Below are 72089 nucleotides of genomic sequence, written 5' to 3' on the forward strand. Positions count from 1 at the left end.
TAACTCTTCACCAATAAATCAGGCTTTGGCAGTTGTGTTTTGGCCTGTCCACTTCTTTACCCTTTAAGAGGAGTGTTTTTGATTTATAAAGATCTAGAAATTGTGCAAAAGGTTGTTTGTAGATAAAATGCTAAAGCCAGCAAGTCTCAGAGCTCATGGCATCTAGCCAGTCAGGGGTCATTTAAACCAATTCAGGTGTCTATTACCTTTTTCCAGACGGCTCTCCATGATCTCCCATTCTCTCTCTCACCACCATCTATGCAGCTGGAAGCAGAGGGCTCCAAGATAGCAGGGCTGTAGGAGAGAAGGCATCCAGGTCCATGAGACGTTTGAGGGAGAGGTGCCCAGGGCCACCTACAGTGGACTTGGCATATGTGACAAATAAAAATCTTGGTTGGGCTAAGCCACTAATATTCAGAGGTTATTTATTTCAGGAGCTAGTATTAATTATAACATAAGTCTCAAAACTGTTACTTAATCTTTCTGTTGATGTAAATAAATACAAATTTTAAACATTACTGATTTCGCAATTTAATTTCCACTCTTTTTCTATAGGAATATGATGAGATCTCATTGTCCTGCCCTTTCCTTAAGAGATATTATTTGGTTCTTTGGATAGATCAAGTCTAATTTGATACCAATTTTGTTAGAAACAGTTCTTACTGCAGAATACCATATTGGATTAGAGATTAGGGAATTGAAAAGTCAAGTTTGTTTTATAACAAAAAGTTAGCAGTGAAGATCAGACAAGTTTTCATGAGTACATATTCTTTTCCCTGGCATATAATTTATATGAATATATTTTAACGGACAATTTTGGACCATCCATCACAGAGCATCCAAAGAAAATAGAGAAGTTCAGTCAGTGGCATGGTGAGATTTTTCCAAGTTGTTTAGTTCTGTATAAAGAACAATATTTGGAATATTTACTAAACTTTTCAGTTTTCTGTCAAGTTTTGGAATAACATAGACAATGCTTTCACTGGTCTCTTAGGTAAGGGCTGAAAAAGTATTAGGCCACAGAAGTAATTTAATATTTTTCCCTTTCCCCAGCAAAAACATTAGCGCCTAAAACATACAAAGTCAGCATTTTTTGTTGTTGTTTGCCAGAAATTATCATTCTTCTCTAGGAAAGTTGGCCCAGAATTTGATAATCCCCACAGAACGGTCAAAAATAAGAATTGAAATGCTGAAGAATTAGGACACTCTATCCATCATGACATTCCAATCGCCTCTTGTTGAGGGGAACCCACAGAGTTACAAGCCCAGGTGTTCTGGTTAAGGGGGATAGTAGCTGGGTACGTGGCTGCATCTACAGGTTGCCCGCCTCTTTATCCCATAGGTTTTACATAGAAACGCTTCAACTGTCATATCCTCTCTCAATCCTGGTACACAAAGTTGGATTAACACCTGTGTGTGTTAGTAAAGATGTAGCATGCTCACTTATCTAGACTTATTCTTTCATATCAGTCTGGGCCTCGCAAGATGCTTTGGAAGAATGTAATAGGGAATATTTATTGTTTTAACAAATTAAGGAATAAATTACTATCTCACTATGTTCAGGCTTTGTAGGTGCTGCTTAATTATGAGGGGACTCCACGAACGATAGAACCCCCCGATTCTTGGTGACCCAACATGCAGAGCTGCCACGTGGAACTGGCTGCTTGTAGAACAGCTCCTAACTAGGTGTAAAGGTCATCTCCCCTTTTGCCATAACATTATGATCAAAAACACGAACCCTTGCTTTTAAAAATAACTCCTTTGGCACTGAGAGGGACAGAAGAGAGAAAAAAGAATAAGAAAGTCGAGTCATAAGTTTCGCTGCTCTTCCTGCCAATATATACAAACCCACATCCAAAACACAGCTCATTTACATGCCTGTTTATTTTGTTTTCATGGCCGTCTGGAAGCTGGGACCTTTCTTTTTTTCTTTTTCTCCAAACTGAGACAAAGAGATAGGAAGATAAACTCTGACCCTGCTCACCTCCCCACCATGTCTTGGCCTTCCCATCTCCACCTGGCCAAATGTCCTTGTCACCAAGAGACTTGGTGTTTGTGGAGGTGTCTCACCGAAGAATTGGAAAGAATATTGTGAATTCTTTGGTTTATAAATTTTGAATTGGTAGTTTTTGCTCTCAATTTTTCTCCCAAGAGTTACAAATTCTACTTGGTTTGAGGAAGATTTGAAGTCGGTGGAAGGAACGTAACAGGAGACTAAATCATTGCATAGAAATGAGGACTTTGAATTTACACAGGTTTTAGAGTAGATTACATCATCTCTGAGCAGCCGTTATTGACAGGTTTTTCTTCTTATTGTTGTTCACAAGCCCCTACTCTGTGTCATGATTGCTCTAAGTACTTTATAAATATTAGCGTATTAAATCCTAATAATAACCCTACGAGCTAGGTACTGTTATTATCCCCATTTTACAGATAAGAAAATGAGGCTCAGAGAACTTAGGACACTTGTCCAAGGCCACACAGCATGTAAATGGAAGAGACTGATTCCAGCCCAGACAGTATAGCTCTCCAGCCCTATTCTCTTTACCATTCTCACCATTTGCTCCTTCTCCATATTCCTTTCCTCATGAAACTCCCTCTTTGTAAACTGGACACCATTTTCCTCCTTGGATACACGACACATCCTTGATAGAAAACTTTCCTTTAGAAGTTTTCTTTCCCAGCATTGAGTCATTGTCATCTCTCTAGGCAACTCCTCATTCCTCTGATCCTACAGCACCTACCTACTTCTAAGGAGGGGATTTTGAGGACCTGAATCCTCCTAAAATCACATCCCCCCTTTACAGCCCACAGTCTTGTCTCATTGAGTTACTAGTTTCTCTCTCACCTTCTCCTGATTTCAAAGGGCTGCATTCAGTTTCCATTCCATCTTTTAGAACATGGCAGGGACTAATTTCTCTGTTCTCCACTACTCCTTTCCTTTCCTAAACAAAAATGATAGAGATCTGAGTGGACGTAGAAAGGCCTTACGGGGAGTAACAACCAGGAGGCCCGGCATTGCCTCACTGAGTGAGAAAAATTCTCTGGTGAAAGATTTTAGATTTTTCAAGGAGAGTAAGAAATCTCCACATAAATCTCTGCAAACTCAGCTTGAACACAAAGCAGAAGGAGCTTTGAAAATGGGCTTTGAACTGGGCATAACCAACAACCTGTGCATGCAGTCATTTATTCTGGAATTGTTCTGATGAAATGTAAACTCAGCGGCGAAATGGAGGCTGCATGCTTTGGCGTTCTTGGCCAGACCACGTCTATGGTCTGGAAGAAGGATGCCACGAACGAAGTGATATTAGTTTGTTGTAAAATCAGCAGTCTCCAAAGGCTTCCACATAAAACAGGCCCTTTTTTCTCTAGGTCCACAGCTCCCCATGTTCATGGCACATTCTGCCATTACGTATCCTCAAGTAAATAGCACACTTTCCTTGGCTTTTTGTTGCCCTTAAAACAGCCTGGTCCAGAGCATCTGAACCCTCGTGATCTGGCCAGTACTGATCTATCTAGCGTCATCCTTTGCTATTTTCTCCTTTCAACTGCGTGATCCTACTGTATTTTAATTTCTCTCTGAGTCTTTGTAGCCCCCTGTCTTTTTATCTTTGCACTCACTGTTCCGTCCTTTTGGAATTAGTGCTCGTTAACAAGCTGCTGCCTCATTTTTCACACAGCTACTTCCACTCCTCAGCCTAGCTCTTACCTAACCCTCGGAAGCTTTTCCGCCCTGCCGCCTGCATGGATCAGGTGCCCTTGAGTGTGTTTGTCCCCTCAACATATTTATCCCACCACGTGGTGGGATTAGTGCGTGAGCATTGAATTGATCAAGTCAGGACATGCTTTAGAAAGAGGGAGCTATTAATACATACGCTGGGACACCACACGAAAATAAGGACTGTCCAGGGATAACAGGTCTGTCTGTCAACTACTTTGGAGGTTTTGTTGATTTGCTATCCCCCTCTGTTTATAACTTGCAGGAAAGGAAGAACCACATTCATGTATTGTTTTCTGCTTATTTCCTAGTTTTCTCTATTGTTGTATTGCTTAATGCATAAATGGAGTTCAAAAATAATAGCTATTGTACACAATAACAAATATATGTATAAATATATAAAAGCATACAAAATAATAAAGTAGCATATTTATAAGCAAGTATGTAACAGCGCAATGCAAAATAGTGTGTGTCTATGCCAGTTGTCTGTCAGGCAGTGAGTTAGCTGCCATAACCTGAAATACAGATTTTTATAATTCTCATCTTATGGATGAGGATGGTGAGGCATAAAGAGGGTAAATGAAGAGCCCAGCTTCAGCCTCAGTCCGTCAGAGGCTAAACCGTGAGTTTTGGCTGCGCTGCTTCCGCTTTCCGCAGTCTTCTAGGCAGTTCCCAAGAGCCATGCTAACATGTTGCTCCCTTCAATTTGTCCATCAGCTCTCCAGCAGCCAATACAGGTCATCATTTATGTGACTTATAGTTATTCTGAATGGGAAGGAACCTGAGGAGAGTACAAAAAGAAAACCAAAAACGGAATGTTTCTGTTTGCTAAGGTTAGGGGAGATATTGAAAAAAAGGGAAAAACCCCTAAAAATTAGACTAGAAGTGCTTGAATGAAAGAATCTTTCTGGCCTGGAACAGGTGATCAGGATCAAGCTATTTGAAATTGTTCATGGAGTTTGAACAAACACACACGCAGCATCTAACACTCAATGTCGTCAGTGTGACTGTTATTTCTGTTTCCAGCTGAGAGAGTCATTACTGATCTGTGGAACATTCTACACAGGAGCTGATCTTTCTCTTCCTTCTCCTCAACCTCTAAGCTAGCTAAGTTCACACAGAACTTTAAGAAATCTAAACAGCAGCATTTATGTCAAATAACTTTTATCTTTGTAACTTCTATCTTGAGCTGCTTTCAACATAGAGGGATTCTGTTCTGCTTTCTCTCTTTCCAGTTTGTGTTGAATGGTATTCACGGCCTGATCATACGACGAAAGACACACCTGAAGCCTTGCTTACTTCCTTTGTCACTCTATAGAGTTATGCGTGTTCTGTGCGTTAGAAGTTTTTCTGATTTTCAGGTTTCCTAATAGATCATGTCTTTCCATTATGGTATGTCATAATCTGATTGGTAGAAGCTATGATTGTCTGGTGCCAAGAATAATCAAACATGGTTCAGAATATCAACCTGATTTAATCCCATGGCAAGCTAAATTGGAAACTGAATACAACTAAAATTATAGCCCTTTTCATTCAAGGGGAACATGGGGAGGGTCATGGGGGGGCAGTGGATTGACCCCCCCACAGTGTCCCATAAGTAAGAATTTGCCTATATTGGTAGTATTTAGAGGGCACTTTTGGTCATTCAACATTAGGGTTTCACAGCTTCTAAGCTACTTACCAAGTGTGTAAATACCCGTCTATTTCTGCTAAAGAACTTGGTGAAGTAGAAAATATTAAAGAATAAATGAAAGAGTTGAGAAATTCCATGGTATCTCCCAAGGATGGAAACATAGTTTAGAGTTCAGATTACCTTTTAAAGAATTCTACTGTAGTATCTATTGACGTACTTCAATTATAGTTGGAGACTTAATCACCATTTTGGGATAAAAGGCTCAATTTTAAGTTACAGGAGGTTTGTGTCCTATAGTTGTTATTCCACTTTCCAAAACGGTGAGTTTTTATTGTGCTACAATTCACTTTTAATCTTTTTTGATGTTAAAACCTTGGAGTATAGGTCATCAATTTTTTTTTGGTAGTATTATTTTCTGTCAAAGGTGGAAAATTTTAGAATTGTTACGATTAATGAGTTAAGTTACCTTAAAGAATACGGGAGAACTCCCTGGATATTCTGTGTGGTGCTCTGATTTCATAGACTTTCATAACTTTGCACAAAGTTACCCAACCTTTCAGGTAAAGTTTTGCAATTATTATTATTATTTTGAGTACTTCTAGTTTGTAGAAATTCAAGGTGCCCACGGAAGTTCAGATGTATTTAGATGTTGATCAGAATCCCATAGTTATACTCTATGTAAGTGCATTATTATTCACCTAATACAACTAACATGAAAGTTATCATCTACAAACAAAACAAAATGAAGACCAACACAAACAAAAACGACAGTTGCAAGGCTTACTATACGTCAGAAACTCTTTGGAGAGCTGTGGCTACAAGGAGGAATAAAGTATCATTTCTAACCTTGAACGATTCACAGTCTAGTGGGGAGACAGAGATAAACCAATAGCTGTAATGCAGTGCAATACATTCTATAAATGAGACATGTACACAATTCTCATTCACACAGGTGAAAGAGAGATTGATTTTTCTGAGGATGTTGGGGAGAGTTACAGAAGAAAAGGAGAACTTAGAGTTCAACACTAGAGGGTGAGTTGATTCTCCAGGTGGGGAGGTGAGGCAGGTCATTTCAGGGAGTGGGACAAAGTCCTCTGGGTGAGTTGGGAGGAGTGGGAAGTAGTCTACCAAACTGAACAGAATGCAGAGAAAGTAGGAAAGCTTGGAGGGAGCCTAAATGCCAAAGGACTTACATATGATGTGGAGGCATTTAAACTTCAGGTGACCCTACCAGCTCAGGTATCAGAGGATGGTGAAGACACCTGACCTGAGAACCAGACCACCTGTGGGCAAGTCCTGATTCTGCCAGTAGTAAGCAAGTATCACTTGAGGCAAGGTTCTTTACCTTTCTTGCCTCCAAAATGAGGCAATTCCTGCAGTATTAAAATTCTAATTTATAGATTGAGGATAATGTTTCATCCAAAGAGATACTGAGTTAGAAAAATGAGTTTCATTTGCCTCTTAGAAGCGTATTTAATTCCTGTTGTAGTAGTAGTCACTTCAGTTTATAAATAGAGCTGAATTTATATGGTGTAATCAAGCAAGGGGCTTGACATATAGGCTGATGATCTACAAATACCCTCAGCAAAATATTATAAATGAAGAATGGGAAATTGCATCCTCCAAAATTGGGAAAAGAAGAAATAATAGCCTGAGACAAAGGACGGGACTATTTTTTCAGACTAGACTTAAAAGCCTTGCTAATCTTTGAGAGCATCTGGGCTCTATTCCAGAGTCCCTAGAGGGCTTGGGAAGGGCTTCTCTGAGACGCTCAAGGGCAGGCGAGTGAGCTATTGGATTGTGGAAGAGGAAGGAGGAGTTGAAGTAATAAGCAGACCATGGCAGTAATTTGCAGGCTGAAGTCGGGCAACAATGGGCTTCGAGAAGCTCAGACCTGATGCTGTCTTACTGGTTTCTGGCTACCCACTTGCACTCAACCTGAGAGCACCACTCCCAGGAAACTCAGGACTCAGAATTCCTCATTGCCTTTTAAGGAGGTACCATTTACTGAGCAGCTACTGGATATTTGGCACCATTGTACTCACTCTACACACACAGGAAAGCCCTGAGAAGGAAGAAGGAAATGAACACACTTTGACATATATTGGACACTGACTGAGTACCGCAGGCTGTGCTGTGTGCTTTAGTGAACAGGATCGCATCTAAATCTCAGAGCAGCCCTTTCATGAAAGTATTGTATAATTATTATAATCTCCTCCTGAAGCTCATGAAGGATAAATAAAGCTGCCCAAAGTGCCCAAGCTTTAAACCTAGAACTCTCCAACTGCAAAGGCCATGTCTTGCTGCAACATTCTAGGAAGGGATTGTCAATCAATTCCTCATAGGGTTGGTTTCTCACTGGGTCATTGCTTATAATCTGTTGGAAGATTTCCCTTAATAAAAATGCTCCATTTGAATCTGTTCCTGCAGGTGGTAGAGACGCAGCCTGTAATGGCTGACACATGACCACTGGAAGGGTGTCCATTTTTCTTTCTTTCTTCAGTTAAGGCTCTGAATTGGATCCAGCTGTTCTTTGATGCAGAGGCCAAAAGACCCCAATATCCTGCTCTTTGTTTTCCTGGAAGTTATTGGCTATTGTTAGCCATGAAGGCCAGGTTGGAACCCCGTAAAAAACTAAAACGTTGGTCAATGGGTACTGGAAAGCAAGGTCAGGGAACAGTGGAGATGATGGTATTTCAAGATCAAGTCTCAGTTTCGGGTTTGGCTAAAGCCATGTATTGACCCTCATGGGAATAGTCTGTAAATAGGCCTTAACAAAGAAGCTAACTGGACTCTTCTCACCTTTTATGTAGAATAAATAATAATGTAATAATTCCCATCACTCATCGAGTCATTATTACATGCTAAATACTGTGTTAAGCTGTTTATACACACCATCATCATCATTTTTATCTCTAACATTTACTGAACACTTATTATATGCCATGCTCTTGTACTAAGCACCTTAGTCTTCACCATCTTGTAAGGTAAATGCTAGTATATTCCGCATTTTTGAGGCAAAGAAATTGAAACTTAGGTTAACTAACTTATCCAACGTACCATAATTAGTTAATGACAGAGTCGGAGGCCGGAATGGAAATGTTTATTGAGATTCTCAAAGGGTAGACATCGGTTCCAATAGGATTAAAGGAAGGGACAGGAAAAGAACAAAATGATTGAGAGGACTGAGAAGTTTGCCAACTTCTCGTACTATGGCAGCATTATGCCACTGCCCCTTGTAGCTCCTGTTCTCGCCTTTTATCTCCTGGTTTTGCAGCAAGAAGGGGCTGACCATTTGGACAGGCACGATCCTAGGCATGTTTAGAAATGGGATTCCCAAATTTCCAACTAGATAGCAACTCCAGTGAGATGACCAAGCATGAGCTTGGTCGGACAATACCTTTCTGGATCAGCTTGGTCAGAATAAGAAACTCACAATTAAACTTGGAACTCAAAAGAGATTTTTGTCTCCCAAATGTCAGATGTGACAGAGGGCTGTTGGTGAGTCACTCCCTTTTTCAAGGAATAGAGGCATAATTCCCAGCGGAATAATGAGCTTCAGCTCACTGGCGCCCAAGGAGCTAACACAATGGGCAGATGTCCGAACTCTACTGGCCACGTCCCAGATGCAAACAATAGAACCCCGGCCAACTTCTACTAAAGAGAATTTCTGAAGCCATGGTATTGCCTTGGCAGGCCAAAAATGCATTACGAGACCGCAGTTATCCACAATAGTCTCACTTCATAAAGAAGGAAAGGATTGGGGAGGGGAAGTAACGTGAGCTTACATTCTCTGATGGAGTTTGAGGAAAAGTGCTCAGAAATTTTGCCTTTTTGCCCTTTTGGATGATGGATTGCTTCAGTTTTATGAAATGCTTGGGCTAAATCCCTTCTGGGTTGGGACTACATGAATATTAATTGGTCCCAAATAAGAAGAGTGAGGCCTTGCTCATTGCCAGTCTGGGACAGTCATCATCGTTGGTCTTTTCCAGACTTGCCCTTTGTTTGAAAGGAGACCTTTTTAGTGGGGAAACTCAGAGACTTAGACTTGGGTAGGAGATTTTATTAAGCTTTCTACAGTCATCAGTTATTTTGTTCCTTAAAAATCGCATCATGTTAAAGGACTGTAATGACATTGGATTATCTAAGCAGATCCTATTTCATATCCTCTAAAACGGATGCAGATTACGAAACTTAGGATAAGCACTTTTTACAGTTCCCAGAATTTTGTCTATTTGTGTGTTTACTTTGTGTAGTACTTTCATATGTATCATCTTCCCTCAAGGTAAATAAAGCAGGTATTGTTTTTCCCCTTTTACAGGCAAAACCAGCGATTAAATAACTGGCAAATGATAGATCACAGTGAGTGAGTGTCAGAACTGGGCCTTTGGTCTGAGTCTCCTGATTCCAGGCACCCTCTGTTTTCTACACAGTTCCTATCCAATCCATATGGGTCACTCTCTTCTCTCTACCACTCACTCCATTAATAAGTTCAGCCCTGGCTATGACTGCTTCTCTATAAAAAGGAGGAAAGTGGGGCCTAGACAACATTATATTTGTACAATTCACCTGGAGCCAAGGAACAACTTTTGCTTTCTTGGATGTATCAACTTTGGGCACACACCATTTCTGTGTGTGGGGGGAGATAAGAAATTATTTCTTAAGGGAGTGTTTCGAGGTCCGTTTTCTCCAATGAATAGAACTCTGTCAATCACACCAAGACAATGAAAAGCAGGAAATACAGATGCATTTGGCTGTGTAGGATCAAAAACTTAAAAACATTAAAAATCACATTCGGTCGTTTAAAGGAGTTTTTTTTCAGAGCCATTGAATAGCTATATATAATTCCCTTGGGACATAATTCTGAAGACTTTTGCTAAATTAGAGGAAAATAAAACAGAACAACTCCCCCTCAACTTCCAGAAGATTCCAGCCAAGCCTGAGTTCTAACCCTTTTAGATTTGGAATGGGTTCTAACCTTGGCAAAAAAGCACTAGCCCATCCCTACTGGAAAAGTCTCAAGAGAGTCAGTTCCAGCTTTCCAAAAACTTGCAGCCCAAATATGTTTGGCTCCACATCTGAACCTTTGTAATATTTGACATCTATTAGAAATTACCAAGTCAACTTCAGAAACCTAAAATTAAGCTGTACTCCAATGGGTGTAGGAAGTCAAACTGATAAGATTGCCATATAACTTAAGCAAACATTGAACCTGACTTGAACACCCGTGTGAAGGCTCTCTTACATTTTTGGCAAGGGCTCAGAGATCTTTGGAGATATTAATGAGGAGGAAGAGGAGGGAGATCTCATTTTTCTCTTTTAATCCGTTGCTTCCACATAGCTACTGTATCCATGACCTCAGAGGAGAGAGCTCTTGAAACTAGCCTAACAATGGCCCCTGTGAAATCAGAGTTCTTTAAAAACAAGGTGATAATTTTTCCTAATCTGAGTTAACCCAGTGGAGCTGGTAAAAGAATAAAAAGAAAGTTACTACTTTAACTTCACCAAGAGACTGGCAGCCTTTAAGCTGGGAAATCCTGGAGAAGTTCACTCACAAAGACGGAAAAGCACTCACAGATCAGATAAGATATTAATCCAATTTGGAACTCTCTAGAGAACAGACAGGAAGCGACCAATTAGAGGGATCTGTTCGGGCCTAAAAGCTGAGAAGACCCTCAAAGTGGCCAATGGACTTTTTGGTTTGGTTGGTTGCTTGTTTCTTTAAAGGATGCTATACCGTAGAAAAGCTGCCTACTATATTTTGTCTCTTGAAGGCTTTGGGGGTTTGGTAACCTTGCAATTTGTTTGTGAATGTCTAAGGCTCATGGACACACTGTCTGAGAAGTAACATATGCTACATCCATTTGAGGCGGCAGGAAGTAGCAGGAAAAGCCATGGGCCTGGCCCAAGCGTTCTGCCACTTAAACAGCAGTACGACCTTGAGATAAATCACTTAATTCCTCTGAGCCTCAGTTTCTTCAACAGCAAACGGTTCTTATAATATCTTTTTCAGAGTGTCTTTGTGAAAATTGAATGAAATAATGTGTATTTAATCGCTTAACACTGTGTGTGCCATAAGCACATGTTCTAGAAAAGTTATTTAAATCTATCGGAAATGCAAAATCCATCTCTCCTGCTCTCTTATCCCTTCTACTGTCTCATATTTTTTCCAGGATAAGAAAATCTAAGCTTCTCTCTGGAACAATATTTCATGATATTATGATAAGTACTGGACTCCTAATATGTAGTTACTTTCTCCCTCCAAATCAGAGCAAAGAAGGAGACAAGACAGAATATATTCATTTTCATTTTTCCCCTTTCTTTCCCTTCTACTAATTTCGTTAGCCACCTTGCCGGTTTCTTTAAATTCACTGTGATTATTTGTCTTCATTTTAAGACAGAACAGCCAGTATATTTTACCACGTGTAGAATAAACAATTAGAGTCCTTGATTGAATAGAAATGGTATGATGTCTAAATAGTAGTTTTTGGCTGATATTGTATAATCCACTGAAACATTAATGTCCTCTAGGCAGCCCACACGAAGCTTTCATAAAAATGACAGAGAGTTCCCTCTCCCTCAAACCCCTATGTTTCCCACCCTACAGAAAGGCTCTGGCATCTCCTACACGTCCTGCTGTCAATAGGATGATAACGTTTACTTTTACGTTATTATAATTGTGTTTTATGGGTACCACGGCAGCAAACTGAGTAACCAAAGGATTCCAACAATTTTAATCTACTGATGAATTATGGTTTTAATTTGTGTTATAATAGCAAGAAAAAGTATTCCTTATAATGCCACTATATACACCTTTGTTGTTGCCGTTAACAGTAACTGCAAAGCACAAAGTTGATGACAGCATTCCTGTCAGGATATTAAGGTCCATCGCAGGAAAAGTTGAGTTTTTGTTTCATCATTATGGGACTCAGTCTCTGAAAGACAGCTTTAGGTACGGTACCTGGGAGATTGGAAGGCAGGACAAAGGAGTGGTTTTTTGGAGATTTTGGCATTTGGAGTCTGACAGCATCTTTTTCCAACCTGGCTCTGTTATGAAATTGGACGAGCCATTTAACCTAAGTGTATTCTGTCACCTGTGAAAATGGAATTAGAAACCTATTTCTCAGAGTTGTTCCAAAGATTAAATGAGATTATAATATGTGAAGTGTTTGGCAAAGAGAGTCACACAGTTAGTGTGAGATGACTGGTAGCTATTAGTCGAGGTTGAGAAACATTAGGGAAGATGACAAATAATGGGCAAGACCTTCAGGATTGGCATGAATCTTGGGCTGCAGCCATGACTTTCTATGTAACGTCAATGAACCGTTTGTGATTTCTCTGCTTTTCCCGCGTTATACTGTGGAGACTGATGCATTTGAGCCATTGTGGAGCCCTTGGCTTCCCACTGCTGCAGCTTTCAGAGTTTTTAAAGTGACGGACCAAGTAGCTTATTCGTCTGCTGGAGAGGCCCTGTCTGTGCATAAGAGGAAGACTGAGCCTGTGTCCACGTGAAATCCTTTTAAACAAGCTGGTCCTCAAGTCATAAATGACTTCCCTCTTTCCATCCTTCTCTGTCTACCTGTTTCTTTCCTTCTCTTCCTTTGTTCCATTCATTTATATAGTCAACAATTTGTTTGCGTGCTAATTATGAGCCAGTCATTGGTTGAGACTTTATATGTAACGGCAGTAAACTGTATGCTGTCCCAGCTCTCCCAGAGCTGACAGTCCAATGGTACGGAGGGAGGGACAGGAAGTAAAGACATATAGAATCGAATACACATTATGTTCATTTAGGTGGCAGTAAGTACTAGGGCGAAATGGCTAATAGGATGGAGGCTGATGGGGCGTCAGGCTGGGGAAAATGTTTCTGATCAAGGAGCATTGTAGTAGAGATTGGAGAGGGAGGTGAAGGAGAAAGGCATCTATATGGTCTTCTGGGGGCAGATCAGTAGGCAGAGGGAACAGCCAGTGCAAAGTTCTGCTGGAGGACTTGGGGTTACGCTGAGTTGAGTGTGAAGCCATCAGAGTTTGAGCCAAGGAAGGACAAGACAGAATGCAACTTTTTAGAATGACATTTTGGGACTCATTTGGGACATGGCAGTAAACACAGAGTTAGAAAAGAACAATCGTGGGGAAGATTAGAAAATTGATCAGAAAATAGAGGGTATTCTCATAAAGGAAACCTCTGCATTTTTGTTGAATACTAATGTTTAGTTAAAAAAAACCAAGCAAGTGGAGGGCTAATACTCTTATCTAAAGATGCAACTTCTAGCTTTTCCCTCATCCTTTCTCTTCCTTTCCCTTCTCGGTTCTCATTGGCTTATGAATTAGGATTCTTCCTGCCGGGTAATTCAGTTGAATCATGAACATTCATTTATTTCAATGATCCATATAAGAAAAAGTCCTCTTTAGTGTTCCACACTTATATTTGAGGTTGCCCGTGACTCAGTTTCCCAAACAGTCTTCTCTGAGAACTTCTAAAGAAAGCTTCATGAAGAATCTGTTCCTCATGATGGTCACTTTGCCCTATGTTATTTTGCCCTGGCTACCATTCCTTTGCTTGGAAAAGAAAGCACCCATGTGAGAAGGAAGTTATTCTTCTTCCTTAGCAGGAATGTAGACAGAGTCAGGAGCAGTGTTGCTTCTGATACTTCTGATCAATTTCTAGGTCATCATCCTAATAATCAGTGCTAATAGTTATCAAAGATTTACTATATGCCAAGCATATTGCTAAGTGCATTGCGTGCAAAACAGTGGCTCCTGTAAAGCTCAGTACTGCTATCGTCCCATTTTGTAGACAATAAGACTGCGTCTTGAAGAGGTTCAGTAATTTTCTCAATGTCATATACTTAGCAATTTTTGAAGGCCAGACTCTACTGAGGTCTATCTGATTCAAAGTCTACAGCCTTCACAATCATGCAATATTACTTTCCAGCCACTCACTCATGCAAATCAGTTATTAAATAGGAAATTATTAACTGCACCAGGTATTGTGTTAGGGCAGGAAGTGCAATGTACATGTAGTTGTATAAATCAAATCTAATGTAAAATGGTATTCCTTCAAAACATTGAGCTTAACTTTATGTCCACAAAAAAATTGAACTCGTAAGGAGACTTTTCTTATTATGGAAAATTCTGCCCCTTTTTGTAATCATTAAGGGTTGGAGTACAACATTCAAAACAGAGTCTGTACTCCAAAAAAATCTTAGGTCCCATTTTTCTCTGGAAAAGGAGTGTCCCACTTTCAATTATTTCATGCTGAGCTCTTGTGTTTTACTTATTGTCAAAATATGTTTGTGAATGACCTTCTCATCCCTTCCACTAATGAGAACTAGTTTTCAGGAGAGATAAGACAGATTGCAATGGCTAAAGCCAGCACGCAGCTCTGCCTTGGTAGTGATGGAAAGGTAAGTCTTCCGTTTTTCAGTCAGAGCTGAAAGATTGGTAAGTTCTGCTAGATGATACCGTAAGACTGATTTTCTTAGTGCACGGGTGTATGAATGGTGCATCCTTTTAGGATCTGGTTGCAATTTATCTTTGTATCGTGTCATTAGCATTGGGAGGCATTTGATCACTTTTTGCCCCGTGTTGTAGAAGGGGAAGAGGAGCCTGAGAAAATTTGGTGAATCACTGAAGATCCTGAAGATGTTTGACTAGAACCTGAGTGTATGAGCCAGAGTTCTCCCAAGAAACAGGAACCAATCATTTATATAAATGTATGGAATTGGCTCATGTGATTATTGAGTCTGATGAGTCCCAAGAGCTGTAGTCAGCAAGCTGGAGACCCAGGTGGGGCCGATGGTGTAGTTCCGGGCTAATTTCTTGCAGCCTAGAGATCCAAGAAGAGCTGCTATTTCAGTTGAGTCCAAAGGCAGGAATGAAATGATGTCCTAGATCAACTAGTCGGGCAGAAGTTCCCCCTTACACAAAGAAGGGTCAGCCTTTTTGTTCTATTCACACCCTCAACTGACTGGATGAGGCCCATCCACATTAGTAGGGCCATCTGCTTCACACATTCTACCATTTTAAATGTTAATCTCATCCAAAAACACCCTCACGGACACACCCAGAATAATGTTTGACCAAATATTTGGGTATCCGGCGGCCCAGTCAAGTTGATAAAAAAAATTAACCACCACACTGAATCTCTAGCTCCATGCCTTGTGCCATATATATTTAACTATGCTGCCTTTTAACTCTCCCTCCAACACACACACACACGCCCATGTGCGCGTGTGCACGTACACACACACACACACACACAATGCAGTAACATAGTAAAGGCAAAACAGAAACAAACATAAGAGAGATAAATAAATCAGCAAATATTTTTCTGCAAGAATATTCTCTTGAATGAGAAAGGAGCTTACAAGCAGGATTGAATCTAAACATAAGACTTTATCAAAATTATTTGTCATGGCTTAGTGTTCACCTGAATATCCTGACCACACATAAGGTATAGACCCAGGCATTGTAAAAAATTGGAAATGAAAATCACAACAGAGATTGCTTGTGCATTTTAATATGTCCCGAATGTGAATCAATACCTTAGTAAGTTCCTGATTCATTGCATACCATGAAGTGACCCAGGGGCCTTTCAGCACTCCAGGTGGCATCCAGCCTGCTTGCCTTGGCCTGGCTAAGAAAACCACAGCTCACTGCCTTGCTCAACACACTCAGCAAGAAGACGAAAGGAGACTGGGTGAGAGAAAACATTCCGGGCAGCATTGACTCCATTAGAAAAGCCTCGGGACAATGAAGGGGTAATGTGTCTCGACTTCTGACGCTGTTAAATACTCTGCTCCTACTTTTCTTTCCATTTCTCACCTTCCTGAAGTCGGAGGGAAATGAGGAAAGTTGGCATGGACTCCACCTTGGAGAAAGAAAATCTTATTTGAATAAAGGTCCCACTTTGAGGAGCCCTCATTGCGTTGCTTTGGTAACTGGTTATTAACTCCTTATTAACTTGCCCACAAAACTTGCAAAGGTTGGATGGGAGGAGGGACTAGCCATGTTGAGTTTGCCAGATGATTGTAAGAGGGGCACTAAAATGAAATAAAAATTGGTGCATGTTTATGAAAGAGGGGACAGGAGAGAGTGGAATGCTCAAGACCGATAGAGTTAGTGGTTCTGAGCAGCTGATAATAAGAGCGTATTGAACTTGAAGGCCAATTTAGGCATCTGTGCTGTTCTCTCTTGAGGCGTGTGAATCCTAAATGCTTTGGGTTCACAGTAGACTTGGGAATCCTTTATCTTCTGTTGGCTAAGAACATGGGGACATAAAGATATTTGGAGCTAAGTTGAAAACAAAAGGCTTGCTTTCTGGTTGTAAGAAGGGACTTTTTTTTTTTTTTTTTTTTTTTTTTAACCAGGATAAGTTTATTTGACTATGAGAAGGGGGACTCAAACGGAGTTGGAGAATGGGGGGTAAACCTGAGCTGGACTCCTGATTGGAAGTTGGGTGTCTTCACAGATAACCCCGCCTGGGGCCGAGGGTGTGCATGTGTGTGTGTGTGTGTGTAGATGTGTGCTCATAAGATGCTAATAAGTGCCAGTTGAAATGAATTGAATCTTTATTGGTCTAGTAGTTGAGTGGGACTGGAAAATCCATTACAAAGTGAGTTGAGCTGCTCTGGGGATCTTCCCATGCAGCAGAGAACTCCCAAGAGCTATAAGCCCCCACCTACAAAGCTTTGTTCTGTGCAATTGCAAAATCCTCTCTTCTAATATTACTCCCAATGTAGATTTTTCTTATTAGGAAACTCATTATATGACACAAGATTCACTAATATATTATAAGATATTGCCACAAAATAAACTTTGCCCACAGGAAGAGTCTTATTCTCTTCCTTTTGGGGAAACTGAGGATTTTGCAAGGACTGGGATGATACTTCTGTATAAAAGTCAAAATACGAATTCTTCTTAATCTCCTGAAGGAGTAGGAGTCTACAGAACAAACTTGCGTAAGTGCACGCGCGTGTGTGTGTTACATCGGAAGATCCACTTGGGATAAAAGTGTTAAGGAAGCGCACAGAAGCTCCTAGTTAGGGTTGGCAGGAGAAGAGGAGAACAAACTTTGTAGCATGAGTTATTGAAAAGAAGTCAATTCAGAAAACCATCTGTACAAATTGAACTGGAGCAATGAAAAGGAAGACAGGCAGCAGGCCCATGACAGTGTGTGCAGGGGTCCGGGGCGGGGCAGGTGTGGGGGCGTCCTAGGGGTGGGGGAGTGCAGCTGCCTGTCTGGGTTACTGTTCCTCCACGTCCCAGGGAGGAAGGCTTGGGGGTCTGACAACACTCTGCATACATGTCTATTGGGGGTGTTGAGGAAAACAAGACTTAAGCCACATTGAAAGAAAACTCACTATGCATTTTTCTAAGACTTGGTTTTCCTAATTTTAGAATATCTGGGACTAGAGTAAAGCTGTGTGTCTTCCCTGGTTTTTATCCCACGACTCACATCTGTGATTCATTCCTTTAACTATTGCAAACTGGGGATCTGGCTGGCAGATCTTTTTATCGTTTTATCGCTGATGATGGGTGTATTCGTCTCGAGCCCTGCCAGTGGTATTATTTTAAATTTGTGCTTTGTCCCCTTCCAAAGGAGTTGCTTCTTATAAATGTCGTTGTCATCATCATCATCGTCGTCATCATATCAACAGCAGTAACATCTGCTACCATTTACTGAGCCTTAATTATGTGCCAGGCATAGCATGAGGGGATTTAGAACATGGTAGTCAGCACCCTAGACTCGGTCTTCAGACTGCTGGATTCAAATCCTGACTCCTCAGTTTACCACTTATGGGCCCATGAGCTCTTATCTGGACCTTACTCTCTTCATCTGTAAAATGAGTGTAATGTTACTTCCTAGTCTTATGAGATGGGATGAAATGATACAGGGAAACAGCTTCGCACTGTGCCTGGCACATGGTGAGCACCATGATAGTTCGCTATTAGTACAATTTTTCATTATTCTCTGCTTTATTTAACCCTCACAACAACACTAAAGGATGGACATTATTATGCCCATCTTACAGAATGTGAAGCAGATACTTGGAGAAGTTGAGTAATTTATCCAAGTTCGCGCATCTTATAAGTAATGAAGTTGGGGTTTGAATTTGCATCCATCATTATGGTGGCTTTTTGCCACTAGGCTAGACTACCCTGCAGCCAGTTCTCCTATGATCTGACTTTAGAAGGCAGCACACATCTCTTGGCAAATCAGCACTATGGCAAGGAGAATGGTATTTACTTACTCGTATTAATTAGTTACTAAAAAGTCTAGCACTTGTCATACATTATTTCTAATTATTTCACAACAGTTCTAAGAAGTTGACATTCTCATCCCATTTGGGAATACGTGAAGAAATAAAACTTTGAAAATTATAAAATACTCTATAAACTGTGGGTTCTTGAGAATGCCTGTAAAGCTCCTGCCTCAGGGCCTTTGCATTTACTACCTGGAATGTATTCCCTCCAGACATGGCTCATACCCTCAACTCCTTCAAATTAGTGAGGTCTTCCTTGACTGTCCTATTTAAATTTTGAACACCTTCCGTACCCTTGTCAATAGCTAAGCCCCTTTGTTGATTTACTATATTTTTTATATCACTTACACCATTCATTGTTTTTGAATGGCTTGTCTCTCCCTACTTGTGTGTTAACTGCACAAATAAGGGATCTTTGTCTCTCTTGTTCACTGCTGTAATGACATTACATAGAAGAGGGCCAGACAAATAGTGGGCACACAAAATCTATTTCTTTAATTAATGGATAAATGAATGTTACCTCACATGTCCTAGCGGTTGTAAACTCTAGGACTTGAGTTTTCGAATTGCTATGCCAGCATTTTTTCTATCATCTTGGGACTTTAAATTGTTCGCTACTGGAGTCTTCACATAGTCCATTTGCAATCATCTTCACAATGTATATTTTTGTCCTCACAAAAGGGTGTTGTTGAGGGTAAGGGGGCACAAACGAAAAGCTGAGCGATCGTCGATGCACACCATTAAATGCCTGTAATCCACACAAATCTGGGCACCTCCTGCTCTGTTTCCACGCAGCGCCAGAGTCAAATAAACACCAGTCCAAGACGGGCACTCATTGGAGAGACATTTTTGTCTTTACTGATATCTGTCAAAAACTGGTATATTTTTGTTCTGCTTACTACACACTCCAGGATTTTGTAAAATGCTCCATTCTCACCTCACGCAGATACTCTCTACCCACCAACCAAATTCTCCCTCACACTTCAAAAAAAAAAATTCTCCCCAATGCTCTTTTCTTTCCCTTCTGCCTCCCTCTGGCCTTCCAGGTGGAGTCTGTTCCTTTTTACAAGTGACTTTTTTCCCCTTCCCACTGGGAATTAACCAGCAGGTCTGGGCTCCTCTCAGTGATCTCTTCATCCATTATCCTAATTTTCCACAACAAAGGGTCAAGACGTCCGGGAGACCCTGAATTTGTCAGAGGGTTCGAGGGAGTATGGCGATAGTTATTAGAATTAACTTATTTTTTGTTCTGTCATATGCGCTGAAGCTGATTGAGTTTCCCTGAGTGCTTCCTCTTCTTTATTTAGAAGAATGCAGTTATTTGTTAGGTCTCATCATGGCTTGTACCCACCATCTTGGTGATCACTCTGGCAATGACTGAAATGCTTTGTGGACATATTCCCCCAAAAGATGGGGAGGGCAGGTGGGAAGAAGGTTTGAAAGTAGGAAGATGGAGAGAAGATTCTATGTTTGTTTTATAACATTCTCCGTCCTAGAAAACTTAAAACGGTTTATGTGAGCTCGGACTAACCTAAACATTTTAACCTGTCAATCACAGCGTGTTTGTTGACCTAAGATGGACAGATAGTCAGATAATTATTAGACGGAAAAGTTCTACTCCCATCTCTGTTATCTTGGCATTAATTTCAGGGTTTTGTTTTCCAACCTGGCTAAATAACACTGAGAAAATAAATGCACTCTGATCATTTTAGCTCTTTAAAGGGCTTATATGTGTTTAATGTTCTTTAATTTGTTTATGACAGGGAATCATGACTCCCCTTGCTTATTGCCTTAAACAGCCCCTTTCCCTACCCCACCTCACTGTTTGGATTTTATGTCTATGTTTTCTACTTAACAGTCTCCATCTCTGAAGTTGTCTTTGTGTGGCTATTGCTTTGTTGAAGGAAAAGAGGGGACAGCAATTAGTAAGGACATTCTGAGGCACAGTCTCTGGCTATGTCCTGATTCCTGGGATCTGGGATGGACTGAGGCCCCATCTCATGAAGCCCCCTGATTATATCCGTCAGGCCAGGGGCACCATGTTGGTGTTCCTAAGGAAGATTCCAGAAGCCCCTCCTCTGATTTACTCAAAGGAGGACCACACCTGCCCATTTCCCTCCTCACTGGCAGAGATTAGGGGCCCTCCTGCGTCCTGTTCCTGGCAGTTTCCTCTCTGGGTCTGCCTTGTTCAGTCTTATAACTGGGGCCCTTATGTGCTTACCCTCTAAGACTGTGGATCCTGAAGTGGAGAGCCAAAAAAAAGGGCATCACTTCAGAGAAGAAGGGAAAGGCATCTGGAGGGATGATATGAGGCTCTTTTTGAGGTGCTGTGGCTCTTTGCCTTGCCTGTTCTGAAGTCAAACTGCGACCAAGTCATCACACACGGCGGAGGCGGGCAGTTGGCGATCCTCAGTGAAGCACGTGAGTGAAGGGTGACAAGCCCTCTGCTGCGAATTGGAAGTGATGGGTCTGAATTCCAGATCTGCCTCGTTCTGACCACGTGACCTTGAATGAATCATTTTATCTCTCTGTACATTGAAGCAGTTGGACTACAGGAGCCAATGATTTGATTTGTGACTCACTTGACGAAACGTGAATTATGGATCTTTTTCCTTGTTCCCCTACGGAGGGCCTACTTTCCTGGGAGAACTCTGTAGGCAAGGGGAGAAAGTTGAATACAATAATGGTCTCAGATTTTATTCTAATAGATTAACGCTTACTGAAGTCTCCAGCATGCGACTTAATGCAATACCGTCCTGTCCAGGGCTCTCCTGGGAAGCAATTCAGCCTGGGAGTTAAGAGAAGGCATCTGGACTCAGTCCTGAATCCTTCACTATTAGCCACGTGGGATGAAGAGCTGGCACTTTAATATCTGTGCACATCCATTTTCTCAGCTATATATTTCATAGAAATATTTCAGAGATTAAGTTAGTAGTATAAAGAATTTACCACAGAGCCTGGTTTATTATAAGTACTCATTAATATCAGTTATTTTCTGCTTTCTGGAAGTCCTAATGAGTACTAACAAAAGGCCAAAGGAAGGAGCAAGAGGGGAGTGTGCATACATTTTTGATTCATTTACTATATAGTGAGTACTTCTGATATGTTGTATGACTTCTGGGTGCTGTCAGAGATGCAGAAAAGAGCACTGCATGGCTTCCAGCTTCATGGACCCATGCAGAGAGGAAGAATAATAGGCAAAGAGCTGTCGTAAATAGTGACAAAAGTGATAGCAGAGACATGCCCAAGGTGCCAGAGTGTGAGTGGTATATGGTTAGACACATCAGCCACAAAACCCAAACTTAACACCAGCCAGAGGCACAGTGCCCAGGCAGGACATTTTAAATGCCTGATCGGTTATAGCTAAAGTTAGCGTTATCAGGAATTTTCCGTGGGGCTTGGGGAAAATAAGTAATATAGTAACCTAGCATGAACTATTACAATTCTACCACTCAGTCACTTTTAATTATTCCTCTAAAGCAGAGGTTCTTTATTAAGAGTTCACACCACAACCTATTATAGTTCTGGGGGAAAAAAAAAACAGGCTTTATTCTCAACCTCGAAGACTCTCATATAGTAGGCTCAGACATCTATATTTTTGAAATAACTCTGCTGGTAGTTGTGAGTTCTCTGGGGTCTTTCAAGAGGAAAGCTTTCTGAAATATGGGAACTTTTATGACTGGGCATAGGACTCACGTTTGCTGTGACTGTGTATCCACATCTCCTTTGAAGGAAAACTTCTTACCATTAATTCCTTCTAAACAGGCAGCCCCTAAAAAGACACGTTCCATTATATTCTATCTTATATCTCTGGCAGAGCTGAAGGATCCAGAGTTGACAGCACCTGTGGCCAGTATAATCTCAGTTGACAAATCTCCTAATCAATGATGTGATGGGTTTGTAATGTGTCAGCTTGGCTAGGCTGAACTTCATTTCCCAGAATTCCCATTCTTTTAGGGTAGCCAGATTAAGCAAATAAAAATACAGGGCACTCGGTTAAATTTGAATTTATATAAACAATGAATACTTTTGTTAGTATAAGTAGGTCCCATACAATATTTGACACATAGTTATACTAAAAATTTGTTGTTGTTGTTGTTTATCTGAAATTTGAACTTGACTGGGTGCCTGTATTTTATCTGGCAAACCTACTTTCTTGTATGTCTCTGGTTAGAGTGGACCACAAGGGAGATTCTTGGAAGATTTGGAGGGTGCAAAGGAAGCAGCAGCCATTTTGTGCTTCATATACGTTATTGCTGATCTGCTGACTTGTCTCATTGGTGTGAAGCAGCAGAAGGACCTGAAACTACTCTACCTTCCTCTGGATCCTCCTTCAGCTTCCCCAGCTCCTAGACCAGGATGATGTGTTTAGCTCTGTAATGAAGGGCCCTGACTTCCAGTGGATAACCTCAGCACCAAGGTCAGAGGCCGCAGGAACTGACATGAGTTGCAGTCTGTCCACGTGAGGTTCCAGTTCAAGCTTGTGAGTTCTCACTTGACCTTGATCTTCCCCAGTTGACAGCCATTGTCCTGTCCCAATGGCCTGCCCACCTTCCAGCTCCAGCACCAGACCTGGAGACAACAGTCTTACAGAGACTGCCTAGCCACCTCTGACAATTGGGTAAAGCCAGTCCACTGTGGCAAATCAACCATTCTCATCAGGACCTCAGAAAAAAGTCCAGGTTGCTAAGTGTCTTTGGCCATTGCCTACTTTTATTCTACCTAACCAGCCTCAGCGTCTAGGAACGATGCTTTTTCATTAGCAATCATCGTGCTAGAATGGCAAAATGAGGACTGTTACCCTGAGGCATCACATATCTCTGAGAGTATGTGAATTTTTGTTAGGGAAAAAGGAGCAGCGGCAGACTGAGCGTGTCAGAGTTCTGCTTCTATGGAATCATGTGTCTTTGCAAGCCAACTTTGCAAGTCAGTCTTCTCTTGTAATTTTCTTCAGATAAATGAGTAGGTCATTCTCTTATTTACTGTGTTTATCATGGCGGAACCATAAAGACAGAATTAGAAAGTGGAAAACAAATATACAGGCTTCCAGTCACCTTGCTCACCCTTAGAGGTTGATGGCCAATCCTCAAGGTGATTTCTTTATTTAATACAGCAACGTGTGGGCCCTTTATCATTTCACATCATATCACCCATGTGGGATACTGAATTCTGAGTGTTTTGTATATATGCATTATGACATTTATATGTTCAGGTACAAATTGTGTGAATAGTGTCGAGAGAAGTGAATTCTGTAACACTAGAGGCATAGATCCAACATGTTAAAAGGAGACTCAGCTTTTAAACATGTTTACCCTATGGCTGTTTAGCTCTCTACAAGGTAGCCACTGATTTGCTGCTTCTAATTCATAGATCTCCAATCCTTTCCTCCCACTTGGAAGTGATTGCGTGAGCTAACCATTAACGCTTTACTCTCATGAGCAACATTTGCAATAGTCTTCTTTCACAAAATAATTGAAGCATCTCCGACAGTCTGGGCCAAGTCCACACAATAACTCTAGAAAAAGAAAAGATAGACAAAATGAGGAAAATGAAACCAACAGAGCTACCGTAATCCAAAGAAATCAGAAATATCCTTTTTCCTATGAATAGTTAGAAACACCAGGAGCTACAATTACTCTGCAGATCTGGACATCATTTGCTGGACCACAATATTTTCCTTTCTTACCGAACCCTCTTTCTTCAAGACAAATTTTTCTGTTGGTGAAGACATGAGTTATTCATCCAAAGTCTTTGCAGTCAAACACTTTATTTTCAGGAGTTATGGAAAATCCTAGATGATTCTACTGTAACGTACGTTTTTTGGTCTTTCTCCTTCCCCTCATTAAGATGGTGTCAACTTACGTTTAACTTGACTGAAATTGGGAAATCATGAAAGCCTTAGTGGGGCAGATGATGGCTCCTCTGTGGAAAGATGACCCAAGAGGTGAGTTTGCAAGTTTTCAGCTTTCCTTCTTCACATATCCAGTTGCCAGTTTGGCTTCCCTTTTGCATTCTTTTTGCTTCTGTTCTTAGAACCTCAACCTTTGGCTTGGAGAGAATGCTTAGTTTAAATTCCCAGAGTGAACTAGCATAAATACGTCTTCTTGGCAAGTTTGGATCTTATGACCTTGATTATATTACCATTTATATATTTTAATTAATAAGATTTTTAAAAAGCCAATGTGGGCAGTTAAAAGGCCTGTATTCCTTTTGTTTATGCAAAGAGGAAATGTGAAAGTACTTCTGAAAGGTGAACATTGTACAATCTGTCAGAGCTGCATTTGCCCCCATCGGATTGGCGGTCAACAGAGGAAAAGGAAGAAGCAAAACAAAATCTGAAAGTGATAGCAATAATTTATGAGTAAAGAAAATATCATAAATTGATAGAAACTACTTTTGAAATCAGGCATAGAGATAACTGCAAGTTTCGATTGCATTGGTCCGCCAGGGGTTAGCATTCACGCACCTTCGTAGTTTCACTTTGACACGGGGTAGCATCTGGGGTCAGAGCCTTCAAGATAGGGAACTGAGAGAAAGAAGGTGAGAAGAGGTCCTGATAAACCAGAACGTGACCTCAGACTTTATGGAAAGGAAGCAAAGGAAACCAATAAGAGTGGTAAAGTTCAGGCTCAATTAATCCCTTGGAATCTGATCAAGTCATTGTAAATTCTCTTCCCTGAGAGGAAATAGGGAGAGAGAGAATCCTGAGGGTCTCATCCTCCTGGAAGTCTACACAGCATGGCCCCTCAAAGAATTTGTTGGATGTGACCTCTGACCAGTCTTCTTATCTATTTGGTCAATAAATATATTTATTCATCATACAGAACACGACTAGCCCTGTGGAAAATACTTAAAAATGTAAACAATGATACCTACCCACAGGGTGTTGATAGCTTATTACAAGGGACAAAACATGAAAGATAAGAAATAAAAAGTTCAATCAAATTTCTTAAATTTCTCACAAGATATACTTTGATTCTGGAAATGTTGTCTTAATTTTTCTCGTTCTTTTCAACTCCCCAGCAACCACCCCGTATCTTTTAAGATTGTTCATATTGTAATTGAGCCTAAAGGTTCTCAACAGAGGGCAATTTTGTCCCCCAGGGGACATTTGAAGATGTCCGTATATTTTTATTGTCACAGCTGTGTGTATGGTGGGGGACCACTACTGGCATGTAGTGAGTCAAGTTCAGGAAAGGTGCTCACATCCTACAATGTGCAGGACAGTCTCCACAACAAAGAATTATTTGGCTCAAAATGTCAATAGCACTGAGGTTAAAACCCTTCATTTTTAGCCTGTTAATCTCTCCACTGTTGCCTCTTTGCACCAATATCTCATAGATATATTTCTGGATACTCTCTTTATTCACAGCTCCATATATTTGCTTGAGCATAATGTAAGTAAATATATACAGATATGTAAATAGACATGGATATGTAAATATATGTGTACATTATGTATATTTGACTTTAACTTATCTGGGTCAGTGCTGTGAGATGGATTTATTTTTCTTTCCAGAGGGTATACCAAATTTAAACTGCAGGAAGGGGGAGTAGGGACAAGTCAGTTATTTCAAGGACAGACCTGAGCATCGACAGGACAGTGACAGCTTTCATTCTTTCTCTAGTCAGATGCCACATCATCTCTAGATTATCTTTTAGTAATTATGAAACTCTGTTTTTGTTGGTGGTGGTGGTGAGCAAGATTGGCCCTGAGCTAACATCTGTGCCAATCTTCGTCTACTTTTGTATGTGGGATGCTGCCACAGCATGGCTTGACAAGTGGTGTGTAGGTTCGCACCCAGGATGGGAACCCATGAACCCCGGGCTGCCGAAGCGAAGTGCGCAAACTTAACCATTACACCACTGGGCTGCCCCCTGTTGTTGTTGTTTTAATTAGTACTCCTGGATATTCTGTCCACACAGGTCAAAAACAACATTATTCATTCTCTTGACATCTGTCCTGTCACCCTCCGCCTCGCCTCCAGTGAAAGGTTAACATAGACAGACTTTCCGATAGCCATAAAATAAGTCCTGACAGGCCAAGATTTCCTTTTCCACTCTCAAGAAATAAATCAGCTGTGTCCTATGAACTAGAAATATGTATGGAATCTCCAGTTTTATTTTGACTTTTTTTTTTTAAGGAAGATTAGCCCTGAGCTAACATTCGTGCCCATCTTCCTCTACTTTATATGTGGAACGCCTACCACAGCATGCCTTGACAAGCAATGTGTAGGTCTGCACCTGGGCTCTGAACTGGTGAACCCCAGGCCCCCGAAGTGGAATGTGTGAATTTAACCACTGTGCCACCAGGCCAGCCCCTTATTTTGACATTTTTACTTGCTTCACTTCTTTTCATTTTTTTATGCTTTATTTTAAAAATTTATTCCTATGAGTAATTATTTAATTATTTGGAAGAATGTGACTTGCTCATTATACAAATTCCAAACAAAAAGACAAGTCAAAACACACAAAAGCTGATTTCCCCAGATCTGGGATTACTATTTCACATATGTTTCTGACAACTCTCTACAATTATACACAAAGAGATGGATGAATGAGTAACATGTAGATACAGAGAAAGAAGGAATCTTACTTATATGGGACATCTTCATGGATTACCTTTAATTTTCCTGGAATTTAATAGTAGAAAAACTGAAATAAAGCTGAAGGAATTTCAAAGCTACGGATAAATGTTTCACAAATACCAGTGAGATGTGTTCTTAGAATATTCCTCTAAGGCAGAAGATTTCAACCTTGACTGCACACTGGCATCAGTTGAAAAGCCTTTAAAAATCTAAAGACTTGCACCCAAAGCAATTAAATCAGAATCTCAGGGGATGGACTTAGGCATTAGTGTTTCTTAAAGCTCCCAGGTGATTCCAGTGGGCGGCCAAGGTGGCGAACCACAGCTCTAAGATTAAGAAAAAATGATTATGAAAAATTCCGGACTTAAAATCTGTGCATCTTTTAAAAAATTTTTTTGAACTTAATCAACTGATGTAGTGCTATGTAATGTGAGGAGATTAACATTCTTAAACTTTCTCCCACTGTTCCTGCTTCCTCTCCATCTTTGTGATCTACAGTATTTTTACTTTATCTGTGTGCCATCACAATTCTCTCAGTTTGAGGAGGAACCAGAGAGGTGCCCAGGATGGAGAAGCATATTCTAGAACAAGAGAACAGGCACCTAGGCATAAAAGAGGGGATTTGGGGAGAGTGAGGTATGGCAGTGGACCATACATGCAAGGAGAAATCCCAACCCAAAGAGACTCTGTGTGGCTTCTTACTCCGTTATCAATGAATTAATTACATTTACTTTGGGAATTAGGAAAATTGACCATCAACTACACCAACTATAACTATTCAACTACATTACTCAACAATTTTTTAGGGATCATCACCAATACTCTTTATTTTGGATAGGTTATTTTTAGGTCACCGACCCCTTTAACTCTCAGGCGAGATCCATAGAAATTCTGATTTGGAGATGGGTGGGGGGAGCACTGATTCACAGAGTCCTGAGTCAATTTTCAATGGTTCACAGCCCTCAGGTTAAGAATCCTTGTTTTAAATCTACCTTGCCTTTTCTCTTCTTTGTTTATTCACTGACCAAGCTGCATTTAGGGTAAATGGGACCTTCCCAATGGGGGAATAGGTTTCTGACTGAGGGAGAGGAAAATGTAGAAATACATTAATTACTATGTGTGCTATTTGAGAGTGAGTATCTTCCTTTTCTTTTCTTTTTTTTTTTTTTTTTTCAGCTCAGGCAATTAGGGCTACAATGAGACAAGTCGAAATGTGTTCTCTGGAAATAGAGACTAGAATACAGTTTAGCATCCCAAGTAGTTATGTCTTGAAAAGCAAGGATGGACCACTTTAGGGGAGCCAATTAGCCTAGGGAATTTCCAGAGCTGTGCAGGTCTGTCCTAGACAGTGGAAGAAGCTCACTTATCTTCCTGAGTCACCCAACTAAGTCATGATCTATGGAGAGTGGGGAAACAGATCTTTGGTGTGTGTCAGAATGCTGAAAAGCTTCCAGAATTAAGGCTACTAACGTTTCTATTTCTTTCCTCCATTACTGTCCCTTCCACTCCCACCTTGAATTCACTAGGCAAGACTAGGAACTGGTGTATTTGGGTTCCATGACAACTTCAAGACAATTGTCCTATTTCTCTTTTGTTGAAGATTCTGCCACTATTGACACTGCATTCTTCCAACCTTGAGGACAGTATCTTACCTTCCTTTGTAACTTCAGAGCAGGTCAGTCTTTCTCTTGATCATAACCATTAAAATCATCCCTGGTGCCTTTCTAGCATTCTGGGCTCACTGTTTCTTTATTTCCTCAGGTCCAATGATCTCTGTTTTCTCTCTCCATGAGCCATTCGCAAGTGTGGCCACATCTTAGATCTCATCATTGTCAGAACTGCCCCACTTAAAAGGTCTCAGAATGTGAAAATCCCTTCTCAGAGCATGACCTTCTTTCTGTTCGTATTTTCCACCCCATCACTCGTGCTAGGCATTCTATTTATCCTCACAGTAATTAAATCTCCATGGCTTAACACAACAGAAGCTCATTTCTCATTCACACAAATCAGTGTGGGTCAGCAGGGCCTCCATCTGGGATCCAGGCTCCTTCTACCTTGCGACATTGTCATCTCACTCGATACATGGCTTCCAAGTTCACCTCAATAGTGGTAGAATGGAATGGAGGAGACACAGCAACTTTTTTTCACTGCCTCACCCTGTACAAAATGCTCTTCATTTCTGCTCTGTCTGTTGAATTGAACTTATCACCTGGCCCCTGAACAGCTGTGGCGGAGGCTGAGACATGCACAGAGACTGGGGCTATTTGGTGGGCACTGACTCTCTCTGCCGCTCCCATTACGCTTTCCAGTCCCTTGAGGTCTTCCTTGACTGTCTCCTTCATTCTGGCTCCACGTACCTCCTTTATCAGTTGGAATCATGAGGCCCATCATGTCATGAAAATGCTAACTCTCTTCAGAATCCATCAAGACTTTCTTCGTAAATTTCTCTATTCTTGCCTTATCAATCCCATTTCCCATAGATCCAGGCAACCTCCGCTGTGCATATCCCACTTCCTTTTGTGGTTTGTCAAGTAGGGATAATGTAATGAAATCATGTTAATTTGATCCAAGGAAGATTAATTCTATGCAATTTCAGGTAGCTCATCTCATTATTCATCTCTGATTGACTACTTATTCTGCGACCGTTTAAATCTTTTTCGTATCTTTAAGCGGCTATCTAATCCAGTCTCTTCAATTTCAGCATATGGATTAATATTCAATGTTAATGAAAGGCAAAAGCTATGTGGCCAATTTGATGGGATCTCCTCAACTCTTCTGTTCTCAATACTTTCCATATCTTTGTCCGTCTTCTCTTCATTTGTCTCTATCTTATGAGACATATTCTCTTTTCCTTGCTAAAACACATTCCTTCATTTTGATCAATTTCTGTGTCTTTACTAATCATCTGGTGCCTGTTCCATTCACATTCATACTCTCCTAATTATTTAAACTTTCTGTGTCCATAGGCTTCTCTAGCTGGACACATGCTAAATATTTGCTTAGTCCTGATTTTTTCTTTACTTTTTACTCTGAGATCCCTTTAGGCTATTGCCCTAACTCTCACCTATTTATTAAAGTCAAACTTCATAAGAGAGAAGTCTGTACCCGTTTCTTTTGCAAAATAGCTTTACCTCCAACGGCCAATACTTCCCCTGTATGAAAACTACACATTTAGATGGCTATTAGTGGCCCCCTAATTACCAGATGCAAGAGTGTTTCATCTTTCCTGATATAATTCAAACTTCAGCAAAGTTTAATATTTTTGATTATCCTATAATTCCCTCTTTCCCTTGCTTTTGTCACGCTGTGTATGCCTATCTTTCCTTCTACTTTAGTGATGAATTCTATTTATAGTTTTTTTGGGTGATCTAATTGCCTCGCTCCTTTCTCCTACTAAAATAATACAGATGACTCTGAACTGTTTCTCTCAGAGAGAATGAAACTTTACAGAGTCGTTATCCATATGGGGCTGTATTTCAAACTATATTTCTTATAGAGGATACTACATCAAGTATCCAATGCTTCACTGCCTGGAGCTAAATAGAAATTCCTGCTCTTTCTGGTTTTTATTTCCCTGAAACATGTGGTCTCCAGCTAATTCGTAACAGTCTGAAGAAAATCCCACCATTGCATCCTGGATCTTGTGACCTATGACCCTCAAGGGAAACTTTGGATCCATGATGTTTTGATGTATGAAAACCAAATCCAAATAAAATAAAACCAAAGAGAAGAGCTATTATCTGGAGGTTAGCCATTAGCTAGTCTAACTGTTTATCAGCTCCAAATTGTTGGAGAGATTTGTCATGGGCCCAATGTCAAGTCTATAGAGTTGAAAGGAAATAGAGAATTGGCTGTCATGCTGAAATGCAATAAGTAACGTGTATAATCCAAGAAGAACAAGTGGAAATGTTGGTCCTTTGTGACACTTGACAGTTCCTAATAAGAATAGCTTGGCAACGTATATCTTCTTGAGGATTTTTCTTTCTTTGTAGGCACCTTTTCTGAGATTTTGGTTGCTATTAACAGGATCTTTTGCAAAATTACATTTTTCTTCATGATTCAAAATTTTGTCAGAATTTATCCATCTGTGGATTTATTTCCATTAATATTATTCAAAACAGGTTGAATCTGTTTAATCTGCATTTTAAAGTGTTTAGCTTTGAGTTCCAGAAAATTTTCTTTAATTACAGATTTGATTACTGCTTCTCTTGCTAGTGTTGAAACTGTGCATTTTTTCCATCCTTGGAAATAACTTTAATTCTTAGCTTCTATATTTATCATCTGTCCTCTCAGCAGTTTTGTTTTTTCGTCCTTTACCTCTTTATTGTGGAAGAGCTTATCAAGTTTGTTTTGAATCACTGATTGAAAATTTTGGCCTGCCATTACTGCTTTTAGAAATCTGCTATGAAGATTTTAATTCAGCCATTGTAGTTTTAGCTGCCACGCAGTCCTTCCCTGCATCGCCTGTTTTGTGTGTGTGTGTCTGTTTTAAAAATGTTGTCAGTTTATTGCCTTTGTAGCTAATTCTTTTCTGTCGTTCTATTTCATCTCTTCCTTTACTACAAGCTGTTTGCTACATATGGGTCTTAACCTTTGCTTTATAGAGGACAATTCTTGTATACTATTGAGAATTATCTTCTGGTTCTTGGACCATATCTTTTTTCAGAAATATATTCTCCTCCCGAGTTTTCATGAGCTTTTCTTTTCTTTATTCCAAAATCCCCCATCCTTAGGTCCCATTTAGCTGTTTCCCCTTTTTTCTTACCTATCCTTAAATGAGGAGAATCCATTCCCATGTAGGGTTTGCAAACATACCAGGTACGTGTGATGCTCTTAGTTCTATTCTTCTTGATGGTGAAGAGCAAACTCCCAGGCCAGGGTCCTGTGCTCAGCGAGCTTTCATCTGGTACAGCTCTGCTCCCTGAGATAAGAGATTCTCCTCTGCCTGAGTCTGTAGAACACATACGTAAATCTAACGGCTTTGAAGTAGGAACGTTTTCTATCAATACCTTCAGTGCTTTAATTGTGAATACATTTTGTAGGATACAGTGAATAAGGCAATCACTGCTCCATACCCTCACCGCCCCCATTCCAGACTCATTTCCTTAGAAATACAGTCCCAAATGCATGCACTAATGTAAGAGTTTGTGGGGGAGGCCTAAGGGGGAGACAGACAGAATTCTTAGTATTTCAAATGTCCTATCCCATTGTGAAATCATGACCACTGAATGTTGAAGTTGGTAGCCATTTTGCCTCATAGGGAGTAGTCAAAATGACAGGAATACAAAGAATATCCATGACTTCTTTTATTCTTGCAAGACTTCTTTCTTTTATATGTAAACAGCCATTTTCTCCCCCCAGTTTGGCTCCATTTACCTTGTGTTTGATAAAATTTCCTTCCAAATTCAGAAATTTTTTGTCTTGCAATTTGGAGTTTCCGTATTACTGTGAGTTTACTACTTTTTCTGTGGGAGGGGGTGGAGCGTCCCTTTAGATATTTTTACTGGAAAGTTGGTAGAGGCCGTATCAAGCTGGATACATGTCATTTAGAAACGAAAAACCGTTATGTTTTCAACCAAATTACACAATTCTCTAAAATAAATTATAGTGTCTACTATGAGAGCTACTCAGTGGAATCATCAGAATTTCATTTGGAACGGACCCTCCAGAGGTCATCAAATCCATCTCCCAGGTTCCTGGAACAGCTGTCTCTAAATTACCCTACATATATTTAAAAATAAAGGCTCCAAAGTGCCCAACTCCCTTCCGGCAGCTGCTCCACCTCCCAAGTCCCAGTCCTTTGTAGGCCTGGGTTCTAGGTCTGCAACCTGTGGTCAGCTGGAGCTGAGTCCTGAAGTCTCTGGGGTAGCCCCTGTGGTCCTGGATGCAGGGAGGCCTGTCCCCACCAAGCTTGGAGGCAGTTGAAGGCTCCAACATTTCCACTCCACCCACAGCAGACTACCACTCCTGCCAATTCCTTGGTCTTTCAGTGGCCTGGGTCCCGGGCAGCCTGAGATTTTGTGTGGGGTGCTTCTGGGAAAGGTCCTAATGCCTTTAGGAATCATGAAGGATATACCCACAGGATCATAGGCCTTGTTCCAGCCTAACCAAGCTCTGAGAATCAGGCCCTGGAATAATATCCAAATACAAGGATTTCATTTTCCCTAATAAATCTTCCAGTACTTTAATAAATAAGACTTTTTATTTTTCTTTTCACTTTAAAGCAGAATTGTAATGATCTCTGAAAAGATAGGCTATATTTATAACTGGAGCAAATAAATTTTATATCCTTATCTGTATCTATGTGATGCATATGCGTGTATTTGGCTTTTTATAACTAAAGATCTCTTATTTAAAGCAATCTGGCCTGCCCACTTTCCCAGAGAGAGAAAAATGACTTAGGCTAGATTTAGTAGCATAGAACTTGTTTTTCTTGTGTTTATAAGTGTCAGCTTTTTGGGGGAGGAATTTGAGGAACCATCCGTATTCTTCAGGTAAGGCAGAGGTGGGGCGAGGGACGGCCTGCAGAGATCCATCACAGGGGCAGGAAAAGTCAGCGCCTCGTCAATCACTGAAGAGGCATTTCATCTGCAGACAAGAGCAGCTCGCGTGTAACCCCTGGAACTGGCCTGACTATGCTCGGAGCTCTGCTTCTCAGCAAAAGGAGGCTGCCTCTCAGAATCCTTGCCAAGACTGGCAGGGGCTCCTAGCATCTTGCAGACGAGCCTGGTGTTGTAAGTGGTCTTCATCTCATTCTTCTGTGACACGAGCAAGTGGGGCTGGATACTGCATGAACTTGGCCCTGAGTCAGCCTGGCCACAGAGTGGCTGTAAATCTTCCCTTTTTGCTTTTAGAAGCCAGCCCCTTACTTTCTCTCTCTCTATTTGCCATCCTTCAGTGGCTGTGATTTGGAGGGCAGCTCCAAATGTCCTTTTGTATCCTGAATTGATATGACAAAGAATGGTAAAGAAAACATAATGGAGAGATATAAGAGTGCACCTGAATATCAAAATGCTGCTTTTCGTGTTCCCAGGTCTTTGAAAGTGCTGCTTAGTAAAGATCTCGAGAAATCATATAGAAGATGGCCCCAATACAAACCAAAACACCAAAAAACCCAAATGAACAAACAAAACGGAACAAAAACATGACAAAAACAAAAAACAATGCTCCTACCATTTGTATCCACTGGAAAATGGTTCTTTTTTTTTTTTTTTTTTTACTCCAAGTCACTCCAATAGCTATATAGTTAAATATTGAGCATGTTTTATTTGTACTTTTAAAATATAATTGCTTATTTAATAGAAAAATGCACATGTGTGGCTATCTCTATGTGTGTGTATATATATAAATGGATTAACTGTATTCTTAATATCTGTCGGTCTTATATCACCATTTAAGTTTAAAATTAAAGGCCTGAATCTTATTGTAATTAACCCCCTTTTTTTTTAACCATTCCATAGTGGCTAATATAAGCAATAGACCTGCTACATAAGAAACTTAGAGAATGTAGCAGATATTGTTGCAATTGAATGCAACCGTTCCCATCTCTCCCTTACTCCTTTCAGGCAACATTAATTCCATTTGTGTTGTCTGTAAACTATTTAGGACAGGGCATGTGGTACAATTGTGACCAATGAGAAATGAGAGGAAGTGTGCAAAGCAATCTTGTAGCTAATGAAGAGAAGACATAAGCAAGAGAAACCTCACCTTCTACTGCTGATCATTGTTGTGTCTGCTTGTGATGGCTGGAACCTCAGCAGCCATCTTGCAACACCAAGGGGTAGAAGCTGAGAACAAAGCCAGTATGCTGAGGATAGCAGAGCAACAAGATGGAAGACGACTGGCCCTTGATGGCATCTTTGATCAGCTGAATTATCCAATCCTGGATCCGCCCTACCTGAGGTCTTCTTGACACATGAAGCTTATTGGCTTATTGTTTAACTAGTTTAATTTAGAGTTGAGTTTTATGAAACTTGAAAGCATTCTAAGTGATTGGAAGAACAAATGTTACTTGGTAAGCTGTGTGTTTGTGTGTGTTGATGTGTGTGTATATATTTGTTAAAGTGATAGTAGGTAGGATTTCAACTATAAAATTATTGAGGCAGCACCTGAAGCCTAGGAAGTGTGCATTCAGACCTCAGCCCTGAAAGGACTTATGTGTCTGATAATACACAAATCAACTCTTAGTGCTTCATGCATGTCGCCTGTGAGTTCAGGGTACTAATATCTATCCTGCCTTCATTTCAGTTGCAGGTGCTACTTTGAGCACACTGGTTTAAGCAGAAAATAACTTAGTTCCCTCTCTCTGTTCAAGCCTACATTGTAGCTGTGATACTTTTCCTATTCCTAAATGGAATCTAAGGCATATCCTATGAGGGATGTGTGTGTGTGTGTGTTGTGTGTTTATACGTGTGTGTGTGTGTTTCTTAGATAACACAAGAAGATTCTTGTGGCTATTTTTTTACAAAAAGTAGGTCATTCAGAAAGTAAAATGTGAGGTCCTGAGTAGTGATCACAACCTCTTCTCCCAAAATTGTTTATGTTGCTGATGGCCAACAGATTAAGAAATATAATGATGCTTTTTATGTAGAATATAGCTGGGCTTTTAAACCAATAGGAGCCTTGGAACAAAACTAGGAAGAGAAGCAGCTCTTCTCTTTTTTAACCCCCATACAGAAACTAAGTTTCTACTGCTGTCCAAGAAAAATAAGAAGCCCAAGCTGAATCATACACTTCCCTGTGCGTGGTCCATATTGAAAAGTAGGAGTATGTTTAGCTCTGCTTGTCTTTGTGATCCATGCAGCTCTTTCTTCTTGGTATTTTTGCAGAATAATGACTTTATGTTTTAAGACAAAATACCACGTGAATGAATTTGTGACACATTGTCACTTTGAATTCACTGTGGTGATTCTCAGAGCTCCTAATGGAACTCAAGAGTTTATATCTAGTTTCTACATTCAGAGTAGAAACAGTAAGAAGTCACCCTCCAGAGTTAATGACCTACTCTCCAGAGTTCTCCTCAGATTCCAAGTCATCTGTGGGCAAAAAGAAAAATGGTTGCTACTCAGTGACGCTGAAAGGACTGAAAACTGAGACTGATTCTAGTGTTTTAGAGGAGGCCTAAATGCAATTTGCATTTATTTTCCATTGCTTTTACTCTGCTCTTGAAATGTACTCATACCTGTACAGTTTACCTACGAGGTCTAAGCGAGAGTGGAAGGTAAAAAACATTTGTGAGCATTTGAATCATTAAATTATTTCTCAGTTAAGTGTCACAAACTCCACTCTCTTACCATAGCATGGTTCAAAGGGCAGTAATCAAGTTGTGTCGTAGCTACCATGAAAGCCACCATGGGAAATATAGACTTCCTGGTAATCAGATGGAATTGGCGTTCAAGGGAGGTGATCTTTATCAGAGACACCTGGCCCCACTGGATCTGCACATACGGAAGCCATGACTCACTCATGCTCTCTAATAGTCATTAATCTATGTCCTTCCTTTTCTTTGTATATTTTGGACAAATAGCTTTGTAGAGGGAAAGAAGCTGTTACCTATACAAGTAACATACAGAATCAGTGATATCAATAATTTAAAAAGGGAATTGATGACTACATTTGAATATAATGAAGATTAAGCATAACTCAAACCCTAAATAGAGTTATAAGTATGGGTGTTTCCAACCTCTGTCCAGCTACCACAGTCTTTCCAAAAGGTACAAAATGACAAAAACCTTACAGTATTACTAAAGATAAAGACGCATTGAAGATACCAAGATATAAAGAGATTAGCTCTTTTATACGCAGGTTCTTTCTGCATCTGCTCAGTTCATTGTACTTATGACGTTTAACATTGTTGAATTGTATCACCGTTTGTCTCCCCTGGAAGACTGTGAACGTTTGTTGCAGAGACCATTGCTTTTTCAAATCTGTATTCTCAGAACTCTGAGGCATTTAATAATGGATGCAAAATAAAATTTTGAGAGAGTTAACAAATGAAGAGCTGAGTATCACTATTGGAACTGCAAACATTAGCTTGGAAGGAACATCTGTTTTTCTTCAGAGCTATTTTGAGAGTTTCTGATAACTAAATCTCATTGAAGAAAGATTCTAGGACAGCTCTACCCTAGCAATATAGGATATCAGGAGGATAAGTAAATTATGTAAATGAGTTATTTCAATTTTTATTTAATTTGTACTCTTCATTTTCTGGGTTGTTAAATGTCTTACATATTGGTGTTTCTAATTTGTTTTCCTTTTTCCCCTTATTTTGCATGCATCTAATGGAAAATAATTAAATAACGCTGAACACGCACAATTAATTAAAAAGAATTGTGATTATGATAATGACATGTGCGATGTGTATTTTCCAATACTACCAAGCAGTTCCCCAGTTCTCAGAGGATACTGACTGGGTGTCCTACAGTTTAGCTCACGTCTGACACTACCTGGAGTTGCAGTCAGATCCCACAGGTGAAAGCTCAGACCCACAAGACTGCACCCATTTCAGCTGTCGATCTCAAATCCAGGATGTTACCTGCACTTCTGACCTGTCCTGGCTATAAATAAGCTTCCCACGACCCCGTCCTCAGGTTTGATTAACTTGCTAGAGTGGCTTACAGAACTCAGAGAAACATTTACTTACACTTACCAGTTTATTATAAAGGGTGGAGATGAGCAGTCAGATGAAGAGGTACACAGGGTGGGGTCTAGAAGGGTCCTAAGTGCAGGAGCTTCTGTCCGCATGGAACTGGGGTGCACCACCCTCCCGGCATGTGGATGCCTTCACCAACCCAGAAGCTCTCAACCCCATCCTTTTGGGTTTTTATGGAAGCTTCATTTGGGTTTTTATGGAAGCTTCATAGAGGTGATTGATTCAACCTCTAGCCCCTCTCCAACCCCTGGAGGTCAGGGAGTAGAAATGAAAATTCCAATCCTTGAATCATCATTGGTTCTGCTGGCAATCAGCTTTCATCCTTAGGAGCTTTCCAAAAGTCACTTTATTAACGTAAACTCGGGTGTGGTTGAAAGGGTCATGTTATGAACATGACATCTTCATCTCTGCTATCAGTTAGGAAATACCAAGGGTTTTAGGAGCTCTGTGCTGGAAACAGGGACAAAGACTAAATATGTATTTATTATAAATCACAATATCACAACATGTAGTGATAAGAAATTAGAACTTTATTGCTAAGAAAGTGAATGTCAATAGAAATAAGTATAGTTTACTTCTTAGCCAAGTTCTTTCTACTTGGCTGAAGATTTTGTGTTGAGCTGTGCCTCACTTTAAGGAAAACTCATTTAAAATATGCATTTCCAAGAAATACAAAATATTTATTTCAATGGAGGTTGAAATCTATTATAGTAACTAACATTTGAAATGAGCTTTAGAGTTCCAAAAGACTTTTCAGATCCATCGCTACATATCAGTCTTATAATGGCCATGTGACATAGATATGATTGTGACATTACCCCCTCCGGATAAGCAGTAAATGTAAAGAGTCAGAAGTCAAACCTAGCATTTTGGCCAAATATGCAAATTGCAAAATATATTCACTTTACCCTCAAAAGTGATTATGTTCCTTGCAAAAGCTCTCTATCCTTTTCTAAAAAGACAGATTTATTGTGGAGTTTCTTGAAATAGCAAGACCTCTTAAACGGCTTCGGAATCAGAGTTGATTTGCCATGATTTTTGAGGACTGAGATTGCTGCATTTAAAAAAGTTTGTATTACCTCTTAAAGGGCCTCAGATACCCTGAACAAAAGTATTTCAAACTTCTGCTTCAATAGCTACCAGCTGAACTATGGAATAATAGGATCTAACATATTTTGGAAGTCATTAATATTCAATAAACTACATCACCAAATTCAGATCTACAAAAGCCAGGAAGTGGAAGAATTATTGTTAATGTCCCTTGTCCTGTCACTGATTCATGGCTTCTTGAAGATAATGGTCATTACTAAAAAGGAATGCAAAGTAAATATCTATACTTCTATGTTTTCTATTCATTGTGAGTATATGTCCCACTCATAAAATAGAAGTGGCTGGCAGAGATGAATTGCTATTCTTTAAAATTCTTTATGTAAAAGTACGTTTTTTGATAAAGGCCAGTTCAGTAATGGAGGGATCTCTTTGAATCAGGAGTCCCCAGGGCACACAGTATAGTTTAAGTTTTCATCCAGATGTGAGGAAATGGGAGCGTTGTTTGTACTGAACCATAGCTGGGAAATGCAAGAAACGTAAAGCCAAGATAGAGAGGAGTAAGCTGATAAGGTGACAAATTTTCCATCATATTGAGGTAACTGTGGCCGCGTAGAGAGATGCACATTGCAGCAAAAGGCAAATTTGTTCGGCACTCCACAGAGTTTAAAAGTGACAGCTGGGGGTCAGGGTACCCTGGCTTGAATGCTAACTCTACAACTTAGTTTGTTTGAACCCCAGCAAGTTACCTAACCCTTTCTAAGCCTCAGCTTACTCATTTGATAAATGGGAATAACGACAATACATGAGGACTGCATGAGATAATGTTTGTGAAATGCTTGGCACAATGTATAATAGCTATTACTATTACTATTGTTATTATTAATATTCCCCAGGTACTTGGGTTTCAAATATGGCACTTTCTATGTCGCTAATGGGAGATCAACATAGATATAGGAAGTACTAATGCCCCTTCCATCATTTCTCCTACACTTTGTACTTCCATTTCACTCTAAATGAGAAACAACATCATGCCCTTTTAATTCAACGTAAATGTAATATGTTAAGGATCCCATGATAAGTAAGTTTTAGAGCAATCAGTAAAATTTTACCAGGTAGTAAAACCACAGCCTAGTTTCAATGGGCATCATTTGTCTAATAATTGGCTTTCAAAACCATTTGTAACTTAATCTTGAATTCCACCAGATGTTCTACGTGATAATACGACCTTTTTTCCTTCAAAATTAGGTCTAGCCCATGTACCCGGGACACACTGGTCTCCTTCCATCTCCCCTAATCACACCAAGCCGATGGGATATGCAATCAGAGCCTGATCAGGGTTGACCAGATGTTCCGAAATTCGTTACTCAGCATTTACTGTGGAAAGAAAAAATAATGCTATCAATTTTCAAAAAATGCAAACTCCTTTCCAAAAGCTAAGCAAAATGAGAAGTAGAGTAAACCATTTGCTAGTTAAAGAGAAGAGCAGAATGTGGCTCACTGGACTTAGGAAATGGAATAGTAACAAGAGATGCTGAAGTGCAAAGATACGTCTCATTTTCATACTTGGAGAATTACCCTTTGAGGAAATTTCTGCACAGATTACCTTGCACGTCATTCCTCCACTCAAAATGGGTTTTGTTCTTGCTCCAAATCCTTTTGATTTTGCATTGCTTTTGGTGTGTCGGCCTTGTATATCTGTCATGAATTTTAGGAGATTTTTGCCGGTATGAATCCAGCCTCAGTCTGCACAACGCTGTCAAACTTCAGTGATATCACGCCACTGGCGTACTTCCCTACCTTCCTCAGTAAAAAGGCCCAACGTCTGATAATACCCTTGTGTCCTAGTTTGCTGGTACCTTATCACCCACCCATCAGCCTCTCTCTCACTCTACTCCAGCTGCACTTTCTTTTTTTTTTTTTTTAAATTTTTTTTAAGGATTGGCACCTGGGCTAACAACTGATGCCAATCTTTTTTTTTTTTTTTTTCTGTTTTATCACCCCAAACCCCTCCTGTACACAGCTGTATATCTTAGTTGCAGGTCCTTCTAGTTGTGGGATGTGGGACGCCACCTCAACGTGGCCTGACGAGCGGTGCCGTGTCCGCGCCCAGGATCCCAACCCTGGGCCGCGCAGCAGAGCGCGCGAACTTAACCACTCGGCCATGGAGCCGGCCCCGCAGCTGCACTTTCTTTACCGTTCCTTGAGCCCACCAGGAATGCTCTTGGGTTTTCCCTTTGCTTCTCCGTCTCCTTGGAATACTCATCTCCAAGACAGTTGCTTTGTCTGCTCAATGAGGACTACTCTGAATACCCCATATAAAAATGCAGCCCCTTCCCTCAGCGCTCCCTAACCTTTATAGCCTACTTTATTTTTCTGTATATCACTTGTTACTATTTAACATACTATATATTTCGTGTTTTCTTTTATTTTTTTGTCTGTATCACCCTTTGAAATATAAGTGCCAAGATGGCAGGGATTTTTCTCTGTTTTGTTCCCCACTGTATCCTTACCGCCTAGAATGGCTCATAGTAGGTAATCAATAAATACTTGAAGATTTAATTGATTAAGTAACTACTTGCTCAGCCAAGAGGTTTCAGCAAGAAGTGTTGTTCTCCAAAATCACCTATTGAACAGAGAGTGGACTATGGGAGTGATTCTTTAGACCTGTGATGGATAGATGTGGCTGTCTTTCCCCAGTAGTTCAGTGTTGATGGTCAGTTTTCCCCTCCAATCTGAAACATGCTGGTGTGAAGAGTAGGGATTAAATGACCTTTTAACTTAGTGACTGCTCGTTGCTGCTGAGAGAGCGAATAAAATTCACTTTATGATCCTGCATTTCCCATTAAAGTTTAATTTTTTCTCTCCCTGTTATCCTCTCTTTATTTTGCTCAGCAAGTTTATACTAATCCCTCTTGGAATGGAAGACGCTAGCTAGGATGCTCTTAGATTGCATTGCAAAAGGAGTTCTTCTCCTTTCTCACCCTTAAGATTTACTCCTTTATTTTGAAGAGAGGGCCTGGAAGTTGCTGAGCTCTCCAAGGAACCAGTTGGAAGGTGGACAAGAATAACAGTGCAAGTCTCAGGACCCAGTCACTGTCGGGCCCCCAGTGAGAGGAGGGAGAGAGGGAGGTGTCATTTGAGGTACCTTGTCCATGGTTGGAAGATTGTCGGGAAGCTCCTGATGAATGAGATGCTAGACTTCATCTGCTGCGTTTCATCCCTGGGCCATGCTGCAGAACCCAGCCACATCTGTGACTGATGGGAAGCAGATGTTTCGCTGTGCAGGGAGAAAGCACTCAGAAATGTGGGACTGAGGACTCAGACGCCCTTTCTCTTTTGTTCCTCCTCAAAAACAAATCGAGGAGGGAAAATTACACCCAAGTAATGACCCTGCAAGAGGGCTTAACTACAACAGGTTGAAACCAATCCCATGTTTTAAGGATTTGTGTAATTTAAAGAGAAAAAAAGTAATACGTGTGCTTTAAAGTTAAGTTCAGCCAATTGGATAGTTTTTGGGATTTTTTTTCACGTCAAGTTCTATTACTGCTGTTTCCATAACATTTCTTTGTCTCTGTCTCCTCATGTTAATTCTTGTTGTCACTCAGATTCCCTTGCCCTGTTTTCTGTATTTGCGCTATAGCTTTCTAACTTGCCTCCTCACCTCCTCTTCCCCACTACAGACCATGCTATGCTCCATTGCTGAATCAATTACCTAAATCTTAGGTCTGATCGTGTTATTCTAGTCCTCAAAAACTTTCAGTGGCTCCCTGTTGTCTACTGGATAAAGTCCATATCCTCAGTATTGAATTTATGTCCTTTGTCATTTAGATGCAAGCTGTATCAGTTTAGCCTGTTTCCCACTACATTCTTTTTATTTAATTTTATTTATTTATTTATTTATTTTTGAGGAAGATTAGCCCTGAGCTAACTACTGCCAGTCCTCCTCTTTTTGCTGAGGAAGCCTGGCCCTGAGCTAACATCTGTGCCCATCTTCCTCTACTTTATATGTAGGATGCCTACCACAACATGGTGTGCCAAGTGGTGCCATGTCCGCACCCGGGATCCGAACCAGCGAACCCTGGGCCACAGAGAAGCGGAAGGTGCAGACGTAACTGCTGTGCCACTGGGCTGGCCACCCCCCTAGTACATTCTTAACACTCCAGTTAAATGTGAGTATATTTATACAGTATGGATTTTGTTTTCATTTTTATTTTTTTGCAAACTCCCTTGGGTTTCTTTCCTATGTGTTTCTGGTCACGATTGTCACTTCATCTGATAAACTCTCTATATTAGTCTGTTAGGACTGCCATACAAAATACCACAGACTGAGTCGCTTAAACAACAGAAATATATTTTCTCACAGTTCTGAAAGCTGGGAATCCAAGATCAAGGTGCCGTCAGATTTGGTTTCTGGTGAGGCCTCTTTCCCTGGCTTGAACGTGGCCACCTTCTCTCAGGGTCCTCATGTGGTCTTTCGTCTGTGCACCCTCATCCCTGACGTCTCTACCTCTTGTAAGAACATCAGTCATATTGGATCAGGGCCCTCCCCTCATGGCCTCGTTTTAACTTAATCGCTTCCTTAAAGATCTCATCTGTAAATATGGTTACATTCTGAGCTACTGGGGATTGGGATCTCAACGTAGAAATTTGGGGAGGACACAATTCAGCCCATAATGACCCTGCTGGTACCTGCACATCCAAATCCTATCTGTAAGGAAGAAATGAAATTTCCCCTAATGTCTCACTTAGTTCCCTTAGCTATTAGCACCTTTCTTTATCTTTATCTCATTAGTATATGTTACTTTCTCGAATATATTATAGCACCTTCTATATAACTTCTTTTTTCAGTTTCTTCCTTTTCAACTTTATTGGGGTATGATTGACAAATAAAACTTTTATGTATTTCAGGTGTATAACATGAAACTTTGAGATATATATATACACATTGTGAAATGATTACCACGATCAAGCTAATTAACATATCTATCACCTCACATAATTACCTTTTTTTTATGGATGTGGTGAAAATACTTGAGATCTGTTCTCCTAGAAAATTTCAAGTATGTGATACATTATAATTAATTATAGTTACCATATTGTACATTGGATCTCCAGAATTTATTTATCTTATAACTGAAAGTTTGTACACTTTGACCAACACCTCCACATTTCTCCCCTTCCCACTAGTGCCTGGTAACCACCATTCTATTCTGTTACTACGAGTTCTACTTTTTAGATTCCACATACAAGTGAGGTCAGGCAGTATTTGTCTTTCTATGTTTGGCTTATTTCACTTAGCGTAATGTCCTCGAGGTTCATCTATATTGTCTTAGATGGCAGAATTTCTTTCTTTTCTAAGGCTGAATAATATTCCATTGAGTACATATATGTCACATTGTCTTTATCCATTCATCTGTGGACAGACACTAAGGTTGTTTCCATATCTCGGCCACTGTGAATAATGCTGCAATGAACATGGGGGTGCAGAAATCTCTTTGAGACAGTGATTTTGTTTTCTTTGGATATATACCCAGAAGTAGGATTGCTGCATCATACGGTAGTTGTGTTTTTAATTTTTTGAGAAATTTCCACAATGGCTGCACCAATTTACATTCCCACCAACGGTGTATAAGAGCTCCCTTTTCTCCATACCCTCGCCAACACTTTTTATCTTTCGACTTTTTGATAACAGCTATCCTAACAGGTATGAGGTGATATCACATTTTGGTTTTGATTTGCATTTTCCTTAGGATTAATGATGCTGAGCATCTTTTCATATACCTGTTGGCTATTTGTATGGAAGTCTTCTTTGGAAAAATGTATATTCAGATCCTTTGTCCTTTTTAAAAAAAATCTATTTGGGATAATTTGCTATTGAGTTGTATGAATTCCTTGTATAATCTACATATTAACCCATTATGGGGTATATGGTTTACAAATATTTTCTCCCATTCTGTAGCTTGCCTTTTCATTTTGTTGATTATTTCCTTTGCTATGCAGAAACACTTTATTTTGATGTAGTCTCACTTGTTTATTTTTGCTTTTGATGCCTGTGCTTTTGGTGTCAAATCACAAAATCATTGCCAAGACCAATGTGAAGAAGTTTTTCTCATATATTTTCTTCTAGGAATTTTATGGTTTTACATCTTACGTTTAAATCTGTAATCCATTTTGAGTTGATTTTTATGTGTGGTGTAAGATAAGGGTCCAGTTTCATTGATTTGCATGTGAATATCCAGTTTTCCCAACATCATTTGTTGATTTATTGTTTATTGTTTATTTCACAACATCCTTTCCTCATTGTGTATTCTTGTTGCCTTTGTCAAAGATTAGTTGACTATATATGCATGAGCTCTCTATTCTGTTCCATTGGTCTGTGTGATTGTTTTTATGTGAGTACCATACTGTTTTGATTACTACAGCATGGTAATATAACTAGAAATATAATATAATTTTGTGGTCATGTCCATATCCTGTGATGCCTGTAGCTTTGTTCTTTTTGCTCAAGATTGTTTTTGCTACTTGGGGTCTTTTGTGCTTCCAAATGCATTTTAGGATTGTTCTTTCCGTTTCTTTGGAAAATCTCATTGGAATTTTGATAAGGATTGAATGGAATCTGTAGGGATTCGGAGGTTCCCTTAGTCTTTTTCTGTGGATACATCCACTTCACACTTCTTCCTTCTTTGGCGGCAAATCTTAAGATTATATGTCTTCTCTCAATCCTGGGAAGCCAGGATGAATGCTTAGAGCCTCCTATTTGTTTTTACTAGGGCAGTTCCCTAAAATGCTCAAGTCTGTGTGCCTTCCTCCAATCCTGCAGAGTCAGGCTGCCTTTCTGAGCATGCTTGTGAACCATCTGTAAAGGCTGCACTCCTTGTGCACATTAAAATCAGGGTTCTGTGGAGGGATGACAATGAACACTCCTATTCTGCCATCTTGCTGATGTCCTCTGTGCACCTTCTTTTCTCTTGTACTTGAGTAAGACTTTTTGTGGTCAAGTCCATATCCTAGCTATATTTGAGTCCTGGGCAGGTCCAAGACCATAATAGCACATAAAAGACATATCACAGAAACTTGAATCAATAATAATTATTACACATTATGCATCAAACATTTGTCTTAAATAATTTTGATCACATAATCTTATATCTACTTTTGTGACATAAAATCATTAAAAATAGATATATTTCTCAATAGGTGATATTCTGGTACTTGTGCTTTTCATTTATTTGTTTTACTTTATCTTGCTTTGATTTTACAGAACTGATATGCGAGATCAAAAGAATCTTCAGTAGTAAGAGAAGCTGAGAGCAAATAGAAGCTCTCTGCTCCCAAGGCGCCTGATCCTTGTCTCTGCTGTAGCTCTTATATGCCTCTCTGCTCCGCAAAATTAGGCTTCTCAAAGGCAGAAAGCCAGAGTCTTTCAAGTTCGGATTTCTAGGTCCTGGCAAAGAATGTGCATATAGTGTGGACACATAGTAGTTGCTTAATGACTATCTAGAATATAAGTCAATTGATCCATGCATGACAAGACTGGACTAAACTTGCTGATTTTCACCTCAGGAAATGGATTTTGAAAACCCATCAAATTCAGTTACTTTGTGGATTTTTAAATAAAAGATATATCTGAATGGCTTTACTGTGGGTTTTCCACTTACCAGTTGTTTGATCATGGAAAACTTTCCTAATCTACCTTCTCCTACCCCAGCTCCAGGAGTAAATGAGAAAATACGAATGAAACCTTTAGCACATGACTTGGCAAATGGTAACTATCTGGAAAATAGTATTATTATGTGTGTTGATTTTGTTCGCAAGCATTTGCTGAGCACCTTTCCCTGTTCATTGGTTCACCAATAGGTGCATCCATATTGCCTTGCAATTCAGTAGACAATCAGTGTATGTTAATAGCACGAATGAATGATCCCTGCCCCTAAGGAATTTGCAATTCTGAAGGTAAGAATATTTATAGATATTAACAGCTAATGAACTATATCAAAGGAAAGCATTTAATCGAGAGAGAATGTGTGCTGGTGTGTCAGAGTAATAGAAAAATAGTTGGATCTTCGTTTCATATTAATTCTTGTCCCTTGTTAGCTTCACAGTCAGGAAGGGATGAGAATGGGCTTCTAAATTTTCCTCTTGATGAATTTTACTGAAATACATGTAAGATATGGGACTCACTGATGTCTTTTGGTAAGCAAAAGTTGATTAAAGTAGTCACTGACAATCCTCTAAACCAAAGTAATATGCCACTGTTCATTTGAGAGAACTAAGAAATGAAGAAAGAGAAGAAGAAGAAGAGGAAGAGGAGGAGGAAAAGGAAGAGGGAGGTGAAAGAGGAAGAAAAATAAAAACAACAGGAATGATAGAAGCTACTATCTGCCAAGTACCAAATGAGTGTCAAGTGTTTCATAAGAAATTTTCTAAATAATATCGTTTTTTTAACTGTAAAGGTAAGAACATCTCATGAAGTAAAGATTGTTTCCTGTTTTACAGGTGATGAAACTGAGGGACTCTAAGATGAAGTCTGTTGTCTAAATTTACACAAATAAGTAACTGAGCCAGGATCGGAAATGACTCTGCCCGAATACAAATTCCACCTTCTCTTCTCACACTGCCTCACAAAATAAAATTTACTGGCAATCCAGGTTAAATAATTGATTCTCAAAGCCTGGCATATGATAACGTGCACTGTGAATCTCCAATAGGAAAAGCTGTAGTAACCATTGCTTCCTGAAAATATTTGACTGCCAGTATTTCTTCCTTGGGAGCATATGTTAGTAATCCTGTTATTAGGAATACACTGACAGATGCTCTTTTCGGGCATCAATATTATTTTGGAATTGCAACATATTATTAGTATCTGGTTTTATGGTCCTCTTTCCTTTAAAACTGTTTATGGCATGTAATTTATCAAATCACTTTAAATATCTTTTAACATATGAATATGTATTTGGTGAAGTCTCTTTTTTCCACTGGAAACATTGCTGAGATATCAAACCACAAAGTGTTTTTTTTTTAAGGCAGTATTCTTGGTGGTATGTTTGGCTTAAAAATATCTCAGGTGCATCGATAAGGATTTTTACAGAAATAAACTTCGGTATAAGTTCTTACCCCATAAACATTCTTGTTTTATAAACATTTCTCTGTCACTTAGTGAGATTTGGAAAATAGAGAATTTCTCATGGTCTCACCATCGAAACAATTTTAAAGAATTTGTTAAAATTTTTCTATATTTTGTATTCCAATTGAATCTAAAAAGAAGCTATAGAATATCTGCTGTGTATAGAACATTATAGAAAGTCCAAGGGATGTTAGAACAAGATAAGATCATTGTTCTCAGAATCTCCATCTAGTAGTAGCCTTATATATGCATATATATTTATATATATGTGTGTGTGTATATATATATATATATATATATATATATATATATATATGTATTTTTTTTCCTCTGAGACATATCAGATGAGAGTAGGTTAAATAAAGCAAGAAAGACCTGGAAAGGACCTCCTGACTGAGGTGGTCGATCAAACCACCTAGGAAAGCCGAGAAAATCTCAGAGGATAATGAAGTCTTGAACCAGCATCTCCAACCGAACGAGTTTTTCAAGGTACACTAAGATTGGTGAAGGTACAGGCTGCCATGGTTTATATTGCATGGCACATAGCTGTCTCCGTTCTACATGACTTAAAATCCTAGACTGTTATGGGCGAAAAGACATTTTCAACATTCTTTTTCCAAATCCCACACATTTTAAAAAAAACACAAATCCAAGACACATGCACCCTGCTGGGAATCCATCCTCTATGTGTGGGCACTGACTACTCTGTCTGGAATTTGCTTGTGTGTAGGAAGTATGAAGTATATTAGTTTTTGGAAATTTGATACCAGACATGGACAGGTAAGGAAACACCAGTCAAGTTAACTTTATAAAGAAGTTATTTTGTGGATGTTTGGGAAAGTTAAGGGGTCTTTTGAAACTGAATTTTAAGTGCTTAGAACTAGAGTAAGACTTATTTGATTTCTCTTATCTTCATGCCTCAAGAAGCCAATAAGCATGTCCATAAATTTTGGAATGAAATAAGCACAGAATTCTAACCTCCTCTGTGAATGTCAGAAAGGAGAATTTTGTTGTGTGCGTGTGTGTTTAAACTTCACTCTTAAAATAGACAATGTAAGATCAGAATATCTGCTTTCTAATTCCTGAAATGCTGTGTGATCTTGGAGAAGTTATTTGTACTATACAGACCTATACTTCTCTATTTGTAAAACAGGGGCAAAATGCCCATCAAGACCTGTGTGATAGAGAGTGGAACATAGAAGTCAAAATGACAGACTTGGGCCAACTGTGTAGGAATTTAAATAGAAATCTTATGAACTAGTTAAAAGTATATTCATGGACAAGAAGTGGAAAGAACCACAGGAGGGAAAAACGTGAATATTGAGTGGTAATGTTTGGATAACTTTTACTTCTTTTCAAAAGTCTCATTATAGATTTTTGTTCTAGTTGAGAGATATAAATAATACTGGAGAGTTCTACTTCCAGCAAGGCTGACTAGCTCCTGCCAGACCAATGCTCTCATAGGTAAAAACAACGAATTCTGGACAAAAGACAAAATGCAAATATATGAAGGCACTAAGGCTAAGCAAAAGTAGACAAATAGTGAAAGGAAGTTGACGTTTGAAAGATGGTAACAGCATGGGTGAGTTTCCCATTTTTCAGAGCTTTTAGCCTCAGGGTAGACCCCAGTCAGTCTGCATTATGTGGAGCAGCTGTATCTCAGATACAAAACCTTAGCCATATTAGCTTGAAAAGCCAGAGGAAAGACTCTTGGGTGACCACAATATCTGGATGATAGAGGAGGAGAATCTCAGAAAGAGAAAGCTTTAAATTGTGTGTTTAAACTCTTCCCAAATCTCTGGTTGACTCCTGAACCACACATGCTCAGGGAAAACCCCAAATAGCCTAACTAAGGCTAAAAAAAAGAATTGAACTTGTATTTCAAGTTTGAATTTAATCTAGTAATGCATGCTTAATTAATTAATTAATTAATTATTTTTTCTTTTGCCATAGCTTGGCCTGCCCCTGGTCTCAAAAGGAATTGAGCATTGAGTATGTGTCATGGTGAGGAAGGAGGTAAAGGGAGAGGGAAAAATCCATTCTGTCCCACAATATTTTGCTATAATAAATAACATTCGCATGGGTTTTATTTTTGTTAATATGCTTCAGAGAAACATAACTGAACCCAGAATCTCTGTAACATATTTTTAATATTCAGAGCAGGAACCAAAATTATTTTTTATATGAAAAAACAGGAAAACATAAGCCCTTCCCAAGGGGGCTAAAAAACAATCAATGGAGACTCATCTCAAGATGATCCAGAAGTTGGAATAATCAGACAAGAATTTTAAAGCAGCTATTATACCTACGATCAAAGACGTAAAGGAAAATATACTTGTAATGAATAAGAAGATAACAAATCTTAGAAGAGGAACTAACTATACCAAATTGAAACCCCAGATAAATAAATAAATAAGTAAATAAATATATATATTAGTAATAGATGGATAAAAACTGGGAGTAAATCACAAGTTTCTTCATCAAGAAGCTGCTTGTGAAATTACAACATTTTAATACATCTTTGGGAATGTTTCCATGAGGTGGGTACTCAATAATGTGCAATGTCTATTGCCAGAAAATATGTAGCAATAGAGGGAGGAGAGAAGAGTAACGTGATAGAAAAAAGTTGGAGGAGGTAATATTACTACTAATAACAAAGCAAACTTTTATTTAATGTTTGCTGCCTTCCATGGCCCATGCTAAGTCCTCACTTCTGCAATTATCCATTATCTAATTTAACCTCCTTGGGTACTATTATTGTCCTCAGAATACACATTTTAAAACCTGAGTCGTAGAAAATGGAAGTATCTAATCCATGGTCCCATAGCCAGGAGGAAGTTGATTCTTTGAAGTACCACACTCTGATGCAGCGGTCTGTTCAAAACACAAACCAGAAATATGAAGAGCAGGGATGGATTTCTCTTGTTTGTGGGACTGTGCTGACCAATTGCGTCTGCAAAGGTGAAGGAGGTAATTCCTGGGGAGGGAATGATAGCAAAGCACTGAATGGATTCAGCTTCCAAAATAAAATGCCTCTTCCACCTTAGGTTTTTGCCACAAATTTCTCTAATAGTCAGAGGCAAAATCTATTGTTTTATCATTAGAGGCAAGAGTGAAAAACAAATATTCCTGGGAGAGGAAACCATCTGACTTTAAACAATGCAAAGATATAAATTAAAGTTATCAATTTTTTCTTGGATGGGATTACATTAATAACAATTATTTTTTTGAGAGCTTATTCTATGCCAGACACACTTCTAGGTGATTTATATAAATGATGTGTTTTACTCATTGACTCTCTATGAAAGATGCACTATTACCCTATTTTATACAAGTAAAAACAGACTCAATGTGATTAAATAACTTGCCCAATATAATGCTTTGTAAATGGCAGAAGTGAATTAAAAATTGAGCCTGATTGACTCCAAATCTTGATTTCTCAAACTCTACCACCTCTAGAGAACACTGGTGTCTAAATTTAAAGGAGGCAGAGAGGATGTAGGGGGAAGGAAGCTAGGATATAGTAAAGCGAGACTGATGATGTTGAAGACAGACTTTTCTTTTTGATCGTATTTCCAAAGGCTGTGCTGTGAGTGACATAGATTCACACTTGAAGGGCCCTGAAGAGAAAAAGGTATAGAAAGACCTTAAAATGGGATGATTAATGTCTGACTAGTGGGAACTTTCTCCCAACTTTCACATCTAATCAATCATTAAGTCCTTCCAATTGTTTCTGCTTGAAGTTCTCAAATTTGTCTCTTCACATTCACTTCCCCCGCCATAGTCCAGGCTACCAAATCACTCACTTTTCCTAGTTTCTCATCTCTCTCTAAATTTGTCTTTTCATTAGCAAAGGGTGATTTTTTTAAAACAAAAATATGACCAGAGCACTCCATGCGTAAACATTTCGATGACAGCTCAAATTCCTCATTTTAAAGTCTAAACTCCTTTACACAATTTAGTGAATTGACTGATGCAGTCTCTTAATATTGGACATTGATTCTTCATTTTTACTATTACAAATAACCCTTTGATGAACAGTTTTGTATATATCTTTATATACATCCAAAACTGTTTTATTGCAGAGTTAAAAGTCATGCTCTTATTTAGGCTACTTCTTATTTTGATAATTCAGTCAACTTTAAATTTCCCTGCCTTGGCTGAGGATCCAGGGCTGGTCCAATATGACAACAGTCATAGCCATAGATTTCTTCCAACGACACACGTCATGACAGTAAACAGGGATGAAATAGTGAGGAGGCAGGAAAAATTACTCAGTGCTTTTTGGTGTAGAGGCCTATTTGTTCTTATCTCTACTACCATGTTGAAATGGGAAGGATCTGGAGGAGGAACTAGCAAACGTGACCACTAAAATGATTCTAGCTTTGCCTGCAAGGTGTCTAGGATGACCTCAGGGAATACTGTGAGAAAAGCATTTTGGAATAGATAGAAGGGGTAGTGGATACTGAGAGGAGCTATAGAAGGTAGAACATAAGTAAAACTGAGATTGAAAATACAAAAAGACCTTAACCCACAGAATCTTACAACTTAGGGATGGAAAGAACCTCAGCTATTCCTCTTTTACAGCTTCCTGTTAAAGATGGTGATCCTGAGGTCAGAGAGGCCAAATGACTGGCTTAGAGTCACACAGATAATAAGTGGCACAGTGGGGTGCAAAAGAAAGAAGGAATACATTGAATGCTTTTCAGTAATGCTAAATTTCTATCCAGGCTAGAAATAGTACATTGGAAAACAAGCCCTGGGAAGACTAATATGGAAGGCAGGGAGAGAGAGAGCACCTCTATTTTATGAAAAAGATCCTTCTGACAAGCATCCCTACCATTTCAACTTCTCTTTATAAACCGTGGTCCTCCTCAAAAAGGAAGAAATAAATAGAAGCAAATATATCAGGAAGACACGCATGGAATTTCAGAAAAACAATGCAGATGATTTGATATAATCAGTAGAACTGGGCACTTAGTAGAACAAAGGTAAATGAGTTTGAGAACCCGGTCAGAAGTTAAAGATGCTAGATGTTAATGGTATTAAGAACAAGAAAGAAATCTAGGGCTGTAGCCCACACAAAAGTGAAAACAGAAAGAAGGCAGGAAATCTGTGGAGATCTGACGAAGGGGTGTGCATGTATATTAGGAGAAGAGATTGAAGCTGGACTCGTAAGAATAAAGTCAAATTGCCTCTCCCTCTTCCTCTCTCTCTTTCACTCCACTTCGTCTCCTTCAGACCTTGTCCTTTCCCTTCCCACACCTATAATATAGTGTTAACTCCTAAGTGTTTTGAAATTATAGACAGATGATGATGCATTCTTCTCAATAATAAACAGAGAGGAGAGAATAGGATAAGTTTAATTGGGGGAATATTTGAAAATTTAGAAGCAAAACCATCTGACTCAGAGGGAAGATGCATCATTAAAGCCTTGAGGAATAGAAGTGTTCTTGGGTAGGTGAGCTCGCTGCTGAACTCAGTAAGGAACTTTCAGATCTTTAAACCAGCTGTTGGCTGAGAACTGTATTCAAGTTGATGAAAAAGAGCATTTGGTTTGCAGGGAGAGCAGGATAAGCACTCTAAGCAATACTGGACACCAAATATGAAATATTTGTGGGGATATTATTTGAAGCCTAGCAGCAGTAGGTGGCAGAATGATGCATGAGACCCAAGCAGCAATGAAAGGAAGATGGCGTGCTACTTGCTTACTTGGAGAGAGACGGTGAATAGCTGTAAGAAGGAAGATGGCCAGATCACCCAGGGAGCATGGACCAAGACCAGGCCAAGTCTCCTCTGGAAGACAAGGAAGCTTGTGTGCAGCAGTAAGGAAACTGTGTGGGTGGGGCTCAGGAATATGTACTTTTTTCCTGTTTCTAAAGAGTGCAGAGAGAATATTAGAAGAATAAGCTCCGATGGCCTGAAATCAGACTTCGTCTATTTTCCTTTGTAGAATGGGTCCAGGTCCATCCTGGGAGCCAAGGAAGTCTTTCTGGACAGTCTCTTCCCTCTCACCACTACCTACCATCTCCAGTCCAGCAGTTTGTAAGTCCTATCCACTTTCCTTCTTTAAAATATCTCAAATCCACTCAGAATTATTACTGGTCTAGTTCAAGCTCTTGTTATTTACCACCCATATTGAAGCAATGCTCTTGTATAACGCTGCAGCCAGACTAATCTTTTAGAGAAGGCAAATAAAACCACATCTTACTGTGCACCTGCTTAAATTTCTCCAACAATTCCCCATTGTTTTCAGGATTGTATTCTACATCACGACATACAAGATCTTTTATGATCTAGGCCATACCTAGTTCCACTTCCATCAAGCACCAAACCCTGCCAATTCCATATGCTTATACAGGTTTGCACACGTATGTTTACACACATGGTTCCTACTATATTGAACTACTGAGCTTCTTGCAGTTCTCTAAATATACTGTGATTTGTCTTATTTTAGCAATGCTGCTTTGGGCAGAAAAGCTGTTACCACTCTTTTTCACTCTTTAAAGATCTCAGCTTCAGTGTGACTTCTTCCTGGAAGCTTCCTCATGGTAGAGCATCTGGTGATTATCTCTATCATAGTCCCAATCATAATCTATTAAAATTATATATTACTTCATCCACCCTCTGCCATGTGGCTTGAGTGTGTGGAGAGCAGAGATGGTCCCCTTAACTCTCTTTACAGATCTTCAATAACTCTTATATAAATAGATGAATCAAAGACAGCTCAAAGGAAAATATTTTTCTTGTAATTTATGCAGTTTTACGTATGATCCTGAGTTGGATCCTATACTGAGTTAGAGGGGAGGAAAGCTATAAAGAACATCATTGGGATCATTGGTAAATTTTAAAATGAACTGTGGATTAGTTATTAGTATTGTATCAACGCTAAAATGGATTTTGATGATTTTGTAGCTACATAAAAGAATATCCTGTTCCTAAGAAACACACAATGACGTGATGTATAATAAAGTGGTGTAACGTCTCCAACTTACTCTCAAAGGTTCATAAAAATTATATAGATGTACAGATAGAGAAATTGCTACCTTTGCCATTAGAATTTAATTGTGTCTAGGTTCATATAGTTGCCTGTCATGTTTTCATTTGTCTTTGGTCTCTCCATCTACAGGTTAATGTCTTGGAGGACATGAGGCCCTCTTGGATGTTTTCATAGTGCCTAGTTTACTCTGCTGAGAAAGATGTAAAATGTTCTAGCCCGTTGAGAAATCACTGATGCACAATGAATAATGTTCAGTTGAATGAGTGAGCAGCAATTTGGTTTAGTGGAAAGAACAAAGGACAGAGAGCCAGGACACCCAGGTCCTCAACTCTGCTCTTCACTAAGCAGTTGTATGTTTGTGGGCAAGATGTTCACCTCCTCTTGGTAGTGTCATAGTTTATAAAAAGAAGGTTGGGCTATATGACTTCTAAGATTCCTGCTAGTTGGAAAGCTCTAGGCCTAAACATGCAGTGTAGAAAGACAACAGTAGAACAATCATTCAGAACATGGTATGCAAATAAACCAAAAGGAAACAAAAGCATGAGTAATTTGCCAAAGGAGACAGGTGCAAATGATATTCTCTCGCTGCCTAAGATGAAAGGGATATCTCCTCAAGGAGAAAGTACTATAACTAGTCCAAAAAGCCCTAAGTGATTATAGATGAAAAGAAGGAAAAAACAATGATGGAAAAGGAATGCAAATGTCCATCAGGAAGAAATTAGACAAACTGTCATATAATCATACAATGGAGTACTATACAGTTGTTACAGTAAATAACTTTGGGCTACATGCAACGTGTTGATGAGACTCAAAAGAATGTTTTTCATAAACATCCAAACAGTGAAACAAGTTGCATAATTCTACATACAGTATCATACTATTTAAAAATGCCATGGAAAAAGAATATATGTGTATATATTTGAAGGATAATAATGATAAATAGCAAATTTTGGACAGTAGTGACCTCAGGAACAAAAAGATCATAATAAAAAAAGAGAAGCACAATACTTTTGGAATCTGATGGACAGGAAACATCAACTTTAAAATAATTTCTTAAAAGAAATTTGAACCAATTCATAGAAATGCTAAGATTTGGTAATAATAGTAAGTAAAGACAAAATGGTGTTTCTTAGGTTATTCGTTATAACTTTCTGAGTGTTTTGAATATTTCATAATGAAAGACCACATCCGAAAACAAGGGAGAGGGTAAAAGTAGAGGATGAAGTTGTCTCAAAGTCTTAGGGGTTAAAACTTTGGAGAAAAGAACTTAAGAAAAAGAGTGATAGGAAAATAAAACTAGACGCAATACAAGAAGTGCTTTTGCAAATGCTCTCAAATAACCATGAAGGCGGAATAAGGGCCCGCTCATTTGCATTCTGAAGGCAGAGAGCTGATCCCTTTCTGTGCACTGAGAGAGAACTGAGCTGCGTATTTCTAGCCCATGCTATCTGAATTCAGGCATCCAGATTGTAGAGTATAAATCAAGCTTTCTTTTTCCCGTGTTTCTTGGCTTAAGTTTTATAAAAAGATGTAGCTTTATTTTGGATATAGGTTTTTCCTCTTTGGGGAACAGGGGCCAATGTGTCACGTGGCCATTGTTTCTGACAGTTCATTTATGCAGATGAAACAATCCATTCATTTGGTGAATCCATGGAATCGATGGCTTCCACTTTGTACTTCTTGAAAAATATACAGCATTTCAGGCCCCTGGATTTACATTCCACAGACTTTCTGGTATAATGGAATAGTTTTGGGTCCCTCGAGGGCAGACATATGGCTCTGCAAGAGTGTTGATGGCTTTCCTACGACATGGGCATGAGCATTTCTACGTGTTCTCACTTGGAGCAGTTCTTTAAACAGCTCTTTGACATATAAAGTGGGAAGAAATGCTTCTCAATGACTATTTATGAGAAAAGTTGCTTATCGATTTAGATCCTAGGGCTAAAACGTGGCCAGCTCATCTTCTTCTTCAGGCAGCGATGCTTCTAAATTAAATTGAGAGCAAGTATCATTTTTAATAACAATTCGATGTACACCTTTCTTTGGAACAAACATCTCTACAACTCTATTTTTATCTTCTGTGTTCAGTTAAGTACTTGTGGAAATGAGTGTTTAACACCCTGAGAATTAAGAGAAAATAATTGTATATGAGATGGGAGAGAGTTTATCAATTAGCAATTGACTCACATCGCCCCACAAAAATATGATACTTCCCTATTATATTTAATAATGATGCTATGTTTGGGCTCATTCTTACACAACCCTATCAGGGGGATAACTGCATTGTGGTCACCAGTGTCCTACCAGGTCTCTACTCTCCGGTAGCTGTGAGCAGCCCGCCTGCTTTGGGAGCAGATGCACTGTGAGTAAACAATTAGCAACAAATCTATGGCCTTTTTAGATAAAAATTCAATATCAATTCACGACCTTGAAAGATATTTGCATGTGTATAGAGGAAGACTTTGAGTACCAGGATAATGAGTTTGTTTAAATGATTAACATATGAGGATAAAGATACTGCTTTTGGCTCCAATCTGCTTACGGTTTCACAGCCGGAGATACTAGACAAGCCCATCAGTTGACTGAAGGAGATGCACTCCAGTCCTTCTGCAGGAGCCTTGATAAGACGCTATGTTTTCCTCATCCTTGGAGATGACTGACTTGAACAAGTCTTGTCGAGAAGACATAAAAGATCAAAAGCCTTAATTGTTACTTGCAATTAAGTGACACAGAGAGGTGGCACATAGAGAGGTTCTTGACTAGCCTGAGCCGTGAGAGGGGAAAATAGATGCAGAGATTCATCCTCTGTTGGAATTTATTACTCTTTGTTATGCCCCTAAAGGAAAGTAATTTTGTAGCCATTATCTTGTAACGTCTTTTTTGTAGTCAATTCTCTACATATCTACCTGCTTTACTATGAAGCAGGAAGCCGTAAGGCTGCAGGAAACAGTGTCCAGTGGGTTCAACGAGTGACTACAAAGTTGAATTATTGAAACAATTGTGTAGGGCTCTTGAGAAAGCACCAAGCATTCTAATCGCTGGAGCACCCCAATGGTTCAGAGTGCCCTATCGTCTTCTGAAATTGCTCTGATTCACCCATGCAATCAATCCAAGGCTGTTTGCTTTAACACTATCTCTTTAATATTATTAAAATGTGGCATTTAATAATTAATATTATGAAAGCCTAGCTTGAGAATGGGTTTGGAAGTCTGACTGCTTAGTTCAAATCAGTGCTTCATAACTTACTAGCTTCGGAGACACAGAAACTTATTTTACCTTTCTGAGCCTCTACTTTACCGGTAAAATGGGGAAGATAACGTTACCAAGCACATTGTGTCTCGGCTGGGATGCTTTCTGCTGAAGGTAACAGGAAACCCCAATTCAAACTGGCCTACCCAGCAATGAAGTTTATTGTCTCATACAAGTGGAAATCAGGACGACAGTTTATTTCCAGGTGAAGAATGATCAATGGCTCAACAGTGCCACTCAGGACTCAATTTTTTTCTCTCTCTCTTGTGGGCCATCTCATGGTGGCAGTGTGGTCCCATTAACTCCAGATGTCACACCCAGGGACACTGATGTGATGTGAGAAGAAAGGTTGTCTTTTTCTTCTATATTCTCTTTAGGAGTAAGGAAATCTTTCCTAAAAGCCCCTTGCTGGACTTCCTTTCATATCTAATTGGAGAGGATTTGGTCACATGCCCAAGCCTAAATCAACACTGAAAAGAGGAATGGCATTACAATGATTATCTTAAGATAATCACTTAGAATGGATTTCAGAAAGCAACCACTATGACTGCTACACAAAGGATTTTGTTAAATATTCAATGAGATACTGCACATAAAGCACTTCAGACAATCCCAGGCACAAAATAAACTCTCAGGGAATTGTTATCTATTACTAGCTATAATCAATTTAGTAATTTACACTAATGCAAAATTATAGATATTACTTGATGTCTTTCCTAGGAAGCTTTTTGTTTCAATGAGCAATGAGATTTTCAATCAAAATAATAAACATTTAATGGTGGATTTGCAGACATCAATGAGCTGAATTAGGAATCTATTTTGTGGGCTTGGGGTACTTTCATAGAAATCCATGCATTTGTTTAATGAGAGGAGTTACAGCCTTAGAATTTCAACTACTGTTGGAACTGGGGAGTTAATGAAACTAACAGGAGGAAGAAAAAGAAGAGGAGAACCAACTTTCTCAACCACAACTTGGCCATCGCCCCTTCCCTTCCTTTAGCATAGTGAATTACCTGATCTTTATGGCTATTGCAGCCCACGCCAAAGACCTTAGATTTCTCCTAGCAACCCTCACGCTGTCCCGCAATTTCCCTGATTTAACTGCCAGATCCAAAACAGCATCAGATAGAGTCCCTTTAGCTCCAGGCACTGGGGGAGGTAATCCTGCAAATAATCACTGTTGTTCTTGCATTGTCTCCAACTCCTTCAGAATTCTAACCACATAATGGAGAAAGAGAAGGAATAGACCCAAGGGTTTAAGATTGCTTGGTGTAGGCTGAAGCAGGAATGTAAGCGAGCTGCCTCACAAATCATTCTTGAGGAGTTCTGAGGTGAAAAAAGGATCTGCTCGTAAGGACTAATGAGGTGTCGTGCAGTGAGTTTTCCCTCCTACTGTACGTTTTATTTGTCAAAAGGATAAATTCCAAATAGGGAACAGATTATAGTTTGACCTTAGGGTTCAAGTAAGGGTCCTAATTTGACTACAAACTTTAAGATACATTTCATAGGCATCTTCTGCATTTTCTTTTACAATCAGTATACAAGATTGGCTGGGGCAAGCCTTGTAGCTTTTTACACGACCTCCCCCAACTCAGGCTCAGGGCTAGTAAACAGCAAGGGGCATTTCTGGGCCTTAGTGATGGCAAGTTCGGTTGAAAGGGGCAGTGCAGGTGCTTCTACAACCCATACCTCAAATGTGCCAAGACTCTGGCGCCTACAAGGTTGGTTTGGGACTCTTACAAGACCAGCCATTCTCTGGGAAGTTTCCAAGAACTTCCTGTTACTAGGCAGGCAAAAAGAGAGATGAAGAAAAAGTAAAAACAACTTCATTTCTTTTGGGGAGTTCAGCATAATTTTTGTGGTTCAAGACAGTTTCAGAAAATGCCAAGCTTGCAATAACTGTCACCTTTTTGGTAGAGCTGTGGGTAGACAGATGGTTACTGGTCCTGGTGGGGATGGCGGTGTGGGGGTGGTATGGAGAAAATCTGTCATCAAACTTTCTCAGAATACTTTCAGTAACTATTCCTTGATATCAGCAAACTCCCATGAATTCTAAATTGAATTAGTGCCTTCTCTTGACGGCCTTGAGCTTAGTTGTATAATCATGTGCTGGTATTCTCTCCAGTATGTAAATACCATATTAATAAAAGAAATATATCTAATATATACTCGTGGAATTACTGCTTTCAATACTTGCTTTGGGACTCTTAAAGAAGAGAAATACAGATATAGAAAAGGAAGATCTCTTTGTTATTGCAGAGCCTCCTAAACGGCTTATCTGTTTTGTTTTTTTCTTTTTCAGGAAGGAAAAGAATACTAAGTGTCTTAGCTACTGCTGTTTGAGCAACAGCTCGGGAAACACTCATCTCTCCTTTTTGACAAAGTTATTCAAGAAGTGTCTCCCAGAAATGGACATTTTGCCTCGTTTGCTAACCGCAGTATGACATTTTAAAACCCGCGAGTACTTCATGTACAGGAGGCTCGCTGTATTTTAATGTAAAAATAACAGAAGAGAAAAGCAATTCTAAAAACCTGTTCAAGACAACATTGTATAAGGCATTTTTAAACAGACTCCCCCTGGTAGTTTGGCTTTCTATCGGGAAGGACAAGAACAAATATCGTTGACCTTGAAGTTTACCAACACCCTTGTGTCTATTGTGAAACCTCCTCCCTTGCTTCCTCCCAACCCCCACCCGACACACACGCTCTCACACGCATTTCCTAATTGTAAATGAGCAGATAGTCTATTTGGAGGTCTGCTATGGTCAAGCCAGGTGTATAGAAAACAGAGCCATATAAAGAAGAGAAGGATCCTTACAAAAGCATGTTGACATAATAGCCTTCAGCAAGGACCCTCCTACGAGTGTGGCTGAAATCTAAGCAGCCCCTTCATTTCCACATAATTAAGGAACCCCAATTAGTAAATTAGAAAGCAGGAATTCCAGTTTCAGTATTATTTAAAATGTTATAAATTACTATTGTCACATTGAATATTTATTCATTCATTTACTTACTCATTCACCTATACATACAGTAAATTTAGATTGAATTTAAAATATCCGTAAGTTACTGTTTAAGAGCTAGGGGTGCAAAGATGAATATGCATGCTGCCTTGCTCTCAGGTGTCTTCCAGTTTCTTTCTAGGGGATAGAGGAAGGGAGATACAGACTCATAACTATAATAGAATATAATAAATGCAGTGACAAAAATATGAAGAGGGAGCTCTCAGTGCCTAGAAGGGTGTGAGTCGTCATGATAGCTTAGGGATGATCAGAAAAGAGTTTCTGCAGAAAATTTCATCTCAACTATATATTAAACTGAGAAAAGAGATAGTCATACAACAGAGGGTAGTCTAAGGGAAGAGACTCCAAGCTTCCAGAACAGCTTATGCAAAGTCACAGAGTTAAGAATAGCCTGATACATGAGAGATTATAAGCAGTTTGATGTTTCCAGAAACCATCTGTCAATACAGGGCGTATTAGCAGATAAGGCTTTAGGAGGAGATGGGAGCACATCTCAGAGGGCCTTCTTGTGACATTTTAAGAGCTTGGATCAATCTTATGGGAAATTAGGAGTCACAGAATGATTTAAACAAACGTGTGGCAGAGCTAAATTTTTGTTTTCAATAAATTATTCTCTGTAGAGGATGGATACGAGCAATGATGTGCTAGTAAATGTTTAACAATTGCCTGTCTGAAAACAAAAAGTCTTGCTTATAGTATTTGCCAATTTCCATGGTGTAAATACTCCCACTATGGCAGATTTAGGTTATGACCTTGAAGCCACTGAACCTAGGTTTGGGAATAGAAGAGCACAGTTGACTTCCATGAGCCGGTACAGCCACCTCCAGCCCGCCACTGGGTTGGAGGCAATAGATTGGAGGAACTAAGACACATTAGGAGGCTTGTATAGTTCAGGCAAAAGATAACATGGGCCTGAGCTAGACGAGGGGCAGCTTGTGTAGAGGAGACCGGATGGCTAGGCTAACCTAGGGGATTGTTTAGACGTGGAGGTTGAGAAATGAATAAGGAGAGATGACTCCTGTGTTTCTAGTCCAGATCACAGGCTTAATTGCCACCCAGGAGAGAGAAATCTGGGGGAAAGCATGCTTTAAGTAGAGGATATAGTCGGACGTGGACCATCCTGACAATGTGTTTAATCATTGGTGGTGCATATGATTCCGAATCCTGGGAGCTAAGAAAGGGGTGCATATTTGGAGAAGAGGTGTAGATATGGAAGTTATCGGTTTATAAGTGATGATTAAAAATGTAAGTGAATAGGACTGACCAGAGAGGTATAGAAGCAGACAAGTAGAACAGAGCTTCCCAGCTTTTGTGCTGCAGTATCCTGGTGTTCCTTGGATGGGTCACAAGTATACAGACATATGGATTCCTTTACCTTTAGGGCTGCTTCTGGGTGTCTGGAACCACACAGCAGGGTTTGGACCAGCAGAAGCCCAGGCCAATAACCTCAGATCACTAGCATCTTTATCATTCCCTTCTCCTTCATGTGCTGTACAAATGTTATCATCTTCTAAGTGTTTCTTGATATAGAAAAACGTGAAATACTAGCATATTTTACAAGCACTGAATATATCATTTTCTAAGGGAAAGGGAAAAGAAAATAATCTTTAGAAGGAGACTGAGAGGGAAAGATCAGGGAGGGTCAAGGAGGCCCTGGAAAGAGTAATATCAAAAAAACTAAATATTTAAATTTGCAGAATGAGCCATCTTGCTGGTGATCAATTACCAGTGCAGGTCAGTTCATCTGCCTACCATCTGTTTCATTCATTTATTCATTCGTGCTGCAATTTGTATAGTCACAGGCATGAATCAAGCCCCTGTGAATTGTCAGGTGCCGGACTTCTGGAACATCAGTTATTCATTTGGTTCTGGGTGACAGCATAGAGCAACGAACATTGCAGCAAGGGAGAGGGTGAATTAGTTTTTGTTGATTTAAAGGTCTAGAGATCACCTTAGTGTTCCTACCATTTGGAGGAAGATGCAGTTCTACTCATGAGGGAATTCACAAAATCAAGGAGATTCTTTCTGGTGTTTTGATGAGAAATCGCTTTAAGTTTCTTTATTCCTTCAGGAATACTTGAGTGCGTACTGTGGGTTGGACACTGGGCTGAAAATTCAGTAGACAAAACAGATGAAATCCTTGCCCTTAGGGAGCTCACATTCTAGAGGTGAGAGACAGACTATAAGCAAACGAATAACTACAACATATAGGATGTCAGATGGTGATGAGTGCTATGGAGAACAATAAAGCAGGGGAGGGGGTAAGAGGGGCTGGGGAGAAGCTGCAATTTTAAACAGACCATTCAGGGAAACTCTAACACACTCTAAAGGGTATCAGGGAGGTCTCCCGAGTCATAATGGTCAAACTCAACCAGAAACCCACATGAAAATCTAATGCATTGTTACTTTCCCAAAGGAACTCATTCTCATTTAGGAACACTCTGAGGCCTGATTTTATATCCCAATTTTGGCCCATGATTCCATGAGCTTATTTGGTATTCATATTAGTTAATGGCTAAACCTTTCTTTGCTCAGCATTCCAGAATGAATACCTATCATCAGGCTGCTGTGTGTTAAACAAATGGAACGTTGGAAGTGTCTCTAAAACACTCTTAGGTCTCCCGTGGCTTTGAAATGGGATATTTTGAATATCTTACATTTTACCTTCTATACTGTCTCACCCATCTCGTACCCTTTTATTTCTGATAAAAGGCCCACTGGCAATTTTATTTCCCCTGCTGGTAGTTTTCCCCCAGAACCTGGTTGTTTTCCTGGCCGAGAGCTGACTGAAGCACATCCTGATTTGCTGGCTTGACTCTGCCGGAGTGTGGAGTGTCCTGGGACTTGGCTGAAAGCTGCTCATGGGAGTCTGTGCTATGGGGCCTCTAGGGCAGAAGGGACAGTGGTTATAATGAGGTCCCTCTGGTCCTTTGAAAGTTAACCTTCCTTGGATGGGATTCAAGACAGATTTGTCTTGAACAGTGTTTGGCAAAACAGGTGAACCTAATTTTATCTAAGGTGCATGTTCATGAAAGAGCAAATGAAACCAAGTTTGGAAACTCAAATCTCATCTGAAATACTCTAATGAAAATCCCCGAGAAATGACATCTTAGGGAATCCTTTAGAAGGTGAGTAATCAACATCAAATTTAACTTAGTGCAGTCGCAGCTTTGTGTATTTGGGGTATGCCTGTTGGTATTATCCCTTTAGTGAAAACTTTTGGAGCATTTGAGTTATGCACTGATCGGTGTGACGGCCAAGCCTTTATTGCGTGACATGGTCCCTAAACCAGGAGTCTTTTGGCTACAACAGAGGTCAGCAAATTTCTTCTGGAAAAAAACCAATAGTAAATATTTCAGGCTGTGCAGTCTCTGTAGTGCAGCCACTCTGCGATCCTTCCACTGCAGTGCAAATGCAGCCGTAGACACCACACAAGTGGATAAGCAGACCTGTGTTCCAATACAACTTTATTTATGGACACAAAAATTTGAATTTCATATGATTTTTGTGTGTCATGAAATGCTCTTCTTCTTTTAGTTTTTCTTTCAACCACTTAACAATATAAAAAATATTCTTGGTTTGTGGAGCATACGAAACAGATGGGGAACTGGATTTGATCCGTAGGCTGTAATTTGCCAACCCCTGAGCGAGAATCTTCTGTTATTCAGGGTACTGCTCACACATCATTTTCCCTGGGTTTATGTGATTTTTGTTTAGTGGAGGTTTGGGACATCGTTTTTACATCTGTGTATTTAATGCAAAAAAGTTCCAACCAGAGTGCTGACATTTCCTCTGGGTTCTTGTATCAGTTAAGTAACCTTTCTGATGGAGTTTCTTCACCTGTAAAATGGGGAGGACAGTTCTTGCCTCAAGTAGGTGATAGGAGGATTAAATTATATGATGTTTATAAAGCACACAACACAGTTCTTAAACAGAGTAATCACTCCATAAATTAACATTCAGTGTGTGATAGGAGGTGCTTAATAAACGCTAACATCTGCCCATTCTCTCTCTCATTGGAAAAATGTTTTGCTCTTGGAGATTAAACTCTGAGGGCAGGTATGTGGCTAATGAATCTGAGGATGATTAGTAGCCAATACCATCTTCCCCTTTGCTGTTGTGGGTTGTCATTTCCCCTGTGTCGATGCCTCTAGCTACAGAGAAAATTTGCCCATATTGTGTATTTCTGGCCATCCTTGACTTGACTGTTGACCTGGCAGTGTGAGCTGGCCTTCCTTGTCTGTGGACGTTGTAACTTACTGTGCTTGATTACGGTCCAGGCTGCGGAGAGAGCCCTCTGAATCTTATTAGCCAATATGTCAGACAGTCAGCTTCCCTTCAGATCCTTTTAGTTTCCTCTTTCCAATCAGAAGGCCTGTTGAACTTTTGGTTGCTGTTGGTCATCATGAAATTATAAAGATATAGTTCGGAGGGTTATTTCTTCCCTGATACTTTACTTTTTCTCTTCCTTGAATATGTACATTAGGTCACTTTTGATACATTTTTAGATAGGTAGGAAAAATTCACCAAGGAGAACTCTATCCTGGATGGGATGCTGAAAATTAGTGAATGATGGGGCGTACAAGTCAACATCACAGCAGGATGATGAGACCAACTGTTGAAAACAGAGCTCACACAGGAACCTGCAGGTAGAGCTGGAGTAGGAAGGTCTGGAGATCTCAAAGACACAGTGACATCTGCACAAGAGGAGGCAAAGTGGAGCTTGCTTTTTGTCATCTGCCTTTGGAAGTGTGGTAGCGCTATAAGAACTGTGGTTCATGTATATACAAATTTTAGTTTACTGGGGTTTTTTTTTAACAACTAACAAAAATATAACAAAAACCCAAAATGTGTTATGTTTGTTATGTTAAATGTACATATATTATAAACCATATATTATAGAGAATAGACAGTAAAGCCAATACCTAGGGGAAAAATAAAATATGAAGTGTGGGTTCCCCACTGTCCAGGGGCCTGGGGCAATAAAGATGAGTGAGGAGGTGGGACCAGGGACTGCTGTTTTATGGCCACCAACAAGGAATTGCTTTATTTCAACATTCCTTCCAAGTTTGATCACCTCTTTTTGCTGTAGAAATGATTTTAGAGTAGATTCTTGCCCACTGACAGCTGGATTATAGTTAAGAATTATTTTCACCAGGTCTATAAAAGCTGAACCTCTCCTCTCAGACCATGGAAGGCTGTTTCAGGTTTAGTAACCAGGAGGCTGGATTCGCAAGCTTCCCTGTTTTCTGTATCTACCTTCCAGGTAAGCCTGGGAAAGAAGAATCAACTGAGAAGTCCTATCTAGTTAGTGCTGGGAAAAGATTCTCAAGCATTATAAAAGATGAAGCTGCTAGGAAGTTAGTATGCTAACTAGGAAGTTAGCATACTACTAGGCAACAGAGTAACAATCTGATATAAGAAAAATGGTCCAGAAAATAGTAAATGTTGATGAGGATGTGGAAAAATAGGAACTCTTGTGCATTGCTGGTGGGAATGTAAAATGGTGCAGCTGCTTCAGAAAACAATATGGCAGCTCCTCAAAAAATTAAACATAGATTTACCATATGATTCGGCAGCTCCTCTTCTGGGTGTATATCCAAAAGAGTTGATAGCTGGGACTCCAGCAGATATTTGTACACTCATGTTCATAGCAGCAATATTCATAATAGCTAAAAGGTGGAAGACACCCAAGTATCTATCAATGAATAAATAAATAAACAAAGTGTGGTATATACATACAATGGAATATTATTCAGTCTTGTAAAGGAAGGAAAGGCTGACACATGCTACAACATGGATGAACCTTGAAGACATTATGCTAAATGAAATAGGCCAGTAATAAAAGGATAAATGCTTTATGGTTCCACTTCTATCAGGTAACAAGAGTAAGCAGTCAAATTCATACAGACAGAAAGTAGAATGATGGTTGCCTGGTGCTGAGGAGAGAAGGGGATGGGGAGTGTGTGTTTAATGGGGACAGAGTTTCAGTGTGGAAAAGTGAAAAAAGTTCTGGAGACGGATGATGGCAATGATTGCACAATGTGAATACTTAATGCCAATGAAGTATACACTTAAAAATGGGTAAAATGGTAAATTTTATGTTATGCAGATTTTACCACAGTGAAAACAGAGAGAGAGAAAGAAAGAAAAGGAGAGAGAAATGTCCCAAACCAGTAAATGTTGAGCCATAAAAGACAATGGAAGAAGAACACGAGGTTCAGAACTGCGCTTAGCCCAATGCTTTTCGTTTAGTGTCTCTGCAAGCTAGAGATTAAATATCTCATGCCCACTTCTCTTCCTTGGGTAGAGAGCTGGGTTTAGGCAGGGGAAAAAATCACTGTGCAACAACCCATTGTTAAAGATATGTTCTTTTTGTTCAGGACATAGCATATAAAATGGCTGGTATAATGTAATACTGAATGCCACAGTGTATGGTACAGATGAACCAGGAAATTCCATTTGAGAATAAGTTGGTATGCTGAATGATCAAGGACTTTCCAATAGGAAAAAGACTTGCGTAATGCTAGCATGTTCTCTGGTGTTATCAGTCTCTCTCTATGCCAAATAACTCAGCTCCCTCACTTCCTCTCAGGCCTCAAACTGCCTCCCTGTTCCCAGATGCGCACACTTATCACCTGTCTTTAAGAACACTTTGTTTTACCCTACGGATGGTGTGAAATATCTGATGAGAAGGTTGCAGGTCTTCATTTGCGGTGAGAAGATATTATCTTAATCTTCAAAAAGTCTTTGATCATTCCCAATGATTCTGACCGGTTGACATAATCATGAAGCGTAGCCTCACCACCAGCTTCCAAAGCAAATGCCTGGAGGAGGGAAACAAGAGTGATGCACCCTTGAGCTTTCTTTCGTTGCCTCTCTCTCTCTTCATTTTTTTTTTCTTTTTAAGGAAAGATTGCTTTAAATGAAGAATAAATAAGAGTGAAAGAAATGGTGGTGAAGAGAAGGGTGAGAGTGGAGAAAAACACCAGGGTGTTTTTATTTTATTTTTTTTTCTATATAGCACTCTGGGAAGTTTTGAAGGGAAAAAAAAGATTTAAGAAGTGATACTTTTGAACTTCAGCCAAAAGCAAGCCATCAAAATGGGACACTGTCTCTTTAAGTGCAAGCCTGCACAAACGAAAGGAAATTAATTAAGTATCCGACGCTGGTGTGGCGCCATGGAAAGAATACACAATCTGGGTCCAGCATGCCAAATCTGAAATGAAAATGAAGGTGATCCGTCATATTTGGCTGTTTTTTTAAGACAGAATATATATTTTTGAAAGTTGACTAAGCAATTACCCAAATTAAAGAAACTAGAAAAGCAAACAGTGGTAAAAATGCTTTAATTTTTTAGAGGGTAAATTAGTTTTAAAATGTGTGCCTTTTATTATCTTAATACCAAAGAGAAAGAAAAAAAAAAAAACCCAGGGTGTTCCTTAACTCCTTAATGGCGTCATCTAGGAGAATTTATTTACTGCCTCCGCCAATGATAAAGTTTCCAAACTTAAGGAAAACTTAAGGAGGCTCAGGCTGCTTCTAAGCTCTAAGGAAGAGATGCTTAGTGTATGTTTCTGAATCTGAGATTTGTTAAAAGTCTTTTTCGTTTCTTACGTTTGGGTTTCTATGCTCCACTTGCCCACCTTATGTGCGGTCAGCAGCCAGATGGATTCCCTTCTCTGCTATCACCTCTTACCCTCTGCACCACTCAATTTGGGCCCTGCCATTTGGCAGGTAAGGGAGTCTTGCATTGCCGTGTTTCTGTATTAATCTCTGGTAAAGACTAAGAGAAGGAACCAAAGGGCTTTAGCTAGAAAAGGATCCATCCAGACGACAATAGGACATGTGCCAAGCGGACGGTATGGTCACCTGGACTTCTATTATCCTTCTTCAATGGGAAAGAGAATATCCGAGACAAAGCTCCTGGGAACTCCATCTTATTTCTCAACACCCCACAGCTTTTCCTGATACAGTAGGTGGAAGTAGATGTCAGAAGGAGACACCTCCTAATATAAATACAGTATTTACGGAGATTGTTGAAGAGAAGGCTGTGTTAGGTTAGACTCTCTTGGTTGCAACAGGCAGAAAAATCCACGAGAAGTGGTCTTGAGACAAAAGGTAGTTTGTTGTCTTTCACAGGTTGAAAGCTCTATCAAAGGTCTGGCGTTAACCATGATCCAATTGAACACCTAGTTATATGTGGTGTTGACTGGAGTCTTCTCTTCCTATTTCTGGCTGCTCTTTCTCACTCTGGAGCTTCATCTTTCCTCATGTAAGTCTAGTGAGAAAGAGGAAGTTTCTGAGAGATCAATCACAGGCTTTGGAATTTTGCTGTCCTTGATTGGCCTAACTCGGGCCATGTACCCATTTATTAATTCTTCACTGTGGCCAAGGACATGAGATGGGCATACAGAATTGCCTTTGTCATATGTTCCAGAAGCTAAGAGCAGAATTGCCTTCATGAAAACTACTTGGAGGAAGAGAGTTTGCTTTGACTGATTACTACAAGATAGAGGGGAATATTATGTATGGCAAAAATAAAATTGCTTACGTTCTAAGTGAACTTAGGCATTGTTAAATGTTTTAAATTGCCAACAGCTGTTTCACAACTAGTTCAGAGAATTAGGGATGGAGGCAACAAACACCCATCAGCAACATATGCAGAAGGTTGGTTATGGTGGGGAAATTGATGGGAGCTGGCTTGGTGATGTGATCACCAGCCCCTGATTTAGAGCCAAACAGTCCTGGGGTTACACATCAGCTCAACACTCTCTAGACGTACAATCCTGGCCAAACTGCATAACCTCCTTGATCCTTAGTTCCATCACTTGTAGATTGGCATAATGACACCTACTTTGTAGGTGTATTAGTTTCCTGTGGCTGCTGTAACAAATTACCAAAAATTGGTTGGCTTAAAACAGAAGTTTTGTCTCTCACAGTTCGGGAAACTAGAGGTCCAAAATCAAGGTGTTGGCCCAGCCATTCTGCCTGAAGGCTCTAGGGAAGAAATTATTCCAGGCCTTTCTCTTAACTTCTGGTGTTGCCAGCAATCCTTGGTGTTCCTTGACTTGTAAATGCGTCACTCCAATCTCTGCCTCTGTTGTCACATGGTGTTCTCACTGTGTGTCTGAGTCTCTTCTCTTCTTACAAGGACACAGTCATGTTGGATTACGGTCTAATTCAGTGTGACCTCATTTTTATCCTGTTTTTTTTTTTTATTGAGGCATAATTGACATATAACATTGTGTAAGTTTAAGGTGTACAATGTATTGATTTGAAAAATTTGTATATTGCAATGTTACTACCACCAGAGCTTAGCATTAGCTAACACCCCTATCATGCCACATAATTATTTATTGTTTTATGGAGAGAACAATTAAGATCTAGTCTCTTAGCAACTTTGAGGTTTATAATACAGCATTGTTGACTATAATCACTGTGGTGTGCATTAGATCTCCAGGCCTTATTTATCTACTCGTTGCAAGTTTGTCCCCTTAGACAACATCCCCCAATTCCCTCACCTCCCAGCCCCTGGTAACCACCCTTCTACTCCCTGTTTTTATGAGTTTGGCTTTATAGATTCCACATACAGCGATACTAAACTACTGATGGATCTCCAAAGGAAATGAAAACAGGATATTGAAAAGATATCTGCACTCTCATGTGTATCACAGCATTATTCACAATAGCCAAGATACGGATGAACCTAAGTGTCTGTCTGTGGATAAATGGAGAAAGAAGATGTGGTGTATATAAACAATGGAATATTATTCAGCCGTGAGAAAGAAGGAGTTTCTGCTATTTGGGACAACATGGGTGGACTTAAGGGCATTATGCTAAGTAAGCTAAGTCAGACAGAGAAAGACTAGTATATCTATATGACTTCATTTTAATTTGATTATCTTTGCAAACACCTTATTTCCAAACAAGGGCACATTCACAGGTACTGGGGGTTAGGAATTCAACAATTTTTGGAAGAACCAATTCAACCCATAACATAGGGTTACTGTAATTATCATATGAGATGATGCATTTAGCCATCATTATCAGCTAAGTCTCTCCAGCCAGCCATTCACTACTTGCAATGTTAGAATAGGAGAAGATTAAAAAAAGCTTTATGAAATATAACAAATATATAGAGACATGATGAAAGTTTAAGTATAACCTCAATAGGTTTTCAAACTGAGCATAACCATGTAAATAGCAACCAGATCAAGAAATAGAATGTTGTCAGGATACATACATGGGCCATGTGCTATGCATATGTTTAGCCTCGTGGATAAGACTACACAGTATTCCAAAAAGGTTGTGCCAATTTATACTCCGACTTCAAGGTATAAGAGTTCCAGTTGTGTAAATTTCAGGTGAGGAATCTTATATAAGTGTTTCTTTTGCTTGATGATGTCTAAAAATCTTATCAAGAGCTATGAAAAGTCTACCAAAGGAAATCTTAGTTTAGCATTTCTCTTCTGATTAAAAAAAATTTTATTTTTAAATGGAGGGGGCCCTAACAAGGCTTTTGGAGCGTGAGTCAGGGTGGTCTTTCTGGGCTTCTGCAAACTTAAGTAACTTCCCCATGTCACTTAACTGATTTCCTGGGATCTAAAGTTCTTGGAAATTTGGTATATTATAATATCTTTTTTCTTCTCATTTGTGACCTTTAATTTAAATATAGATGACTCCTTTTTATTTAGACCTGGGAAGATGGGACGTAGCATATATTGGTGCATTAACGATGTATAACTAGAGAGTGTGAGATCCAGAGAAGCTAAATAAGTTGCC

General features: G+C 39.6%; 2 long non-coding RNA genes across 2 annotated transcripts; both read left to right on the top strand.

Moving 5' to 3' along the window:
* Window positions 1-16020: 16020 nt before the first annotated feature.
* Window positions 16021-47721, top strand: LOC139074181 (uncharacterized). Its single transcript, XR_011523719.1, has 3 exons — window positions 16021-16114; window positions 42920-43077; window positions 46170-47721. It is a non-coding gene; the product is annotated as an uncharacterized lncRNA (long non-coding RNA).
* A 737-nt stretch (window positions 47722-48458) lies between these two features.
* Window positions 48459-54059, top strand: LOC139074202 (uncharacterized). Its single transcript, XR_011523741.1, has 3 exons — window positions 48459-48521; window positions 49986-50048; window positions 53986-54059. It is a non-coding gene; the product is annotated as an uncharacterized lncRNA (long non-coding RNA).
* The last annotated feature ends 18030 nt before the right edge of the window (window positions 54060-72089 follow it).

The sequence above is a fragment of the Equus przewalskii genome, chromosome 10, assembly GCF_037783145.1.
Source record: "Equus przewalskii isolate Varuska chromosome 10, EquPr2, whole genome shotgun sequence".
NCBI classification, from domain to species: domain Eukaryota; kingdom Metazoa; phylum Chordata; class Mammalia; order Perissodactyla; family Equidae; genus Equus; species Equus przewalskii.